This window comes from Danio rerio, chromosome 5 (genome assembly GCF_049306965.1).
Source record: "Danio rerio strain Tuebingen ecotype United States chromosome 5, GRCz12tu, whole genome shotgun sequence".
NCBI classification, from domain to species: Eukaryota; Metazoa; Chordata; class Actinopteri; order Cypriniformes; family Danionidae; genus Danio; species Danio rerio.
Window position 1 is genome coordinate 61,799,169 of NC_133180.1, and position 72,089 is coordinate 61,871,257.

The following is a 72,089-nucleotide window of genomic DNA, read 5'->3' on the forward strand; positions in this document are numbered from 1 at the left end:
TGTTATTGTGTGCACACTAAAAAATAAAATCAATTGCTGGAGTATATAATGTGTTTCTTTACAACAACAGACATCCTGGTAATTCTAAAGATGCCTCAATGAGGTTTTTTGCCCTCGAGTCTGAGTCCGAGTCATTAGATTTTGAGTGCCTGCCGATCCCGAAACCTGATCCAATACTTCTATAATACATAAAAAAGAATAAAGAAGAGTGAAGAAACAGATCCAGGATGTCCCTTATTTTTAATTTAATTCACCTTATTTTAATATTCAACAACACCAATTCTTTACTTTTGGACTTGCAACAGTGCAACAGTAAATATTAAAAAAAAAAAGTTTAATATTAAAACAAATAGCTTCTCAACTTAAAATACCTGCAAGGATAGTTTACATATCTCACAGTTTGCATTGTTGCAATGTTAACTTTATATTACCTTCAGACTGCATACATACTCGTGCTTCCTCTTCAAGCTGCTTCTGTTTTCTACTTAGCTGGCATTTAATCAATAGCATCTCTTCAACAAAGTGATGTCATGCCGCATGCATTGCTGTTATTGTGTAATGTCAAGAAAGAGGTCTAAATCCGTGCCATCGCATAACCATAGATGTGTTGAAAAATAATGAGAATATATATATATATATATATATATATATATATATATATATATATATATATATATATATATATATATATATACATATATATATATAAACATATATATTTGTGTCATGATTGGGAGGTAACGTCCGATTCCAATCGAGTCTGAAACCAATCACGTGGTCGCATCTAAAAATAACTAATTAAATCTATTTTACTTTTAAGTTCTAAAGTTAAAATTTTCATCTATTCGCCTGTTTGCTACCTCAGTGTCCAAAACATTTAAAATTCTCAAGTCAGTTCTGAACACAATCATTGCCTTTCTTCTGGTGTCCTTCTAGATGTCAGAAATGAATCTCATAAGGAATAGGCTGTACAGCTAGAGTTTTATAATCATAAACGTCAGGTGAAAGCTTAATATGACTATGTTCAATTTCACAAAGTTGTTTTTACAGCATCGATGTTGTAATGTAATTACAAAACATTCAGGTAAATAGACTTAAGCCTTCATTTAGTTGTTCAAGCATAAAACGAGTTGAAAGACTGGTGTCGTATATATGTATCGTTTATGGGCCATTCTTCAACTATAGGCACTTTTAGCCTTTTAAAGTTGAGTAAAAAACTTGTTCAAAATTAATGTAACAGCCTCATAAGTTTAAACAATTTGTCTAGTTTAAGATCTGTAAGAGGAAAAACTTAGATAAGAAAAGAAATTTTTTTTCCACCGTGAACTGAACAAATGACAATTCCACCCCATCTCAATATACAACTTTTATAAGATAATTTTTGTATCCAGTTTAACCAATTTTTCAAAAAAAAAAAATAAATAAATAAATAAATAAATAAATAAATAATATTAATTATAATATAATATAATTATACATTTGTTATTAAAATAAATTAGTTGTATGCCGAATTGCACACCTGCCACACTCTAAAATTTAATACTAATTTGGTTAAGAGTTTATTAGAAAATAAATAAACTGAATTTGTATATTACACAAAGCATGAACTTATACATTGTGCATACACTTTTAATGTATGATGAGAACTTTTAAATATTTTTAAAAATGTGTGTGGTAATGACAGTGGCGAAAATGACATTTAAACAGTTTAAGGTGAAAAATGAAAAAAGCTTCACCGATTAGTTTTGAATTGATACTAGCCTTAATACAAAACCCTCTTATTTACCTTCTTTTTGTTTGGTTTTTAAAAACATCTTTGAAGGTACAACATGTTTGGAAATGACATAGAATAAATGTATTTACTTATCAAGCAATATTTACCTTGAATTTTTTTGGTGTGTTGTTGATAACAATTTAAATTTCGTCCATCTCTAACATGTTCTCAGATGGCACAATTCATTTTCATAGAAACCACCTAAACAATCTTTCACACAAACTTTTAAAAGCGACACTACAGTGTTGTGGTGGAAATGACACTGATACTGTGCGACAGCTATTTTTGTTTAAAAAATAATATTGATAGTCTCACATTAATAACGAAAAAATATTTAAGTTATTTCACTAGTGCTTCAATAAGATACATTAATAGATACCAGATAAATCGTCTTTTAAACTGTTATTTTTATTGTTGAGGTTTAAAACTCTGGGTGTGCGACAAGGTGTAAACAGTGATTTTGACACCTAAAATGAGGTTAAATGATATGAAAAAAATATATAATAGAAAGCTAGTAAATTTTAATTGTAGGTTTTATTGTTAGTTTAACAAAGAAAGAGGAATTTGAACAATATGATAAATATTTTTGGATATATGATTAAAGGACATAAAAGTGCCCGTAGCTTTACCCATATCTAACAGGCAGTGAAGATCACTGATTTTTAAAGAAATCAGATTTTAAACATGACAATTTTGTAATGGAAAGACAGTTCACCGGAAACCTTTGGGCTGCCTGGCTGAAAATGAAAAGTCTGTGTTCATATAGCCCATCATGTTTAATTGTCTGTTACTTCATTGAAAATCACAGGATCCTTTGTGTTGTCTAATACCAAAATTAAAACTATTTTTTTTAAGGTGGCACACAACCAAATAGTGTTTAGCATACTTTTATCACTTTTCGTTTTCCCATGCGCTTTTCAAAAAGTGTTGTTTACATCACAAAAGCCTCTCAAAATATGACAAGCCTTTTGCTAACAACTGACTGGCTTTGTGTAAAGCAATGGCCCAGCTGATAACCAGTCACAACAATGTGACAGAATGGATGCCTAACCTTCGCCAACCTGGTACAAAAGACACCGCCTTTAAACAGAGCCTTTAAACAGACACATACCACTTCAATTAGCAAAAGGGTGGATAAAAGCTACTTTGCCCTTGAATAGAGTAGGAGTTGTATGTTTTTGTTTGTCCTGTCATATGATGGGATTACTCTCTCTCTCACTGAATGAAGGTAGGGATGGTCGGAGCAGGTGGAAAACAACAATAGAGCTCACCACATCTGTAGCCCTCCAGGCACGGAGACTTATCGTGCCAACAGATAATAGTGGCGGTTCACACACAAAGCGCAGCACAGACGTACGGGAAATGAGAGAAACGCCTGGAAGATAAACACAGATTCTCTCTCTTGCTTCTCTCCAGTTCACAGAGCTCCCCTTGTTCGGGACGGCGAGAGACAATGAGGCAGACAATTAGCAGAGGCCTTCGTCACTGCCAGAGCATAAAAGGACACTCCCTGCAAAAAAAGCCACTGATTAAACAGCCCTAATGCACTCTGTGTTTGGAACTGTATTTGCCTTTGAGACTGATGTGCTGTCCACAGACTGGCACACACTTGAGAGTGTCAGTGGGAGAGTCGCAGAGGTCGTTTTTGTTGGCTGCTGTGGGTGAGAGTGCTTAAATTTGTCTCCCTGCAAGGATTCATTCACAAGTGTTTGTCTGGACTTAAGAATACTTGCTTATCCTTACAAGCAGAGGCCTTCGAGTTAAAGTGATAGTTGACCCCGCAAAAAAAGAAGATCCCAATGTGATCCCATGTGTTTTTGAAGAGGCACATATTGGTGTTTTCATTAAGCATTTCTTAAGCCGTGTTCCTAAATGTCCATAAAAATAGGGGATGGAAACATATCGTTACAGGTTGGTGTTTGGTGTGTTAAAATGATTTGGTGTTATTACCTGTCTTCTATGTTCTGCACTTCTATGTGTGATTTGATTAGACGGGTATCGCAGGTCTGATTTTTCTAATCCGCACAGACAAGAAAAAATAAAGTAGTGACTGCAAGTAGTGAGGTAAAAGTGCCAATACTATACTAAAACTGTACTCAAGAGAAAGTAAAAGTACACGATTTTAAACTTACTTAGTAAATTACAATTCTTGAGAAAAACTACTTAATTACAGTTGAGTATTTGTGATTTGTTACTTTACGCCACTGAAGTTCACCCCCCCACTCCCACTATTTGTTCACCCTTAAAGCTGAAAACCTGTAACCATGTGTCCTTTGAAAATGAAATCTTGGTGTTTTATTAAGCATTTTAAGCCATATTCCAAAATGTTAACTAAATAACTTGATCGAAACATGGTTACATGATTTTCAGCTTTCAGGTTTTCACTCATGAAAATGGTTTGGTGTTATTACCTCCCAGAACTGTCCCAGCGGGCACACAATGATATAAGATGTTTTAATATTAGGTTAGATTTAGGTTGTGACATAAGGTGACCAAAATTTAATGTTCATCCAACGTCTAAGGACAACTTTATTTTGATGCCAAATTACGTCTAAATGACGTTAATATTTTGGATGATTTTAGGTTGTGTTGGAAAGTGATCAAAATCCAACGTCAGGCCAACATCTTAAATCAAATTGACGTCAAATTGACGTCAGGTATGGCAGCCAAATCCAACGTCTGATAGAAGTCATTGTGGTTTTGTCCACACAACGTCAAGCTTTAACATGTGAGAGTGTATGGGTCTTTCCCAGTACTGGCTTGCAGCTGGAGGGGCATAAGCTGTGTAAAACATAAACATATGTTGGACATAAGTTGGCGGTTCATTTCGCTGTGACGACTACTACTGATGAGTAAAGGGACTAAGCTGAAGGAAAATTAATGAATGAATGAATGAATAATATAGGGGTACGATTGGTAAATAACAGCAATGTAGAAGCACCATATACCCTTATTATAAGCCTGCGATTATCAGAAACTATAAAGTGTCCCTCAGATCTGACTGGCTGATTGAAATGTTGTTCCAGAATCAATAAAAATCTTGATACAGCAACATGTTTTACTTGGTGAAATCCGATTCTGCTTCAGATCTTAAGCCAGTAGATGTCACTATGTACTGCATTGTTCACTTTGAGATGTTAGAATTTGTTTAGTATTTATTATTTATTATTTTGTATTGACTAACACAATAGCATGAATGATCAGAAAATCACCAGATTCAAATTCTTACCGGAATATTTTAAATGTGGTAAGCAGGCCATAATCATAAAATTGATTTTATTTGAAATAACACCATTACACTCCTTAAAAATGTAATGAATAAATAAATACAACATTATACTACACTCTTAAAAGGTTCCAAAGCAAAAGAGTTTTAAAGGAATCCATTTTGACAGAATAATTTTCTTAAAAAACAAACAAAAAACAGGAGGTGTATATTGGTATTGTTCAATATGAAAAAAATATAAAGATCACATTTTTGCCATATTGTCCAGCCATCCTTTCGCTTACACAAATCACCTAGTCAACTATATTTTTACTATACAGTATAATAGGGGTAGTACATTACAAACATTTCACCCCGCGACCCCTAAAATAACAACACCAGTGACTTGTGACCTCCTCCTATGCTTGGAGGTGGTTATAAGCATACAAATATTGCACACAATGGTACACACACACCAATAGGAACTATATAAGCAAGCTTATTGACGACACAAAAAAGTGCAAGGTTATATTTTTTTATAATCATTATTCATTTGTTTAATATAATATTAATCTCACTTAATGAGAATGGTGAGCACAAAGTTTATAGCACAATACTAAAATCAGCCTCCTTGACAGTGTGAATTAAACAAAGCACTGCAAAGCGTTACACGGACCAGTTGTGGCCTTTATTTTTAATGTATGTGAGTGCCATAAAGCTGTCAAAATTTAACATTGTACCGTAAAATCAATCTGCTACAACTAATGTAATTGCTGTGATGTTAATATAGCTTAATAACCACAGGGGTTGGAATCCAAAGGCTAATGATTTTTTATTTGCATGTTTTTTTTATTAACCTTTTAAATATTGAGTATGGGTCAGTGACTGATTGTTTTATAGACGATATACCTGCAGCTTATATGAGAAGATTTAACAAAGAATTTTACTTGTGCTGGAGTCTGTGACATTTACAATAATTTAAATTGATATAGAAGCATCAAATGAAAAATAAATTCATTAAGGAAATAACAAACTGAATTAATAAGGTAAGGCTGTGTTACTTAACATTACTTGACAAATATTAATAAACAACAGCTTACTTCTTAATAAATCGAGGATGCGTATTTTTCCAAACGGAAAGGCGGAAGTTAAGCGACGTCATTGCTCCATTAACTGCTGGGATGATTGACAGACAGTGGACCAAGCAAACAAAGCTAAAATTAAGCAAAGCTAAGCAAGGAGTGGCAAAAAAGGAGAAAACGGGGGTGCAAAACTACCAAAGGTAAGAATCGTTTTTGTGACACCATTGATGTAACGTAATGTTAACTGTTTACCGCCTAGCCTAATCAAACGTTAGCATCAAACAAAGGTACGTTAACCAATTCATCCAGCTTACTAAATTTCTAAATATTTGACTTACCTCCCTTGCAGTTAAAGAGAAAAATTACTTTGTGTTGTCTTTATACCACTGTGACATCCAAATTCGCTTTTAGAAAAGATAAATAGACCCACTTACGTCAGTTCTCTGCCCCCTATTGGCCACGCAGTGCGTTTTTAGTTTCGGTTTACCTTTAGTATCAATTGGAGACTTCTCTGGAAAATTTACGACTGAAAATATTAACATTACACGTTGTGATTTAGGGCTATTACAGTATTAAGTATGTATTCAAATGTTTCACTTTCAATACTGAACTGCTTTCTGAGTTTGAAAATGATTCTTTAAGTTATTAGGAATAGGAATAAGCTATTGTTTATCAAGGATAGTATGTTTAAAACCTTTTCCCATAATGATTAAATTTATTTCCTCAATAATGAATTTACTTTTACATTGATGCTGCTATGAATATAATAATGTTAATAATGTTACAAATAATTTCATAATCTAATAATACTGAATTAAAATGCAGTCTCCATTGTGTTATTTTTGCAATTGTAAGTTTTTATTATGATTTAGTTTGACTATTAAGATTTAAAATGTGAAAAGTAATTTTGCCACTTAGAATTATGGCTTTCTATATCATTGGTAGGCATATCTCAATAACTTATAATTGTATTATTCATTCATTCTTTTATTCATTCATTTTCTTGTCAGCTTAGTCCATTTATAAATCCGGGGTTGCCACAGCAGATTAAACCGCCAACTTGTTCAGCACGATTTTACGCAGCGGATGCCCTTCCAGCCGCAACCCATCTCAGGGAAACACACTCATTCACACACACACTCATACATTACGGACAATTTAGCCTACCCAATTCACCTGTACCACATGTCTTAGACTGTGGGGGAAACCAGAGCACCCGAAGGAACCTACAACGCCACTGCGTCGCCCACTTTGTTATGATTACTTAAATAGATACAATAATTTTTTTATTATGATAACTACTTATATAAAAAATATTAGATATATAGTTTTTATTAGAATAAGAAAAATACAAATACACCCAACATCATAAGTAAATAAACAAAGCTTCATTTTGTGGAAAGCAGTTAGATTGCTTGGATTTATTTTTGCAGACTATAAAATTACTGTATTTAAAAAAAATCACTTCTTTAACATTATTCTATTATTGCATTACTTTATACACTGGAAAACAATTACAGTTCAAATTAAAAGAATAAAAATGTAATTATTAAGTGTTATTGTTTACAGTTTTTTTTTTTTTTTTTGTTGCTCTAATATTAGTCATTTTAGTGTTACGTTAAGTGAAAATTTCATATTTAATCCATAGTGTATTTGATACAGGTAGGTGTAATGTCATTGTATAATATATAGATATTATACGATATATGATACTGTACTTTTTGAGGTTTGGAACTTGGTTGTACACAGACCACTACAGAAGTTTTAGCAGGGAATATGAGTACATGTGCATGTCATGACCAGTGAGCATGACCATTTTAAATCTTTTATTTTTTTAAGCTTTAGCTGATTTTTTTTTTACAATAAAATATAATGTGTATGATATTTGTATAGTGACTCATCATGGTCAGTGTTGGCTGTAATTAACTACAGTACAAAGTAAATGGTTCCTTTAAATATATATTTTATTGTGTTTTATTTTCATTCATTTGCTTTTTAAGGCCTCAAATCAAAAAATCTACCCTGGCCTATTAATATATGTTATTGTTGAGCTTCTTTAACTTTCTTTTATTACCCTTTTGTTAGTCATGACACTTTTGAACATGTGTAAATTAGCAAAATGAAACAAAGAGAAGAGATTTCAATTTAATTTAATGTAATACAATATAAAAACACCTGTACAAAATGCACATATTTAAGTAAATAAAACAAGTTATATACTGTACATCAATTTTCTATTATCTGACTCTCAAATCACTTGAGATACAGATGAACATGTGTATCACACTGTGTTTGTCATTCATCTTCCACTTTTATGGCATTACGTAACAAAAAGATATACATTTTTTTTCCATTGTGTGGATTAGAACAAGCTTGTGTTATCTCCACAAGTACGGTGATATTTATCTTTGGTAAACACGAATGGGATTAGTGGGGATTGACTCAGGTACAGGAGGTAGTTTGGATAATCTAATGGGATAATCTGCACTGTCCGACCTGCTTCTCACAGGTGACTTTACAAGGGTCTCCAGCTTTAAACACACCCTGTCTGGCTCAATTACACAACTGCTTCGCACTGCCATCAATCTGCAAAGAAAACAATTAGGTAAGATTCGTATCTCACAGTTTTAGTTCTGAACACCTGACATAATGACACACTAATAAAGTTGTTGTTTTGGGTTTACTTTTTAAGCAATTTGGTGCCAAAGTATTTTTAATGGATCCTTGAAGTGAGTTTTGCTATTAAATTATTGTAAATATATCAGTTGTTTTGATATTTGTTTGATAAATGCAGTGATTATTTAATATATCAATGTCATATTGAGAGCAGTCTGCACATAAATAAATAAACAAAAAATCAACACTTAACGGGTTAGTAAATCCAAAACCAAACATTTGCTCACTATGGATTTACACCATGTGGTTCCAAATCTTTATAAATTTCTGTACTCAGTTGAACACTACAGGAAATATATTAAAGAATGCAGGAAAGCTGTAACCATTGACAAATACTATGAAAACACCAAACACAAATACTACAGTAGTTACTTTTACAAAAACAGACCAAATATGAAAATAAAAGCCTTTGAATATTTTTCCCGACACATTTATCTGCTAGATGATAGTCAGATAACGTCCTTCTTAATACCAACTTTGTATAAAATAATCGATAAAATGCTTATGATAAGCCATTGTTTGTTTACCTTCAAGTTCTTCTTCCTTCAGTTGCATCAAACTAGCTCCAGCACATACTGTACATCTCGATATGCGAAAGTGTTTCCATACGTTTTCATCGAAGGTGTTAACAACACTTGTCCATCCAAAGAGTTTGTAATGTAGTTAAATGTTTACAAATACAAATACAGCCGTTTAGAGCTTATTTCTGATTAAGGATGTCAGAATTTACGGGTATATTTGAATAAATGTGTGAATGGTCTTTTCCGGAAAAATTCCGTAACGTCCTCGCCTGTGTAAGCAGCACTTTTTTACGGTAAAGTCGTTCCTGAAATTTTCCAGATATTTACCAGTATCACTGTGTGAAAGGGCTAATATATAAAGGTTTCCATCTTTCTTAAGAATTTATTTTTTAACGTTCAACAGTGTAAAGAATCTTGTAAAGGTTTGGAACCACCTGAGGCTGAGTAAATGAGTAAATTTTCATTTTTGGATGAACTATCCCTTAAAAATGTTCTTTCCAAATTTATTTAAAAAAATAATATCATTTATGAATTTTACTGCTGGACTGCTCTATGATAGATATTTTATTTTGTATTATTATTATTATTATTATTATTACATAACATTACATTATTAATAAAATAATATTTGATTGTTTATATTGTATATTAAATTATATTTAATTATGTTAGAATTGTTTTTGTAACTCTCAACATACAAAATAGAAAACAATATTATAGAAAACAATATTATATATATACAGTTGAAGTCAGATTTATTTTTTTCTTCTTTTTTAAATATTTTCCAAATGATGTTTAACAGAGCAAGGACATTTTCACAGTATGTCTGATAATATTTTTTCTTCTGGAGAAAGTCTTATTTGTTTTATTTCGGCTAGAATAAAAGCAGTTTTGAGTTTTTTATGAACCATTTTAGGGACAAAATTATTAGCCCCTTTAAGCTATATTTTTTTCTCGATAATCTACAGAACAAACCACTGTTATACAATAACTTGCCTAATTACCCTAACCTGCCTAGTTAACCTAATTAACCCAGTTAAGCCTTTGAATGTCACTTTAAGCTGTATAAAAGTATCTTGAAAAATATCTAGTAAAATATTATTTACAGTCATCATGGTAAAATAAAATAAATCAATAATTAGAAATGAGTTATTAAAATTATTATGTTTAGAAATGTGTTGAAAAAATCATCTGTCGTTAAACAGAAATTGGGGAAAAAATAAACAAGCAGTCTAATAATTTAGGGGGGCTAATAATTCTGACTTCAACCGTATGTATATACTACATTCAGCTTAACTTTTCTTCATGACCCAGGAAAGCCATTATCAACCGGATAAGAAAAAATAAGCACCCTCCTCTCACTTTAATCAGTGAGATAAAACAACAAAAGCTTTAATCGCTATCAAAAGCATGTAAGAATCCCACGGGCCTAAAAAATCACTTGTTGCAAACCCAGATTGATGTTAAACTGTCTTTCTAGACAAATTAGTGTTTAACTAGGCTGTTAGCTGGCTTTTGGTGGTGGAGGATGGGAGGTGTTAGTATCCCACAACCGAACATCCATCATTCCCGACAGCACTTCAGCGTGTTTGTGCGCGTTACCTGCTTTTTTCTTTGCACACTGGCGTCGCAGAACCGAAAACAAGAGACAAGACACAAAGCAAGCAAACGCTACTATCTCAGCTTTCATCTTCAGCCACGCACATCAGCAACAATTGTCACAACACAGAGGCCCGCCGGCTTAAGTAGTTCACCTTAACACCCCTGTACATGAACACACACAGGCTCAGACACACGACTCGACGTGTTTAACTTGTGTTGAGAGAAGGACTTTAACAGGGTGAGATGTCTGAGCTGTCAGTCATTCATAGCCTGCAGAGCTCTAGAGGTTATCTGATAGTGAAAGCATAACTCGCTTCTTTTGCCATGATTTCATCTGCATTGCATAACTCTCATTCAGTCTGTTAGCAGGGTTTAGGAGGTTTTTTTAAGTGAGATTTCACTATTATAAAATACATTCTTTAAAAAGATAATTTTTAATATATAGGGCTGTTCGAATTCGGGGAAAATATCTAATTGCGATATATAATTTTTTTTTTACATTTTTAATTTTATTGACAATTTTCATTGACATTGGCGATTTCGATTTGATTTGCGATGTAATTTTGCAGTCAGGCTTTAGCTCAATAATCTGTATTGTAGCTTCTTACTGCTAAAATGGAGTGAGTGTTAGTTAAAAAAGGAGAAGAAAATGTGCTGGCAGTTTATAAGAGGGTTTGTACAGTAATAAACAACACCAACCCAGATAATATATGACTGCGATGCGATCTATTAAAAATGTTCATAGGTCACTTTTTCAAACCTTTCAATATAAAAAGCTGTTGGAAGAAAGATTAAGGTCCCGTAATGCAATTTTAAAAACATTAATAAATGGGGGGAATAACATGAATCATAAAAATAAGGAGAAGTTTACAGATTTTTTTCGATGTGGAATGATTTGTCCCATGCAGCAAAAAAACTCTTTCTCTTTAACAACTTTTAAATGCTTTTAAAGATGCATAAATCATGTTAAAACAGTTTTGTAATGCTGTGAAAGTGTAGTATATGTGTTAGGCCTGCATAATATATAATTTCAGCATCAATATCGCAACGTATGCATCTGCAATAACCATATCACAAGATAATGTTGAATCTTAATCATAGTTGACCAGGAGCTATTGAATTGTATTTACTTAGTTTTTTTTTTTTTTTTTTTTTTTTTGTTGAAGAAATTGTATAAATCTGAATTGCAATACATTTCAAAGCAAAAACAAGATCAATTCACTTACCACACTGGTAGATCATTTTACTTGTTTTACACCAGGAGATAAAAGTAGCTGACTATTTTTCTTGGTGGTGAAAATACTAGTAGCTAGGGCTGCACAATATTGGAAAAATCTAACATTGCGATATTTTTGCATTATCATGGAAGCTATTTAGGGAGGCAGAGTTTAGGAGCCATAAATAAGAAGGCTTTACCTCCTTTAGTTGACTTTGCTATTTTAGGTACTACCAAAAGCCTTGAGTTTTTGGATCTACTGTGACTAGAGCTAAACTGACAGGGCAGTCCTAACAAATAGTGATTTAATACAGTTTTTAGAACCTAATTGAAATTTTAAATCTGTTTAGGCATTATTATAAATCACTTATGGTTGTAAAAATGCTTTAAACAGCATTCCAGCTATGGTTCATGAATTCTATCAGATCCGTCTGCATTTAGACTGTCTCACTGTGTTTTGTTTCTTCACTGGATGATGAGATAAAAATAGCTGACTATTTTTCTTGGTGATAAAAAATACTAGTAGCTAGGGCTGTGCGATATTGGAAAAATCTAACATTGTGATATTTTTTGATCTGCATTATCAGGGACGCAGAGTTTAGGAGCCATAAACAAGAAGGCTTGCCCTATTTTAATAGACTCAAAAAAACCTGATATTTAAGACCTAGTATGACTAGAGCTAAACGCACAGGGCGGTCACAACAAATGCTGATTTAATACAGTTTATAGAAGTTCATTTAAATTCTAAATCTGGTTATGACATTATTTTGAAGCACTTTACAGTTTAGGCATGGTTGTGAAAAGCTGTAAACAGCTTTGTAGCTATGTTTCATAAATTGTATCAAGACCTCTGGATTTAGTTTGTCTCAATATGTTTTGTTTCTTCACTGGATGATGAAATCAGACTCATTGTGCACTGGATTATTATTATTGTAATAATAGCAAAAATAATGTTTGCAAATGAACACAGTGAAATACTTATAATCATAATAATTAACACCAGAAGATAAAAATAGCTGACTATATTGGAAAAATCTAACAATGTGTTATTTTATATATCTGCAAGTGCAATATATATCGGATATGAATACAATTTCACCAGATGACTTTATAATGTTAAATTGATTGGGGTGATTCTGCAGAGGGAGTTCAACTGCAAAAAATCTAATGAATAATGAAAAAGATACAATTTAAATAAACACTGTTTTTAGTTTTCCAAGTCTAACAGTTTTCAGGTACAGTAATTGAATAATAAAAAATTAATAATTTTAAAATCATTATATAATCAGGCATCAAAAATACATGCGAATGTTAAATTATAATACAAACTTAACATTACTGCGATGATCACATTGCGATATCTATGAGTAATACTACTAGTAGCCTAAGACTTTTGCACAATACTTTTAATATACAATTAAGTTGCATGTATTGGGTTACTCCCCGATCCTGTTCGTTAGTTTGTGTCCAGTGCTGTTGTTCGGTCCTGCAACAGAGAGCCTGCAGCAAATGCTTACTGATATATATCAGCCCCTCGCCTCTCTCTCTCTCTTGCTCTCATTCCAGCGGTATGTTTGTGACTCATGGTACATCTGGAGCCTGTATGCAGGGTCAGCAGGCCCTCTTTTATCTGTAGGGCTGATTGTGTCTTATCTTATCAAAGAGGCTAAGAGCAGGCCCTCTATCAGTCATAAATTACGGACCTGAAAGGAGAGCCGTGCATCGAGAGGAGAAATGAGCTTCAGGGGGATTTTCAACTCAAATTTTTTTCGGTTCTGTTCATATATTATACAAACATTAAAATGTCGATATCTCATCGTTTGAAAAGATGGTACAAGAAGGCAATGCAAAGAGAAATGTGGTGACCATTTAAGGCAGTAGGGTCAGTAACATACAGTTGAAATCAGAATTATTAGCCTTTTTTTTCTCTTTTTTTTTAAATGTCCTAAATGATGTTTAAGAGAGCAATGAAATTTTCACAGTATGTCTGATAATATTTTTTACTCTGGAAAAAGTCGTATTTGTTTTATTTTGACTAGAATAAAAGCAGTTTTTATTTTTTAAACACCATTTTAGGGACAAAATTTCTAGCCCCTTTAGGCATTTTTTTTCGATAGTCTACAGAACAAACCATCATTGTACAATAACTTGCTTAATTACTCTTACCTGCCTAGTTAACCTAATTAACCTAGTTAAGCCTTTAAGTGTCACTTTAAGCTGTATAAAAGTGTCTAGAAAAATATCTAGTAAAATATTATTTACTGTCATCATGGCAAAGATAAAATAATTCAGTTATTAGAAATGAGTTATTAAAATTATTATGTTTGGAAATGTGTTGAAAAAATCTTATCTCCGTTAAACTGAAATTAGGGAAAAAAATAAACAGGGGTGCTAATAATTCAGGGGGGCTAATAATTCTGACTTCAACTGTATACTGTAGTATAAATCTGTGCCAGTTTGTCCAGTTTTTATGAATCTACTTCTTGTTTTGATGCTTATATCACTTGGTTTTGACTTGAAAAATACTTGATTGTTAAGAGATGTGTGAAATCACTCTAAAGAAAATAAGTAAATAAATAATTTGTCTTCTATGCATGAATCCTGTAAATATATGAACATTTAGAATGTCAAAAAAATTCATTTAAAATTTTATTCAAAATTAAAAGGAATTTTAGGTGTAAAATCACGTTTGTAAATCTTATCTGGTGCAAACACTACAATGTAATGACTTTGATCCTTATATTTTATTTCAGGTTTTTTTAAACAACCAATGTTTTTGATAGTTTTAGTTGATGATACAATTTCTGGGGTGAACAACGACATAACTCGCAGCTGAACTATCATAGTACGATGCATTGTTTGGGAAGAGAACTATGTAGTGACAAGTGTTTCCCAAAACCCGTAGTTTCTCAGTCGCAGATCCATCGTTTGAACCACATTAGTTATAACGTAAATTGCCCATAATGATGCTCTAAACGAGATGGTGACAGCTTCTTTAGAGAAGAACCCCATATTTATTTGTGCAAATTATATTGTTTTACACGGACATGCATTTAAAAAAAATACAATTTCAGTTTTACCACCCTCTGATTGGGGTTGGTACTAAGCTGTGCAGGACACCGACCCTCCAGGACTGAGCTTGGACATGCCTGTTCTAAAAGAATAGGGCGAAGGGGGGATAACTGGGAATAGAACACTGCCAGGAAGTATGCTTCTAACTACAGCTCAAGAGGTGCAGTCGCAAGCATATAAGTTTGCGACGCAGTTTGTGAATGTTCGTTGGAACAATGGATTTGGGAAACGCCACATCAAAAAACTGTTTGTAACAACGCAACTTGGATCTTTAGTTGGCTAACCATAATTTTCCAAAACGCACCCATGGTGAGTTGATTTAATTTAATTTGTGGAAGATTATGCCACAAAATTAAAAATTGAGCTGACTATTCTGGAGCCCAGAATATTTCTTGAAAATGAAAGACCTTAAATCTACATTAAAATGTGGACAATACAATAAAGCAGTAGATGCAAGACTGTAGACATAAGTCAGTTACATAAGACTGTCCATGACAAAAAAAAGAGAAAAACTGTGCCAGTTTGTGAAGTTTTTAGGAATGTACTCCTTTTTTATTTTCATTTAACACATTTTAAAAATACATGGTTATACCTTTGTTAGGTAATGTTTAACTTGTGTGGTGCAATCACGCAATAGCAAATGTTTTCACATTTTTAATGTACTCTATTGACCTTATTCTGCGATGCGGAAGTGCGCTCCATTTTCTTATTGTTTTAAAACTTCCGAAAAAAAAAAATAGAATAATATAATAACAAAAAAAATCAGTTTGCAACATTAAGCAGTAAAAAGAGCTGTTTTTAACGTCTTAAAAAGAATGGAAGTGGATAAGACCGGAAGTCAAGCCAAAAAGATTTTAATGGCTGCACCCACAGGGTTCAACGCTAAGGATTTTTTGTACTGGTCTGATCGGGCCAGTGGTTCAGATTTTTACTTGCCCTGCCAAAATTTTTTACTGGCCTCACCAAAAAAAAAAAGGGAAGTTAATAGCGATATTTTAGCCGTATATTTTAAATAATGTGTCAGAAATAAAGTCTGTGAATCTACAATTTTAATACTTAAAAAAATTACAAGTTATGCAAACAAAAAGAGAAGTATGGAAAATGTGGAGGTATTTTATTACAGTTCAAAATTATTTAACAAAAGATGGGCTGACTTGTCAAACTGACGGTAAACTGTGCAAAACATCACTTCATTTTTTTTGTCGCGTTGTTCACTTGTAAATGTATGCTTCCAAGACATTAGAAACAGACATTTTCTTTTAGCCTTATATTTTGACGTTGCCGCCATGTTGCTGTTTCTTCTCTGTACTGGTTGTTACCAGGTTATGGAAAAAATTGCATGCTCAAAACATCAAATCAGATAAGAGGAACCGGAAAGCAATATGGTGTTTACGACATCAAAGACAAGGTAGTGTTTTAAGACTTAAAAGCACAAACTTAAAATGCACACTATTGACAAATAGTCGCAGACAAATTAAATGTTAGTGACAAGGCAGTACTGTCCCAATCGGGCCAGTAATGATCCTGTCTACTGTCCTAAGCGTCTCTCACGCTGGCCCTGGGCCACCGGGTAGTCCTTATTGTTGAGCCCTGACCCACTCATACACTGAGAATAAGGTGAATATTTCCAAATTTTCTATTGCTTAATCATTATTCAGCTTCAGGTGTTTTAATCATTTCCAAAACCACTGGCGTAGAAAATAAACACCTAAACATACAAACTGCTTTTATTTATTTTATTACTGCATTCATTTGAATAATGAGTGGCTTTCAGAAACTGAGCAAATTCAAGCATGTAACTATGATAGGTTGCCACCTGTGCAATATGTCCATTCATGTAATTTAATATTCCACAGTCATCAGTTAGTGGTATTATAACAACTAGAAGCAATTAGAAAGAACAGCAATTCAGCCACAAAGTGGTAGACCACATAAAAATCAGAGACTGGGGTCAGCTTATGCTACAAAGTCAATAGCTGCAAACCTCCAAACTTCATCTGGCCTTCAGATTAGCTTGAGAACATTGTCAAGAGAGTTTCTGGGTCTCCATGGCCAAGCAGCTGCCTCCAAGCTTTATGCCAACACTAACTGTCTAATGAGGTGGTGTAAAGCAAGTCCCCACTGGACTCTAGTAGTGGAGATGTGTTCTCTGGAGTGAGGAAGCTTCTGTCTGGCAAGCTGATGTATGTGTCTGGGTTTGGCAGTTCCCAGGAAAATGGTACTTTTCTTTACTGCATTTTGTCAAATGTAAAGTTTGGTGAAGGAGGGATTTGATGTGGGGTTGTTTTTCAGGGATGGAGATTGGTCCCTTATAGTTTAAGTGAAAAGAACGCTTAATATTTCAGCATGCCAAGACATTTAGAACAATTGCATGCTCCCAAGTTAGTTTGAACAGTTTGGGAATGACTTCCTGTTCCAAGATGACTGCACATCATGTGTCATGAAGATGTGAATTAGAGCGTTTGGTCGCAATAACTTGGCTTCCACGGAGTCCTGATCTTAACCCAATAGAACATCTTTGGGATGAAATAGAGCAGAGACTGAAAGTCGGGCACTGATGTTGCATGGGATGGCTTGGCTAGCAGTCTGCTCTAATTTATCCTAAAGATATTTTTTTGGGTTAATGTCAGGACTTTGCACAAGCCAGTCTACTAGAGGAAAAAAAATCAACAAAAAACATTATTTAATCTTGTGGAAATTCTTCTCAGATGAGTTTAATATTTTATAGGTGCAAAGAGTGGGACATTGTGTAAAACATTTTTAAAGGGGTGGTGCAAAAGCAAAGCAATGTGTCTATTTTTTCTTTTCATAACTCTCACTGATTATAATCTTTTTGATTATATACAGATACACAGCTAACATGAAAATGATTGTCATATTGCCTAGTTCCTCTGAAAGGCCCGCCCTAAATTGACTCTGATTGGTCATTTATCATAATGTGCTGTGATTCGTGGATCAGCTCCATGTCACGCCCATACAAGCACTTTTGTGCTGTGTGATCAGTCAGTCAACCCCATGTCCGCTCTTTAAAATAAAATCTGACAAGTAAAAATGGGATGCGGCTCCTTGAGAGATCGCCATTGTGTGTGTGTGTGTGTGTGTGAACTGTCTGTAGACGAGTTTTACACGAGAAGCTCATGTGCGCGGGACCAATGTTTCTTTAAAACGCTCTGAATATGAATTTGTAGCTAAATTGTTGATGTTTAGAGAGGTGAAGTAAGTTATAAAACATTGCCACTTTTTAAAGGAACTAGTTTTTCCAGAGCATTTAACATTTTCTAACTTTAGAAAATACATAGTATCCACAAGCCATTGGGATGTAGTTGCAGGCTTATTTGATTTTTCAGTGAAATAGAATATGACGCCTAGCTAATAATGAAGTACAGGCCAAAATATCAAGGTGTTTAGAATGAAAACTTGGACCAAATCTTTGGAACCTAAAAAATGGCAACATCAAAGGATGGGTCTATATTTACCTGCAACACATTAGACATAATTGTAAAATAATTAATCCAATAATTCTGTAACATATGTCACTTGTACATATGACTTAAAATACACCATGGTGCATGACATCTGTCACATCTGTCATCAATATTGGGAAAAAAATTCAGATAGCCTAATTTGTGTTCCTAAGATGCACAAAGGCTACAGAGGATTTAAACAAAATGACAGTGAGTAATTAATTACAGAATGGTCCTTATTGGGAGAACAATTTTTTTAGAGTACCAGTAAAACTTCATTATGCATCACACTGTACTATTTTTGGCTTTGATTAATCTTTGTCTTATATTGAATTCTGTTGTCTCCAGATAAGCTGGATTATTGTATTGAACTAAATAAAACCTTTTTCAAACCTTGATTTAAAGGTTCTTAAAACATTTTTCATTCCAAAAATTATATAAAAAAAATCAATTGTTAATATTGTCAACTAATTTTATCAGTCCTAATAATCAGTGAAGTTTTTTTTAAGTACAGACTTTTGTAATGCAAAAAAAAAAAAAATATTAAAAAATTAAAGCATTTAATCCTTTTAATCGTGCCTCATTATTCATTATGATACCAGGACAGTTGTATCACCCTGAAACGTGTAACAGCCCCAGTGACAGGCAAGTACTTGACCCCTTAACCATCTGAACTTAAGGTACACAGTAAATCCTGTCGCAAAATGTCCCCTGCTCTGCCTTGAGTGTGTGCACACGGTGGCTGACACGGTTGAGACAATTGTCAGATGGGAGCAGCTTGGATGGAGCTGTTAGGCCATAAGCTGTGGCTCATCCCTCAGATAAGGCCCTTCTTAAACCAGGGATGAGGCAATAAATCCCCTAGTTTGACTTCCTACAGCAGCTTTAGGTGATCACTAAGTAACTGCGGTTAGAAAAGCTGCAGGTATCTAAGAAATGCCTGGCCTGTTGAAATAGGACAGGTCACATGCTGGTAATCCTTGCCAGCAACTGGCCTTATTATTCCAATAGAAATGCTTTAGACAGCTATGCTAACTTAAAACACTATCAAAGGTAGAATATGGCTTTTCTGAAGTTTTAATTTTAATGTTTGCACAGGAGTGCATTTTGATATTTGTATTCTTCACATGAAGGATGGGCAAATCACCTTGCGTGTCATAATGTTAGGAGGGTTTTGCCATGTTAATGGAGAAGCGCTTTGAGTTATTATAATGAGCTTGACCAACCTAACAACGGCTTATCTTCAAACAAAGATGGCCTGACGAACTTCTGTGGCTTTCTTTAGACAAATAATCACCTTCTGCTTGATGCCTTATCCGTTTTGGTGTAGTCTTTCAATAATCCCTGCTTCAATCTGTCTGTATCCCCATTTGTCAAAAGAGACACGTACGGAGCAAACACATGATCTCCTGCATTACAGAGCGCTTCCTCAGAGATGAGTATCAAGTCTATTTTCTGTGGTAATCTTGTGATTACTAACCCCACTGTACTCTAACCACAATGTGCAAAATAAGAAGCAAAATAAGAAGCAAAACACATTCAGACCATCGGCAATCACATGTGAATACATTTTGGAAATTGTTATTTTAAATTGTTATTTTACACAACCTAGCAAAAGGTATCTAATTCAGTATCTGTTGTTGATTCATGTAACATTTGATTTTCAAAGCATTGTTTTACTGTATAAAGAGACATTACAGTTTGCATAAACTATTTGGTCTCACTTTATAGTAGGTGTCCTTAACTACTACTTGCATCAAAAAGTAAACACAGTGTACTTACTGTGTTCATAATGTTTGGGTGCAAGATATTGGAAAAATCTTACTTTGTGATATATTGATTTTCTACGATTTTAATATCAATAAAATTTCACCAGATACAGTTGCAATCAGATTTACTAAACCCCCTTTTATTTTTATTTGTTTTAAAATATTTCCCAAATTATGTTTAACAGTGCAAGGACATTTTCACAGTATGTCTGATAATATTTTTTTCTTCTGGAGAAAGTTTTATTTGTTTTATTTCAGCTAAAATAAAAGCAGTTTTAATTGTTTAAAAATCATGTTAAGGTCAAAATTATTAGCCCTTTTAAGGTATATATTTTTTTCGGTAGTCTACAGAACAAGCCATCGTTATACAATGACTTGACTAATTACCCTAAACTACCTAATAAACCTAGTTGAGCCTTTAAATGTCAATTTAAGCTGTATAGAAGTGTCTTCAAAATTTGTCAAATATTATTTACTGTCATCATGGCAAAGATACAATAAATCAGTTATTAGAAATGGGTTATTAAAAATATGATGTTCAGAAATGTGTTGAAAAAAATCTTCTCTGTTAAACAGAAATTGGGAAAAAAATGAAAGGGGGGGGGGGGGGTGCAAAAAATTCAGGTGGTTTAATAATTCTGATTGCAACTGTAGATTGGATAGCTTTATTGGATTGCATTTATTAGTTTCTTTAATTGATTGCATTTATGAATTGATCAGGATGGTTCTGTACTGGAGGGAAACATGTATAAGATATAATCTATACGCAGACAGATAAATACAGTAGAGCAAAGGTGCGCAAACTTTTTCTTATGAAGGGCCAAAAACCAAACTTGATTGAGGCTAGTGAGCCGAAGGTAAGCAGTTGCCATGGGAAATTTCCTAATTTATTTATTAATAATTAAAAATAACAAGAAAACATTGCTTAATATTAACTGATACAACATTTTCTTTTACATTTTATAATGAATGTATTATAGTAAAAAACAAAAGACAGTCTCATTTATAATAAAATTGAATTAAACTAGTTTTTGCCTTGATTAACTCATCGGTGTGTTCTGCATAGTCCTCTATCCGTTGAGACATTATTTACATTTTAAAAAATCAGATTCATTCAAACATTTAATTGAAACTTGTTTTTTTTTTTTTTTTTTTGTAGCTCAGCAATAAAGAAAACAAAAATAACGTCAAACTGACCCTTCACTATTCCCCACCCTACTTAGTTATTGTTGCTACGCCTGTCAAGCTTTTGTGCCTGGCACATCTTTTACAATATGCGCTGGTGTCAGACATTCCCAGGAATGTAATTACAAATTTTTGGCAAACAGGTGAGATATCCAAGAAATACAGACAAAAAAAGGACTGCAGTATGCATTACAGGAGTATATTCACAACATAATAGGCAACCGATTCGAAAATAATTCAATCAAAATTTAGGCTAGCTTACCATTCAACAGCTTAGCTTATGCACAGCAAGAGAGGTGAAATTTCACTACCCTGTTCAAACTTTTAGGATACCGGATGTCAGATTTGCACAATCCTTTGGCCTGTTTCCCTCGCTCGAAAGCTTGACTGAGCCCCGGTTTTTGAGAGTGGCTTAGTGAAGGGTCAATTAGAAATGACAATCTCATTTCATTCGCCCCAACCCTCCCCATCATTCTTACTCTCTTCTCAGATGGGACGGTGGGCCAAATCAAAGTTTACAATAGGCCAACTTTGTCCTGCGGTCCATACTTTGGGTATCTTTACAATAGAGCAAAAAAGAGAAATAAACAATGCTTTATGGTTTTAGCTATATAATTAGAATAATCAGATGTAAAAACCCTGAATAGACTACTTCATTGTTTTAATGACTCAAAATTTATCTTGATTAAAGTTACAAATGTCCTGAGCTGTGGGTCCTTATTATCTAGGATCCATTTTCTGCAATGATGTAACTATTGCCGATGTACAAATTGTGGTGCCAATGCTGAAATGGGTTAAGAAGAAAGTGGGTTACGGCGTAAAAAACTGTTAGCAGCGTAATTACAATTTAATTACAGATTTTAATTACAGAATTGAATTTGTTATGTAATTAATTTGTAGATGTAATTGCATGCAGGTATTTAATCAATCTTAAGTACAATGTAAAAAGATGTGTTTGCACAATAAGTTCATTGTAACAAATTATTTGTTTCAATGTAAGTACAGATGATATAAAGTGCGACCAAATGTTTTTCTAAATGTAACCAATTTTATGGACACACAGTAGCATTCTGTGTAAATGTGTAGTTTAGCAAACTGGGTATTTAATGGGCAGTTTTGCTTAACAGAACCTTCATTGAACATGTTAATAAGCATGTTTTCTTTGTTTAGTTTTTTTATTAGAGATGAAGAAGTTGGAAATAGCTTTGCAGCAATACATACATTGACAACAGATATCCGTCCACACAGAGAGCAACGCTTGGATAAATAGGTAAATATGTGCTGCTCTCTTTCCTCTCACCACCATTATAACACACAACAGAAATGACAGTGGGGCTAATACAGCTTTTAAGAAACATTCTTATTGAGATGATCTGGATATGTTTAAACAGACTCTCTTATTCAGGAGCACCATGTTGGAAGATGCAGTGTTGAAAAAATATGTTGATTTACCAGTTGGATAAAAAATGTTAAGTTAATAGATGTTTAATTTCAACAGTTTCTTTGCTTGAAAACATTACTACAGCACAACCAGAAAGTAGAAATCATGGCAACTATGCGAACAAGAAATATTAACTCAGGCTTTTTGGAAAAGCATTCAATTCACCTTTACTTGTATAGCGCTTTTACAATGTAGATTGTGTCAAAGCAGCTTCACATAAAAGGTCATAGTAAATTGGAACAGTGTAGTTCAGTTTTTTAGTTTTTTTTTTTTTTTTTTTAGTTTTTAAGTTCAGTTCAGTTTAGTGTGTTTTAAAAAATCACTACTGAGAGTCCAAACAATGAAGAGCAAATTCATCGATGCGTAGCTCTACCGATCCCAAACCATGCAAGCTAGAGGCGACAGCAGAGGGGGAAAAAAAACTTCACCAATTGGCAAAAGTGAAGAAAAAAACCTCGAGAGAAATCAGACTCAGTTGGGCACGACCATGTTAATTTCTCCGCTGGCGAAACGTCTTGTGCAGAGCTGCAAACTCAGTGGCCGAGGCAGGAATCTGGCCTCAGCGAAGACTTGTCTGTCCCTGGAGCATCACAGGAATCAGTCTCATTCTCTCCACTCTTGGATGACCAACACAGCAGCTGCTCAGGATACGGCCTAGTCCAGGATATGGAAACCCTGGGATCACCTCATCGCTGATCTTGGATCAAATGACTCTGCATAGTCTGAGGGCCTCTGGAAGAGTATCCCCAGGTGGAAATGGAGAATAAAGAGAATAATTAGCGTAGCTGCTGTTCATAGTGTATATAAACAAGATGCAGAAACCTGTGTAGAAACCCGCTAAGCTACCCGTTGAGTGTTTGCTTTACTAAACAGATAGGTCTTAATAGGTTTTGAATTGGGAGAGTGTGTCTGAGCCTTGGACGTTATCAGGAAGGCTATTTCAGAGTTAAGGAGCCTTAAATGAGGAGGTTCTACCTCCTTTACTCGACTTTGCTATTCTAGGTACTACCAGAAGGCCTAAGTTTTGAGATCTTAAAGAGAGACTTGGATTGTAGCGAGACAGAAGGTTGGTTAGATAAACTGGAGCTAGATTATTTAGAGCTTTATATGTAAGAAGGAATATTTTAAATTCAATATGAAACTTAACAGGCAGCCAGTGTAAGGAGGATAAAATTGGGGTGATATGATCAGATTTTCTAGACCATTTAAGAACTCTGGTAGCTGCATTTTGTACAAACTGAAGTTTGTTAATAGTGGATGCTGGGCAGCCAGCAAACAGTGCATCACAGTAGTCCAGCCTAGTAGTCATAAAAGCATGGACTAGTTTTTCTGCATCAGAGATGGATAGCATATTTCGTAATTTAGCGACATTTCTCAGATGAAAGAAGGCAGTTTTTGTGACATGGGATAAATGAATTTCAAAAGTTAGATTGCTGTCTAATGTGACACCCAAATCATTTATAGTAGAGCTAACGCTAATGGCTAGTTCAGACTGCGTGATTTTAGCCCCGATTTTGGCTCGCCGACAGGTTTTGAGAAATCGCCGACAAATGCCTGAAATCACAGGCAAATCGCACAGTATGAACGATCAAAGACGCGATCTGAGACAATCGCCGATGAGTCGCCGATGCCTGCGAGATATTTGGCATGCTAAATATCTGGAGCTGTCGGCGATGCAAATCATGCCGTGTGAATTGAGGTTTGACTAAAAATGACATCAGCGATTGCCTACAGCCAATGAGAGAGCAGCTTTCACTTGTGTGTGTGTGTGTGTGTGTGTGTGTATAGCTGCTGCAGGCCAGCGGGAGGCTGAGGGAGAAGTTAAAAGTGCTCTTTTTCGGTTTATTTGGACTCACGAAATGGAGGAAAAACTAGTGGAGGTTTGACAGGACTCAGGAGCAACCGTGTCTGTTTGACCGTTCATACAGAAAAAAATTAGTTTATTATCAACGTTGAGGAGAAATGGCTAATTTCTTTTAAACCCAGGTGAGCAAACATGTACATGTTCTACCCCATTAAAAGGCTTCTTTCTCATTATGTAGTTATGAGAACGTAGTTTGGACGAAGTTGTCGGCGATTCTTCCTATAGTAAAGTCATGCAATCTGAAAGCCCCTGTCCCCGATCCATCTTGCAGTGTAAACAAAGCAGCGACGAAACGCAAGCCCAGATAGTCATGCAGTGTGAAAACATCTGTGACACGACTACTTTGAAAAACATGCAGTCTGAACCCGGCATAACTTTCTATCCCTCTAATTGTAGATCGAGTTGTGAGATCTGCTGTGTACAGGATTTAGGCCCAATAAGTAATAATTCTGTTTTCTTTGAGTTTAAGAGAAGAAAATTGTTGGTCATCCAATCTTTAACATCTCTAATACACTCAGTTAGCTTAGACAGTTCAGACATCTCATCAGGTTTAGTTGAAATATAAAACTGTGTATCATCTGCGTAGCAGTGAAAGCTAGTCCCATGTCTTCATAAACTGGTAACGGTCAGTTAAGTATGACTTAAACCATTGTAGAGCCTGTCCCTGGACACCTGTAGACTTTAGCAAATTATGTTACTGAGACTTTAGTGTAGACCTGTAGCGATTTATAAGGATACTGTCGTCATTGGTGTCAAATGCCGAACTAAGATCGAGTAAAACTGATAGCGAGATGCACCCTTGGTCAGTAGCTAGGAGTAGATCATTGGTTATTTTCACTAATTTCACTAATGTGATGAGCTCTGAACACTTTTTCTAGTATTTTAGACATAAATGGAAGATTTGAAATAGGCCTATAGTTAGCTAAGTTGTTGGGGTCAAGTTGCGGTTTCTTAATAATTGGCCTAATAACAGCTAGCTTGTAAGAATTTGGAACATAGGCTAAAGATAAAGAAGAGTTAATAATGTTAAGAAGAGGTTCTCCTATAGCAGGTAGCAATTCTTTTAGTAATTTTGTTGGAATTGAGTCCAACATACACATAGCTGGTTTAGAGCTTTTTATAATTTTATCTATCTGTTCCTGTTCTATGATTTTGAAGCACTGTAGATTATTATGATTCAGTGAAATGTCTACTGGATCTGGAGTATAAGGCGGTGCAGAAAGTTTAGCATCTCCTATTTTCTGTCTAAAGCCTTCTATTTTATCACTGAAAAAAGTCATCACTACTAATTTGCGGCAAAACATTTTGTTCCAAAGATGACCGATTATCTGTTAATTTAGCACAAATTCCAGACAACCAGTAGCTGGTTGTTTGATTCATTCATTCATTAATTCATTCATTCATTCATTTTCTTTTCGGCTTAGTCCCTTATTAATTAGACCCCTATTAATCCGGGGTCACCACAGTGAAATGAACTGCTAACCTATCCAGCAGACATTTTATGCAGCGGATGCCCTTCCAGCTGCAACCCATCTCTGGGAAACATTCACACACACTCATTCACACTCATACACTACGGAAAATTTTGCTTATCCATTCACCTGTACCGCATGTCGTTGGACTGTGGGGGAAACCAGAGCACCCGGAGGAAACCCACGCTAACACAGAGAGAACATGCAAACTCCACACAGAAGCGCCAACTGACCTAGCCGAGGCTCGAACCAGCAACCTTCTTGCTGTGAGGCAACAGCACAACCTACTGTGCCACTGCGTCGCCCTCAATTCATAGATCATAAATAATTTGTTTACAAATCAGAAAGTTTTTATGACATCATAAGAGCATATTATAATAAGGAATTATGGAAATGTTTATCAATCAACAATCATCAATTAATTGTGTAATTACAATTGGTATATTGGTAGGGCTGTGCGATTAATTGAAAAGTACTCAAAGTCGACATACAGAACCTATGATAGATCGAAAGTTGCCAGGTCAGTTTTTTAAATTACTTTACATACCGTGTGTAAAGTCACGTGATTCCACTCTGTTAAGGCTGATTTATACGTCTGTTTTGAACACATGGATATGGTCCGGCGCAGATTTTGCATGGTCCCATACCTGCGCACCTCTCAAAAAATTTTACTACACATCGCTACACGTTTGCGCTACATTGACGATGATTGAAAGCTGCACCAGAGATGCCTTGAGACAGCATATTTTCTAATACAATCAAATTATTATTTACATTAAAATATTTGTTCACAGACGAGACAAGAAATGCACTGTTTTTTTTCACTTTTGTATGAGAAAAAAGTGACGTTTTAGGAAATGTGTTTTAATTTCAGTTGTTCAACATTTAATATCTCTCACTTGTAATAAGTGAGCATATTTACTGTAGAAAATTTATCAGTAAACTTTGAGGGCAAAAAAAATTAAACAAATAAATAAAATAATTGTTTATTAATTGTGATCGAGTTAAAATGTTCAATTAATCGAGATTTTGATTTTGGGCCAAATTGTCCAGCCCTATGTATTGCTGTATTACAATTGGTAAACACAACAAAAGCTGCTGGTGTTTACTGCCTTCTGCATTCAATTGTCTAGTAGTTGCATAGTATAGTCGTTTTTGGAGTACGAGAACATGCTTGTTAAAGTTGTTTACTGCTAACAATGTAGGTAGAGAAACATTTTCCGATGAATCTGTTGCACCAAATAATTCAACATTGAAACAAAAAAAAGGAAAAAAAGACTAACATACATCACATTTTGCTTTTTTTGTGCATAAATGTAGACAACTTTTAGTTACTTCTGTGGAATGCAAGATCAAGCCTGTCCAATTACCCAGAAGGCAATGGACTCAGAGTCCTGTTCTGTTTTCCAGCTTCACTTAGAATGTGTGCAGGGGCTCCATCTGGGTCTGTTTGCCCCCTCTGTTCTCATTATTTACCCCATCACCTCTCAAGCATTCCACTGGATCTGACAGTCCATCCCAGTGCAGGACTAACAGAGGCTCCAGCAGCCATAGAGCTAATGAGCACAGCCCTAATACAATAATTTCACACAACAATCACAGTTTAGCAGAGAATGAGATTATGTGAGATATGACCTGCCGTTTTCCTTTTTAAGAGTAAGCGCATTGGTATAGTGATTAAAGTAGTACTCCAGGTTTAACGCAGTTTGAGATATATTGATGGCATCTATTGCATAAAATGAATTCCCACAAAAAAATAATAAGATATTTTAGGCACTTCATTGAAAGTTTTAAGTAAATTTTACTAACCGGGTGTTATGCCTTAATCTAATTCTTAATTTAGAACACTGTAAGAAATGCTGTTGATGGTTCTTTCCAATCCTGCATGATTAATTATAAAAAAAGCTAGGTTGTTTAACACGTTTAAATCTTTTTAGGTTAAACTTTACCCTATTTGTTTGATTTGTTTGAGCTGCTAGCAAAATACATTAAGACTAGGCATGGGTCGGTTTAAGATACTGACAGTATCCTTGGATAAAAACATCAGTATTTCCCAGTATTGTGATAAGTGCTCTAAAATATATTCTTTTTAAATGTCTGGGTAAAAAAAAAAAAAAAAAAAAAAAATCTTTTTTCCCCTTTTGAACAATTTTTTTTAAATATTTTGAGTAGCATTTAATGTATTTTGGAGCCTTAAACAGGCTAAATAACTCAAATGAATCATTGACTTCTGCTGTCTTCATTAGTTTCAAAAACACAGATTTCTTTATAATTTAAAACGCCATCATGGACATCTTTTTAAAAAATTTTTGCTGGAGATACTGTTGTCCTAAAAACTTTTTTTTTAAATCTTACATATATCGTAGGAATAGAATAGGAAACGATGGTGGCAGTTTTAAAATCTTAACTTTTCCAAACCACGGTATACGTTGAAAATGGTTATTGTCCCATGCCCAATGAAGGCGTTATTCTTTGCTTGACATACTTAAATACTTGACGTACATAAAATAAAAACATCAGTGAATGCACATGCAACAAGTTCAGCCACAAAAATAACTCCCATGCTTTTTCAGCACTAATATTTTTGTTCCTTTATGGCCCATTTCCACTTACTGGGACAATACAGTTCAGTACAGTACAGGTCGTTACGGGTCACCTTTATCAGGCTTATGTTTCCACTGCCAAAATAATACCAATGGTGTGGTGTGTGACAGAAAGTTTCAGTATCATTCTCGCTCAAGAAAAAAGTTGTATGGGTCGTTCACATATAATACAAGAAGCACTTCTCACAAAACACATGCTTTATACACATAAATACTTGTATAAATGTTTTTTTTATAACTTTACTATGAACATAACTTGATTATAACTGCAGACCAATTACCTGCAGCCTACTGTAATGTCTGCAATTATAATAAATAAATAAATAAATGCAACATATATGAACACATACAGACCCTTACAGTCTCCGATATGTTATCAATTACAGAAAAACTACACACAGCATTCATTTAGCACTTATTTGGGTTCAAAAACAACATGCAACATATAGCCTACAGTCAGTGCAAACCTCTCATCTGTATCTTTAATCTTCACCAGCACATGTAACCTCGTTTAGAAAGTAATTCTGAGTTTAAAATAGGCCAACATGTGATGATAATAGTTAAACATGGCCGTTTGATCATGTTTTGGGTTGTCAAAACAATCATTCACTTAGTTTTTTCCGGCTTCTCCTTAGTTTTTTTTGCGCAACACTCTTGCGTTTGTCCGTTTCTAAAAGGATCGGGTGTCAGAAACACAGAAATCACGCATAAGTTATTATCAGCTCAAAGGTTTGTTATTTTTAATATAGATGTATTTGCGAGTGATCACAAGCTCTCTGGAGAAAGTGAAACTGCTCGCACTTTTTAAAACAAAAACAGTACACAGCAGATTTTGTTCTTCTTGGCTTTGTGGCTGGTTATCAAGATAACGACAAGGTTTGTTTGAGCTTAGGTCGACCATGGCTCGTTGGTATATAGTATTACGTGGTATATAGTATTACGATGTAATGTCTTGACTGTGAATTTAAAAATGGTGGTTTCTTTGTTTTCATTCTCTTGCTTGTGTATGCGTAAGTGATGTAAACCCAACTTTTTGGGTGCAAAGTGTACCCAAAAAGTGGTATGGTATGGTTCGCTTTTAGGTAACTTTTGACAGGGAAACAGCCATAAAAGCATGCCGAATCGTATTGTACCCTACTGTACCTCTCAGTGGAAACAGGCCATTAGGTTCGTACCGTTAGATTGCTACAAGCGAATGATGCACAAAAAGAAAGCCCAGCTCCTTACTCAATATTTTGTTTTAGTTGCAATTACATAAACATACTGAAATAAAAGTCTTAGTAATACTGTGAGTATTAGCCAATTTTTACAGTAAAATACATTTAGTGCTGGTGCAAAATGTTACAATCTGACTGTAATTATTCGGTTAAAAGTGTAATACTGCATTTTTTAGGTTTAAGATTTTACAAAGACAATACTGTAAATTGGATATACAGTTTTTTTTTTTTACTCAAAAACATAAGCAACTCTAAAATAATGTTTGCTTCTTGTGTACATCTTATGTCCAATCTATATTAGACAGTTTACAGATAAACCATTAATCTGTATTAATCTTTATTTTTGGTTCTTCAATGTAACCTTTTTCACTGTTGGTGAAAAAAAAAACCCTATAAAATACCTTTAAGAAGAGCTTAAAGTTCGTGCCATTTTCTCCGTATAATGAAAGTGTGTGTAAATGAAAGTCTTTATGGAGTTCAAATTACCTGAACCTCTCTCTCTCATCTCAGTATCTTGGACCATAACTCCACTCTTTCCTCGCCCTCTCCCTCTTTTGGCTCCCTTGCTCTTTAAAATGTTACTTGAACATTAGCATCACAACATTGCAATAATGGATCCACATGCAGACAGTCTCTCCTCTGTCACGCAACCAGCAGTAAGGTTCAGTGGCAGGCTATTGTGAGTCAGGTTTATTTTATATGGAACACATGTCTATTAATGACAGACACAAAGCACGCGTGGTTTGGCTGCCCACAATATTGTGGGAATGATTACAGGGGACTGGGGGAGGGTGCCTTGACATTAGCGTTGCTTTTGATCATGCTGTTCACCAAGGTGGCGCTGAGGAAACTCAGAACCGATGCTGGCAAAGGTTTAGATGCTAAAAGGTTCCCACACATGGCAAAGGGAAATGGAGGCTCTTGTGTGAAGCCTCAATACAATAATTGGAGTTGGTGGGTACCCTGGCACAAAACGAATAGTGACAGTATAATGCCAAGCAAAACAGTTGTTTTTAAGCAGCGTTCGTTACAGAAAGGATGTTAGTAGTTTTGCAGAATTCCATTCTTGCTTTTGCTAAGAGGCTAGATAACTTCAGTTCCCAACCAAGAAATTTCTTAGCTTTTTTTTACCATGTGAAATCAAAATTCATACTGTTTGTTTTGAGTGTTTAGCATGCATTGTTATTCTTTAGGCCAACAATTAATCAATGCAAGTTAATCCACTAAAAAAAAAAGAGTTTGTTTTGATAATCTTCAATCAAAGTCTAACATTTGCTCACACATTTGGATTAGTAGTCCTTCTCTATTGACGTCCGTTGGATGGCTTCAACCACACTTCTCTTACCGTTAGTTTGCTACAAGTGAATGATTCCCAAAAAGAAAGCCTAGCCCCCTACTCAATGGCTGTTTCTCAATTCAAAGAGTGCAGAGAACGAACTTGCGGTCTTGTGAAGACCACTGGAACACAGAATGCGTCCAGTGAGAAATGAGATGCTGTGTTCTTCCTGATAGTCACATGACCTTCACACATACAGTATTTAATGGACAATGATTTAAACATTTCAGCATTCATACAATGAGTTAATGTTTTTTTTTCCTTTCAATATATATATAACGTAGTCAGAATTATTAACTCCCTGAATTATTAGCGCCCCTGTTTATTTATTTTTTTCCCCAATTTCTGTTTAATGGAGGGAAGATTGTTTCAGCACATTTCTAAGCATAATAGTTTTAAAAACTTATTTTCTCTTTGTCATGATGACAGTAAATAATATTTGAATAGATATCTTTCAAGACACTTCTATACAGCTTAAAGTGATATTTAAAGGCTTAACTAGGTTAATTAGGTTAACCAGGCAGGTTAGGGTAATTAGGCAAGTTATTGTATAATTATAGCTTGTTCTGTTGATTATTGGGAAAAAATTAGCTTAAAGGGGCTAATAATTTTGTCCCAAAAATGTTTTTTTTTTTAATTAAAAACTGCTTTCTTCTAGCCGAAATAAAACAAATAAGACTTTCTCCAGAAGAAAAAATATTATCAGACATAATGTGAAATTTTCCTTGCGCTGTTAAAAATCATTTGGGAAATATTTAAAAAAGGAAAAAAATCAAAAGGGGGCTAATAATTCTGACTTAAACTGTATATATATATATATATATATATATATATATATATATATATATATATATATATATATATATATATATATATATATATATATATATATTAAAACCTTAGAAATATACTTTGCACATAATACAAATAAACAGATTGTAGTATGAATTTGTGCAAATAAACACCCCTAATCTGTTTTTTTTTGCCTCTATTTTAATGCCTCTATTAAGATTTCATGGTAATGTTTACTTTTACCATCTAATTTAGGGAAACTCCTGAGATAAATAAGCTACATCTCTGAACTTTAATAAACCTATATAAAATACTGCGCTTCCCACCTCCTTTATTCAGCCACAATGACTTCTGGGACTTTTAGAGCAAGTTCGGTGCTCAAGTCTGCATCGGTGCATCCTCCATAACAAGAACGAAATCCAGGTACTTTCACACATCCTCCAATCTTGCAGCCTTGAGTTTTGGAACTGAACTTTGGAGGTTGGTGATGACATTACACGAGAACACAAGGCAATACTCAAAAGGCAATAAACAGGCAATATTCTGTGTCATGCGCAAGTACATCAACATACTGAGATAAGTCTGAGTAACTTTTGTTTTATATGGACAATAAATGCGTTTCATTCAAAGCCACTTTTACTACTCATCAGTTATTTAATAGTGACCTGTGTTAAAAAAAATTTTTAAAGGAGTGGTCCACCACAATATCATATTTGAAACTTTAGTTGATGTGTAATGTAAAGCACTCTTTGAATCTAAGGGTGCTTTTACACCCAAGACTTTTGTTCCAGAACACACTTCGATTGGCATATGTGAATCCGGCAAACACACTTGGATCCACGCCAAAACAATCAGTCTGAGATAGTCTAAATGGGGTGGCCTCGGCTTGATTGAAATGAACTCTGGAGTGGATCGATTGTAGTGGGAAAGCAATAGCATCCGAGTCAGGCTATATCACAGTGTATTATGGATATTTAATAGGCATATATGGCTATATGAAGAGAGAATTATGAGTAGGGCGAGATGTCATACCTACCTGTAAATGTGCATTTTATTTCAAATGCGAAAGTGAAAGCATGCTAAACTTTTAACGAGAGCTGTTTATCCGTTAGAAAAAAATGACCGAACAGCAGTCTTGGTTTATCTGTTATTTGTCTCTATAATGTAAAGTCTATAATGCATAAGCCAGCTGCTATGTATGAGAAAGTCTTACCTCTGATCTATATTTAGTAACGTCTGTGTCACTGTTCAAAATGAGAGGGCAGCTTTTCGCTTTTATTGTCTAATTGCTCATCGCCTTAAATTAAAATAAGGACGCATGACAGCTGAGCAGGACTCTGCAAAATAAACCGTGAAACTCTGACCAATGTGCAGAGAGTTTACTCAAGTGACTTGTTTTAGCTCTTTTGGTCCATTTCGAAACTTTGCCATGTGAAGGCGAACCGCGCCAAGAACAAAAAGCAAGATTGTAACAATTTTAATCCCTGTTTCGGAACGAGAAAAGATCCACAGGTGTGAAAGCACCCTAGGACGCTTAAAGTTCAATGCATAGGGAGACAATGGCTTTTACAGAGTTAGCTTAGCAAAATCTACAGCGAACAAAGTTTGGGGACTACAAAAAATACATTCGAGTTAATGGTGTTATAAAGCCTTCAGATAACGCACATACACCCGCACAGCGAAGAGGTGTAGTCAGAGGCGCTGTAATGTTATAACAGAGATACTTCCTGGTGATGTGGAGCTGATCTGCGAATCACAGAACATAATGTTAGCTGACCAATCAGAGGGTGGGTCTTCAGAGGAACTAAGAAATAGGACAGTCATTTTCATGTTAGCTGAGTATATGAAAGAATAATGTGATTTTGTACAAATAAAGCATAGGTACAGGTTGCTTTGCACCCCATAAACATAACCAAGCCTTAAAAATACACTCTGGACCACCCCTTTAAGGCTAAAAGTACCTCCTTGCCCATTTTAGAAAGTCTTAAAACAAGGGGCGGTTCAGTCCTAAACATTTGTCTATAAGTATTTTCATAGCATTTTAGCAGAAAAATAACTCCTTAAACAGTGAACCATTAGAAAAAGTGAATAGGATGACTAAATAAGTAATACTAATTCACAAACTATTCTTTTTGCGGTTTTAAGCAATCTGCTTTAAGTTGGAATCTAAACATTTGAAAACTATTTTAACACACTACGTTTTTAACTAGTTTAATTTGCTTTCATTTATGTTTTTTTGGTGTTTAACATTTATTTCAAATTGTACAAACAATTATATTAGCAAAATTGCAATTTAAGCATATATATGTTTTGTAAATACACATTTATTAAGACCAAAATATTTAATAATAATTAATTTTTTCAAACATTTTTACAGAATTATTTTCCAACAAAACACATTAACTTAACTTACATTTGAAGAACATCTTTATTTAATGTCTAAAACACTATAATCAAGAAACATTATTTTTAGAATGCAATTGTTCTCTTAGCCTGGCAACATATTATCATTTTTATAACTAAATCTCCGACAGAGAATCCTTGGTTGATAAAAGCCAATCACTGTGTGCATAGTAATCATGTTGGCATCATCCATACCAACAAGGTTGACCCTGCCCTTACTCTTAGATTAAAACTTATCTATAATCCTTAATAAAAGTTTGTCTCAGCAGCTTTGTGAACAGAAAGCTCTTGGCTAAAAGCTTTTTACTGTTATTTAGGAGAACTCTTAGTGGTGAGATAAAATGTTTTGTGACTGGCCGTTGATCTTGGCGACTTCTAGAGCATTTTGTAGCAGATTTGTGATGTAATTCTCTATTTCCTTGAGCACTTTTGCATAGGATTGCTATAACATTCGAAGTAACTGTTGAAGTGTTTTGTCACAGAATGTTTTCATGTGGGGTTTTACTTTCGAGTTCTAGTACTAAATTTGCAATACTGAAGGGTCAATAACAAATAAAAATAGGGAATGGGATATAACGATTCAATACAGTGAAAAGTTGTATAAATGTAAAGTTGTGCTTTCATCGATTAGATCCTAATTTGTTTGGCATCTTAACTGGTTTTTATCATCATATTTAAAAAAAGTTTCTACTAGTTTTATCACTAGTTAACAATGTCAAAGAAATCGAGAAATCTACTAAAAACATATTTTATTTTTAACACAATCTGAGACATGTACTGAATGTATTCACCAATGCATACTACATCTCACAGCAATTCATAGATTTTTGGTTTAGTGGCTAATTCGGATAAATTTGATCTCATTGTATGATCTCATTTCTGCAGTTTACCATGGATTTGCTCATTCCCCAGTGATGATTGGAATTAGGGGTGGGGTTAATCCGCAAAGAAAATTATATTATATTGTACATGCTCTCACCATGCTTGTCATTGTAAAGCCATATATACAGTTGAAGTCAGAAGTATTAGCCGCCCTGAATTATTAACTCCTGTTTATTTTCTCAAATTTCTGTTTAACAGAGAGAAGATTTTTTCAACATATTTCTAAACATAATTGTTTTAATAACTCATTTCTAATACCTGATTTATTTTATCTTTGCCATGAGGACAGTAAATAATATTTGACTAGATATTTTTCAAGACACTTCTATACAGCTTAAAGTGACATTTAAAGGCTCAACTAGGTTAATTAGGTTAACTAGGCAGGTTAGGGTAATTAGACAAGTTATTGTATAATGATGGTTTGTTCTGTAGACAGTCGGAAAAAAAATTTTGCTTAAAGGGGCTAATAATTTTTGGGAGGGGGGTAATAATTCTGACTTCAACTAGATATTTTTGAAATGTTTAAATCTGATTAAAGAATCTGAATGAAGAACCAATCTTTTTTTCAGACTAAAAGTATTTACTTAAAACTATAACGTTTCAATGTTGCCTTTAAACAAAAATTAAGCAAATATATTTATTAAAATAATATTTTAGTCACAGAGCAACTTTTGAAATGAAAAGGTAATACATTAAAACGCATGCAAAATATTGCAAAATTACAAACTACAACATTTCAGCAAAATTGTATATGTTGTATATGATTTTTGATATTTTTTAAACTGTTGTTTCCTATTTTTTCCCTAACATTTAAATTTGGGCTACTAATTGTTGAATCATCACTGTAAGTTATTTTGTTAAATTAGTTTTAAATTTGGCTTCAGTACTGACTAAACTAATGTTTATATACAAATATGATATTGTAAAGCATCCTGTAAATATTCATTTAAATTATTCATTTAAATTAGAGATTTGTGAGTTGTGTACTGAATATACAAACAGAAGATATGAGAATAACAACTAAGAATTCTTTTCACCTAAAGATTAATAGATTTTATCAGGTTACTTCATTAGTTATGTTGTTAAATTAGTTCCAGCTTTGGTACTGATTATGTACACAAACATCTTATTGTATAGCATCCTGTAGAAAGTGTTGACTTATAAGAGAGACCTGTTAGGGGTGTGCTCATTTATGCTGAGCACTATATACTGTATGTTGGATTAAATTTAACAAAATAGCTTAAGATTATGTTAAAGTTAGCACAGCTCAATACACATGTAAGGTAATAATATTAAATAAAATTGCAATCATAAAGAAAGATCAAGAAAACCATTAAAATATTAGATTTAGTCGAACATTTAAAGTTTAGATTTTTATTTTTTGCAACTCATTAGAATTGAAAGGTACAATATTTTTATTCTAAAATATGATAGGTGACCGGACTTTAATGAATATAATTTAATTAAGATCGGAGTTACATAGAGACTGTATTCCCAAGCAAACACAATAGTTAAAGTAATGTTTAAAGTATGTTTGAAAACACAAGCAGGGCTAAAAACATTTACTAATTTTGAAGGCTAAAAACTAAAGCTACATTTTTGAATGTATGACCAAAAACTCTGGCCTTGCATGTTGATATACGGAGCTTTAAGCCATTTTTCTTAAGAGACTCAGTAGGCTAAACTGTAATTGGTTTCCAACTCAAAATGAAATCATTTGATGTTTTGGTTATCAAATATTGTTAAATTGACATCATTAGTCCCATGTGGCTTAGTCAAAAGCTGCTGGTCTAAATAAATGTGCAAACTATACTGTCAGATTTGCATACATTACAAATAAACAAAAACAAAAATGGTTAGAGGTTTCCTTGAATCTGACAGTAATCACTTCGAAAAAGCTGAACCATCTAATGCCATTGACTAATTTGTGACTGATGCATATGTATTTATTTTTACATGTAAGTATTTAAATGTAACTTTATTACACATGGAGAATCAAAAGTCATATTGTTCTCTAAATATTAACACATCTTGGTGAACAATTTGAATAAATGCACAAACAGCTGTTTAAAATCATACTAAAACAAATAAACTTTCCCAGTGATGGGTTGCGGCTTCAAGGAAAGCGTAAAACGTGCTGCATAAGTTGGCATTTCATTCACTGTGTCGACCCCAGATTAATAAAGGGACTAAGTTGAAAAGAAAATGAATGAATGAATGAATGAATGAATGAATGAATGAATGAATGAATGAATGAATGAATGAATGAAAACAAATAAACCTCCAATAAATATGTTACATTACTTACCAGCAGAGGGCGATATGATTTTAAAAACTGTGATAACCTACACTTCAATCATAAGAATAGCAGGCAGTCTATGCATTTAGTGTGGGTAATGCAAATGCATTAAGCACAGAAATTTCAAATAATCAAAAGACCCTTAAACTATACACATTACGACAGTCATACTTTTCCTTGTTTGGTTATCAGTAGCGTAATTACATAACCTGAAGCAGTGCTTGATGATCACTCGGTTGAAGGTAACAGATTTTTTTTCCCACAGAAAAATCTAACGTCGTTAAAAGTTAAAGCACAGTTTAAGGTTATCAAATGTTTCATAATTTAGACTTATGAACGAGTTTCTGTCAGTAATTTTCAGGGTGTCAGAAGCTACACGCTTACAAAATATAGCTACCAGATAGACTTACAAAACATACCATTGAGTAGTTGTTATAGTAATGAATAATAATCAAATTATAATATGCATACTGATATTTAACTTCTGTATGTGGTAAATTAACTAACAGTGTACCTAGGTTTTAAGCACAGGAATTTGCCGTGTGTAGAGCTGAGAGGGATAGACATGCACTCATTCTTCAGTTGTGTGGGACTCTTCTGAGGCGGCTATTGGAGCCAAGTGATCAGTCATTGACTAATTGTTTCAGACAAACATTTTTTTCTCCATGAGAGTACAAGGTCGAGAATTTGGCTCTGTTAATTGGACGTAACAGAATGTAACAATGGGCTCTCAATAAAACGAGTTTTGTGATTATGGTTTTAGAAAGAGAAGAAAAGAGGCGAGGGGGCTCTCTAATTACCAGCCAGGACTCTGGAGATCCCGTCAGCCATTGTGCGCGGGTGTGCAGAGGCTGTGTGGCCGGCAGGCAGGCGACAGGCGCCGGATTGTGGACAAAGGACTGTCTGCTGCTGAGGCTGTGAGGCGTCCCCGACGCAGCGATTAACCCTTCCACCAGGACGGTGACATTTTTTATCGACTCTCTGTCCTCCCCCACCCGTGGAATAATGGTACAGTAGAGATGTAACAGGTGACTAAGTTGCACAGACGACGAATACTAAACTATAGTCCTAACCCACAAACAACACCTTGTACCCTTTTGCTCCAAGTTGTAAACGAGTTCTTATGAAATCAAGGATGGAAAAGTTTTGAAAAGATTTCCAACCTCTGTCTAATTTTTACTTTACCACATAAAGCAGTATCTAATTCATGCGTTAAGAACCTTTAACGTCCATGGTTTCATTCGACAAAAGGTTCTGCAATGTGGAAGTACTTTCGGTTAATCAAAATGCTCTCCAGTCTCTTTTTTACACTTTGCAAAAAGGTTATTTGTGGAACCTATTTTTCCTTATTACTGTGAAACCCCGATTTGGATTTTAAAAGAGCGACTTTATAAACATTTGATTTTAATTTTAATTGATTTGTCTCAACTACGCTATTTTGTCAGTAAACTACATCCCTGATCAACAGATGGCGCAGCTGCATCAGATTTAGCTTCTGATAACTGCAAAACGTCGACCTATGTGTTTAGTCAGCACACACGCTGCATTTTATTTAATCAAGTGAGTAAAATGTTTGATAGGCCTATACATTTTCACAAATATTTTAGAATTCCAGTATCACGCAACAAAAAAGCATACGAGATTAATGCATCTCGTAGCGCTAAGACTGAAAAATGACGATTTAGCCTTCTGAACATAGCGGCAGTCTTATTTGCACTGCCTCGTTTTTACAGACAATATGCATCCTCAAATTCACATAAATGAACTGATACAACGAACTAAAACACTTTCGTTTTATTTAAACCGAGAGAATGCAACAAAAACGATCATTTACCCGAAAATCCAGCACCTAGATGTTTAAACATAGGTCTCATAAGACTGCACATGACCTTCTCAATGCGAGATTATAAAGAAACCTGAGTTTTCCTTGTCTATGGACCATCACTGAGTTTAAACATCTTTTGTTGAATTTAGCTATAAATGTGATAGCTCTTAATTGTCACCAGAGATTTAAATTTACAGTGGCTTTACTTTATAGCCTATCTTTCAGGATACCACAAACATAACACATTCGTTTTCCTGCTATCAAGCGCTAGATAATGTTCATATTTGTAAATGGTAAAATATATAAATGTAACAAATCAAGACCTTATAGTATTTACACACCAATGTACAGTTTAGAATAAATTAAAATTCTTCTCATTCAGTCCATTAACCTTATTTACATACGTGTTTTAGCCTACTTTTATTAGCTATTATAAATAATAAAAAAAAACAAGTCCCAGACAAGCAATTTAAACGTAGATCATTCTCAGTTGTTTTCGCATTGCTGCGTTTACGGTCCTTTTTAAAATACTCAGAAAAGTGTGGTTCTAAAAGGTTTTCAATATAGATGAATACTTAATACAAAGAGTCCAGAAGTTTTGCGCTTTATGTCACAATATGTCTTTGCCAAATCAAAGACGTTCCTTCTTTATAATTAGCAATGTAGATCCAAAAATGGTGCGTAACAAGTTCTAATCGAATTCCAGAAATGGGCCCATAGAATATGTTCCGATGTCTGAACCATATCTTCAAACGGCAAACTGTATCTTTTCACTGAATTATAGTTAGGAAGTTAGAAAGAAATCGTCGGTGGTTGTGGTATCATGGAGTCACTTTGGTGAAACACTACGAGGTGATGCGTCTCTGTGTTTCTCCAGTCCGCTGACTAATCTTTGTATATTCTGCAGTTCATTAATGGAATCCTTCCCTGACGATTTAGGAGATCCCGTATTCTGGCCGTTTCCGGTTTTATGGCTGTGGTGCTCTGACATAGGACTGCTCTCCCTGCTGCCTGATTTTGATGACTCTGATTCCGCACTCATAGTGCTTGGTATGCCGGTAGTGAGCAGACCGGAGCTCTGCGAAAAAGACATTGGGATCTGATAAGGGCTGAATCGCAACCTTGGCCGCGTGTTATTGAGAAAGGGGTTCCGACTGAGAGAGGACGCGGCGCTGCCTGCGGGGAGAGCAGAGGCCGCTGCAGCTGCAGCCGCCATGTAGGTGTATGGGTAGGGAAGCAATCCCCCGAACGTTGGCATGGAAATACCCTGAAATGAAAAAAAAATAAGATAAGTCATTATCAAACGAAATTGGATAAATGAATATTAGACAACCGCAGTCAATTCTTTGCACATTTACTGAGTAATAAAATAATGTACAATATTGTTACCAATTATAAACAAATTCAAATTCACTAAATTCAAATTCAGCTTTTAAACTTTTTTTCAGATGTAATATTGTCAGAAAACAAATAGAACAGTCTGAGGCTCAGAAATATCTATTTCTACTAAATATGCTAGAGATTAGAAAATATCTATTAAAATATTTCATTGTTATCTATAATGATATTGCATATCATAAAAATATCATACCTGAGATGCAAGCATATGTTGTGATAGGTGGAATGGGAAAGGATTGGGTGAGCTTGTACTCTGAGAGGAGAGGCTGCCATTCTCTAGTCCACTTGCTCCAGACATTGAGGCTAACAAGTGTCCCATGCCCATGGTTGAGAAAGCACTGGGAGTCATAGCAAATTGCCCGGGGTGAAATAAGAGTGATTGTCCTGAACTCAGTGGGTTAAAGAAATGTTGATTGTGTAAACCAGAGAGGGCTAGACTTTGCAAGTGACTTGCGCTGAAATGTGATGGGTTCTCTGTTTGAACCATCAGAGGAGAAAAGCCATCTTTGACTGTGCTCATGCCTACAGAGTCTGCTTCCTTTTTGGAGGAATCTTGATCTTTCACATTTCTAGCATCCAGTTTGTCCTTGTCCAAGTGTCTGATGCTAAAGGCAGAGTCATTCTCTTTCCTCGAATCTGAGTAGTCCCCTTTCTTTTCTAGGTTCAATCTGTCCTTGACTCTGTCCTCGCAACGTGGGCTGAATGGTGATTGTGGTCTCTGTTCTGGACTACTGACTCTGATCATTCCATCATCGTGCTGGTCAAGTTCATTGTCACTTTCATTGAAGTTTTTGTCTTCTGGAAAAACAAATGTTAGGCACATCAGATTTTAAAAACCAAAGGAGTTGTTCCTTTATTAAGTTACATAGTTATTTCCACTCCTTAAATAACACACCAACTTGCATCTGTTTAATTACTCCCATTGATTATACAAGGATGGATGAAATGTGCTTTCCGTGCCAATTACTTCCTTCCTCTTCCACGGCACAATGAGTGTGATTTCATGAAATGTTTGACATTTGGGTAGTCTGAAGGAAACATTTTAATGAGCTCTTAATTGCTTGAGATGAAATTCAGAAGAAAAATTAGCTGACCCAATGCATGAGACATTCTCTCCATGGCACTTTTTTGTATATCATGAACTTAAGATGTGGCTTGAAGATTAATAACTCAGTGAGTGATCCTACTCTCATAGGAATTCAATAGGTATTGTCTTTTTTAGCAAATTTTTACAAATATCAGTTTGTTTCCATATATGTATCTAGTTATATTTTGTGCATTACTTACCAATGCATTCTACTAACCAAACTTATTCCCAGCAAATTTCATATCATCATTCAGTATAAAACATAGTCATAACTTGCTTAAATTTATGTAAAGCATATGTATAAAAAAATGATCAGTTAAATAACAGGAATACAATTCATATTTTGCACCCAAACACATTGTGCTAAATAGTGCAAATAGTAAATTAAATAGTAAATTAAAAAGGGTAATGTTATATTTAGGCATGACAGTGCTAAAAAAACTAAGGCAAAGGCTAAAATATTTTATTAATAAAGATTAACTGCATTGCAAAACTTATAAAAAGAATCCACACTTCACAGTATTATAAGGTTCTTATAACATTGTTTAGCCTATAGGACAGGTATTATTAAAAGTAACAGACTGGATAAACACATGCAATTACAACAATAATTGAATGGGCTGCCAGGTTAAGTTGAAAGACTATGAAATTATGAAAGCATTTTCTATAAGTTTAGTTCGATGTCTCTTTACCTAATAATAATAATAATAATAATAATAGTAATGATAAATTAGTTTAATGTAGTTAACTTTAATTGTTAAGGTAGATAAAGTATGGTGGAAATAATGCGAGAAACCAGATACTGGAAAACACCAGGCAGACGGTTCAAGAAGACTGTAACTAAATAACAGCTGGATGTAAACAATGACTCCGTAAACATATCAATCAATTTATTCTCTTTCAGTAGCTTTGACTTAAAAGACAAGATTTAAAAATAATTTGGTTCGGGTCTTATTTAAAATAAATAAATAGAATAATAGCAGTAATTATTTTAAAATACCGAACAAAATTATTCTTCATTATAAAACTTTAATCGAACGCATGGTTGTAAATGCCAAGAAAAAAACTTCGAACGCGTTAATTGTTGGAATTAAGAAATAGCCTGAATATGATCAACATTAAAGACTAAATTACAAAAATTTCAAGTGACATTGCAAAGCATGCCTTTACCTCTAGATCTGGTAAATTTCAGTGGACTTGTTGCTGGTCCAGTCGGTGAGTGAACTGAATCTCTCCCAGTAGTTTGTTCGCAAGATGAGTCGTCCGAATCTCCTCCATCTCGATCTACTTTGCATTGATCATCATACATGCGCATTGAAGGCATGGCTAATTGTTTTCTGAAATTTAAACTGAAATCGGTTTACTGTAATAACCAAATATTTGTGTTTTGAACATATTAAATCGTTCATAACAATATTTAGCAAAATACCTTTTTTCTCTTCTTCCATTGCCAGTGTCTCTGAATCCTTTTGCAAATGGATTATTATCGATTTTCAGTTGTGTGATCTATAATAAAAAAAGTGAAATCACATTTAGGTCATTACATTTGATCATGCTTTCATTGAAATGAGATATATTAAATTAACAGAACATTTTTTTCCTGTGGCTGCAATTTGTTGTTTAAATAAGTTCAAATTAAACAAATTATCTAATTAAATAATAAATAAAAACGTGGCCTAAAGCATGTCCTGATTTTTCTACAACGGCTGGCTGAATTGTATTGTGAAAGATTGCCAATTTATAATTAGTCTAAATAATCAAAAGTAATCGTTCATTCGAATTCATTGTGTTGTTACCATCACATTTGACTTTTGTTTTTTCACATTTGATCGATATTCTCTAGCTTCTCAAGTTCCATACAGGCAAGCATTGTGTCCGTTATCAATAAATGGCCTGTATAACGTTAGTATATTATTGTTAGTTTTCTGTTGTCAATAATTTGACTACAAATAACTGAAAAACAAAAACATCATAAAAGCCAAATAAAAACACACTTTTTAAGCTACGTTTAAGTACTCCAACTTACCTTGTCATTCTGATATGCAGTGACAGCTATAAAATCGGTCTCGGGGAATACATATGTCCTGAAGGTGCTATAAGGAAGCTTCAGAATGTCGTTGGCTCTAACGATATGAAACCTGGGTTGGTATTTGTGCATTGAATTTAGAATAGTCTGAAAGAAAATAAAATAAAGTTATACGGTCAATAAGAAAATCAGCGACATCAAAACACTTAAAAAGAGACAAAACACTAAATGTCGGCGACTGCTGTGTTTTATGTATCTTTATAATGTGATCTTGGAGGTGATTGCTGAGACAGGCCTTTAGTGTATAATCTTTGTATTATTATTATTATTATTATTATTATTATTATTATTATTATTATTATTATTATTATTATTATTTTGTATTTTCGGCCCTTGTTTTAGGCTATAGCTAAAATAGATTGCATTGCAATTTAAATATTTTGTATGTTAGAATATCGTAAGTAACAAAAATTACATTTGAGACAGCTTTTCATTCATGCTTCATTTAGTCAACACTTCCTAAAACATGCTAAAAATCCAAATGCACCCCAAAATGTCCAAAGACCATAGCGTAATTTCCCAATCATCTTTGCTTCTTGATCATAGATAACCCAACTTTATTCACCGTATCCCCTTTGTTGTTCTTGCAATGAATGGAAATTACATAATAAGAAAATAGGAAGAGTTTCTAATAACACATTTAGATTTACATACAAGAAAAAAGTAACTTACAAATCCATGTTTATCCGAAATATTGTTGGTGAGCTTGAGTTTATGGAAAGCAACAGGTTTTGCCATCCACTGTTCACCAGTAGCCGGGCTATCTGGGTGAATGTACATTCGTTTGGGCATCTCCGGATCGGCCTTTCCTGCGACCATCCATCGAGAGTTGTGAAATTTGTACCGACAGTCATCCGCCGCAACAATATCCATCAAAAGTATATACTTGGCTTTTTTGTCCAGGCCGTTCACCCGCACCTTGAACGGAGGAAACATTCTCCTATGGACGAAAGAGATATGATGGTGGGTCTGGGGCCGAATTTATTTAACATTTTTAGAAGACATTAAATAAATTTCTGATTGGATATAAATGCAAATAACTAATTTAACTATACCTTTCCCGTTATAACCATAAATAAATAAATAGCCAATGTTTTGCTTGTTTGGCAAAGGGCAAAACATGGCTATTTATTGTTTATATAAACATTTACCGACTATATTTACAAAGTTAAAAGAATTTTTTACATCTTTATAATTCATGTAGACTTGTTATTTAGACATGCTTGTCGATAAAATATCGAAATAAATTTATAAATTAATAAAATGTAGCCTACCAGCTAATAGTTGTTGTTTATTTTCACTTAAACACGTTCCCATCGTTTACAGAAAGATTTTGGTTACATTGGTTCAGAAACATTAGTCTATTTATATATTAGTGTTTTTATTTAATAGCCTAATAGATCGCATATAAATTTTATTTGAATACTGTCATGAATATATGCTATGTGGAACAATTCTTAGTCTACTCTCTTAAGAGGCTTCGATGCTATGTCAGCATCCAGTACATCTGAATTTTAACCGAGCAATATTTTATAATGTAAAGTATATTTTACGATAAAATAGACCCAACTCTTCGCAGAGTAATATAATAACATCACCCTATGCAGCATTCAATAGGTTAAATAATGTAAAGACCTTACCTTCCTGATTTAGTGATGACCATTTCTGTTCCAATTTTGTGGAATTGATCCCAAAGCTCCTTAGCTTCTAATGTAACTTTAGGATCGTCCTCAACATCCTCCTCTGGCTCGAGACCCTTGAAAGAGCGCAGATGAGCCGCCTGGTGGTGATGTCCAAGCGCCGCGTGTAAACCAGCTTCAGCCGCACCGGAGAGCGCATGATCCGCCAGCGGTTTACTGAGACCCGGTGGTAAAGTGAGCGCTGGAAAGAACGAAGGTTGAGCCGCCGCAAGGAAAGCTGACATGGGAAAGTCGGCCGGCCTGTGCGCGTGAAAAGGGTGATAAGCCATAGCGTTCGCTGTGAAAACTGGATCTCTCATCGGTGCATCCAAAAAGCCAGATGAATGTATAATATTCTAAAAAAAGAATTGCGCCTGTAAAAACAACTCGTAAGTCCGACTGACTGTCGCTCTCTTGCCACTGAAAGCCAGTGTTGATTTCACAGTAGTTGAAGAGGACTGGTAGGAAATGTCACTACCATTTGAGTATGTCCAGTTGCAGCACAGTGATAATATCCTTCAAAAGAGCAATATTGACACTTCGGTTCAGATTTACAGTTTTCCTGCTGCAATAGTCTCAAGATTTAAAGCAGCCCCAAAATCAAGGATGCGTAAGTCACGAGCACTGTTGAAGAATTGGAGGTTCTTCCCTGACCACTGTGTAACTGTGTCTGTCTTACATGCCCCTTCTCACTGGATCTCCGCACTAATGAACCAGACCGTCTTGATTGCCGATTTTACGCATTCTGGACCAATTGTAGAGCTTCATAGGCGTGGTTTTGACAGCTCCAGCCAAGATCGTGGAAGGGGGGTTGACTGGAAGGTGTCGGAAGCATTTGCAGTAAGAAAACATGTCAACAGAATAAAATATTAACCAATGACAGAGTAAGGATCTGGAAACCCCACCCCCGCATAACCTAACTGAAGAACGGTCATCTGGCTGTAGGCAGCCGTGTAAGAGAGTGCTTCTCCCGGCTTGTGTTTCACCAGTATAAGAACCGTGTGCTTTCTGTAAGCTCCAATGCTAAACTTTTAGAAAATGCATTTAAAGTTGTATGTGACTAACATACAAAAAATATTTAATGTCGATTTAGTGTCGCTGTTTTAAACATTTTGGAAATATATAGCAGCAACCCACATTTCACGGATAACAAAATAATTCTAGACAACAAATGCAGTTATTTGTGTTTACGAAGACCTTAAACCGACCGAATGTAATATTTTACAGTACTATATTCGCCTATTTTTTACCCTAGCGATCTTCCGTACATTGGTTTCAGGATGTGGGATACTCGTAAAAGCAGGGCGCATTTAAAAGCGAAAATAAAGAATTTAGAGGGAATAACGAGCTGTCACATAGCCTTTTTTCCAATATACGCCTGCAACAAACTATCGATGAATCGATCCTTGATAGAGACATTGTGTATTTTATTGTAGCAAATAATTGTATATTCATCTTTTTTCATTTTACAGAGCTATTCACTGTTTGTAAAATCGGCCGACAGGGTACAGCAGAGTAACAATCTCAGCTTTAAAGCTCCACAAACAGTCGTGTACCTTTAAGAGGCTCGTCAACAGATTCTTGATTAAGTGGGACTCCGTTTGTTAAAGAGCGCTTGGCGCCAGTCTGCTGGAGTCCCACAATAAGAACCTACCCCTGTCAATTCATATTTACCCCCAAATTCTCAAACAGCGTTCACCGATCCACTCAATGTTCTCCATTGCTTAGTCTACATGTTGAAAAAAATCCAACGAAAGTTTTTTTTTCTTCTTCTGCCAATCTATTTCCGCTTTCAACAATTAATCACCCTAGTGAAAGCCAACATATGGAAGATTTGTCTGGTGTTTTGAATAGATGTCTGATCAGTTAGGCTACTTTGATAAAAAAGGACGCAAAACAGTTAGGATTGGTATTAATTCCACACGTTTTTCTCAGATTTGGAATCTTGCACAATGTCAACAGGAAATACACGTTGTTTCTTTCAGTGAACTCATTTCATTCTCTGAAATGCTTACGGTGGACTTCAGAAATGACTTACTGAAGAACCCAAAACAACAGAACTTTCCTGAGAGAGAGAGGGGGACATAGGTTGCTTCCGACTTAATGCCGTCAAATCTCAAGCCGCTCTGCGAGTTGAAGTTATAAGAGAGGATCTTGAGTTACGGGTCCAGGATTTTCATTCACGGATATGCGAAGACAACAGGAAGAGGACATCAGAATATTTTTATGGATCATCCTGTTTCGATATTTCAACTTTGGTAAGATCTATGATATAGCATATAATGTGGACAAGCTTCATATTTCCGGTATAAATGAACGCAGGTGTATTTAGAAATTTTAATGTATTTACTTTAACATAGTATGCATCTATTCAAGGCATTGTTTCTAGCCATTAATTCCACATTGCGAAATAATTTATGTACTGCTTTGTTCTGCAATATCCTTGTAGGCTAAGTTAAACATAATTCGAATTATTTAAAATATTGTTTCTTAGCTGCTGTTTTTTTTTTTTTTTTGTACAAGGATCCATTGTAACTTGTTTTAACATTAGAATTTTGAAAGTGTGTCTATTGACATTTGCACTGAATTGAAATAAACACACATGAATTAATTTCATTTTCGTCTGCCTGTTGGTATGTATGTAAAGAGTTTGAGGATAGAAACAAATAAATTACACAACAGACAAATGTGAGAAATAACATCAACTTCACATTTTTATTCTAAAATATGTAAAAAAAAAAAAGGTTGCACGGATTAACCCCACATGAAGCAAGTTAATGATTTTACCATGTATATACTCAAGTTAATTATGTAAACAAAGATCCATGTAGTAGTCCAACTGATTTATTTGTTTAAGTAAATTTATGCTGAGACCCCTTATGAACAATGTCAATGTCAATGCAGGTGTTTTTAGGGAGCGCTTTCATTTAAACACTTGCTAATAATCTTTTTATCCTGATCACAACGCATACTATTTTAGATAACCCATCGAAAAGTCTTTTGAATCACCGTTATGTTAGATAACTGAGGTCAAACAAAGTTTTCAAATAAAAATACAAACTATAATGTTATTTATTTTAATGAATTTTTCTGAATAATGGTATTGCATTTGTTGATTTATTTTTTAATGGAAGAAATTTGTTTCATATTGTTTTGCAAACCTAAGCAATCACCTCTGCACAGCATCACACTCAAAATCCTCCAGCGCTGTATTTATCCTATGGATCAAGGTCTTGGCGCCAGACCGTTTAAGACCTGTCAAAGTTCTTCATATTTCTCTGGTCCACAGCAGAACCCCTCCTTCACACCGTCTTCTCAATTGCCCTGTAGTTCGTCTGATGCATGAGCATGCATATTCTGACACTTCTCGAAATTTACAATTTTTTCATATAGGCTAAATGTTTTCAAATTTGTGTAGAGGCTGAATATATTTATATGGTGTTGTTTCATCGTGATACAGTCATCTGTAAATGAAAGCATTTAGTTTATCATTAACAAAACTGAATGACAAGATACATTTTGCGTCATTTTCACAGCTGCAACAGCTTGTTTCTCTTTAAAAAAATATTTAACTGAGCCGTCATCAGTTTTAAGCTGCAGGTTATAGGTTGGATTTTCCTTTTGTTGTTTTTTAAAACAAAATTAGGCATATATTAGTATTAGGTTTTAATTATCTATAGTGTTATTATTATTTCTATTACCATCACTACTGGTATTTATTTAATTATATTTATTTATCTATTTTTATCATTGATAATGTCATATGTTGTTCTGCAAGAAGTTTTTTTTTTATGTTTTATTTATTTATTTATTTTATTTATTTTTTTACTTTTGATGTATAATTCACGTTTGGCTTTTAAAGTTTTCAGTTTAAATGTGATTGAGCAGGTGAGCCAATACAGTAAAGCACATGGACATGTACTGTGGACAACAATCAAAAATCACATTATAGCTTAAATAATGCTGTTTTATGCTATTTCTAAGTTTGTTTGGCTCAGAGCAAAGATAACTAAAATTGTATTATTATTATCATTAAGACTGCTATCTACGGAGATAATGCAAAATAACATCAAGCCTTTTAGCTTTAACATAGCATTTTTGAATAGTCACGTGACTGGAAAATAAAATATAATAATTTGGTCTATATGATTGGTGGCACTCCTTGTCCGTTGTAAACACAACAGCTTTTATCCAGCGTCCAAAGTACACAAAAGAACAGAGAACAAGATTTAAACGTTCAGATATAAGAAAAACACAATTTCAAATCATGTTAGCAATTCTGTTTTTCAATATGTTAGAATGTTTAATAAAACTGTTTTTTATTAGTATTTCAAAAAATAGTTATTATTAATATAGTATTTTATATAGTAATTTGAAAAGTTTCTAATGAATTCGAAATTCAGTTCCCCGTAACATCATAAGGTCTGTGCTACATAGGCTAGTTCTAGATAAATAAATAACTTTTAATAAGACCATCTCTCATCCAGCAATGCACAAAATTTTATTAGCCTATCAGTCCAACAGTACAGTATATGTTTTTTTAATTTTCCAATCAGGTCGAGGATTAGGTTTACTTGCGGAATTCTAGTCAAAGTGCAAACATACAACCACGAATCATTCTTTAAGATAGAACTATTTAATCAATACGATTACATTTTGCATACGGCAAATTTCCATCAATAACATAAAAGAGATCAAATATTACACGCACACACACACACTAAGCAACACGTAGCCTGTCGTCTGCTGGCAGAGTAATGTCCAATAAACCAATATCAGTGAAAAGTACATGTTTAAGACCTTTTATAGATTTTCCATGCATCTGTTTTATAAATAGATTTGTATTTAAAATTAAAACACAACACAATAGAATAACATAACATGCTACTGATTCTTGTTTATATTCAACAAAAGAACATTATCGCGATTTTACCTGTAGAAGGTGAGGCAAATTCAGTCTACTAATAAAACATGGGTATTCATTGAAATTCTGGTAGATTAAAGCCTTTAAATATGTTTCTACTTGCACTTGATTTATAGATAAATACTGACGAAGGTTTTATTTCAGAAACTCCATCATCTCCTGTCGTATATATTTAATAAGCTATTGAGTGCGAACCGTATTTGTTATTTGTAATTTGAAGATATATGATCACAAAACTAAACTTGGAAAAGCGCGGTGAATTACATTTGATTAAATAAATCAATGTATAAAAATAAAATGAATTTGAAGATGCAAAAAAAAAAAAAAAAAAAAAAAACCGATATGACAATGCACAGCTTACGTTCCAATAAATGTGATTTGAGTATTATACAACAATCTAATGGTTGACTCATAACTGTTGCTCTGCGGATTAAGAGCTAACGTGTATTAACCAAAACTGATAAATACCCCGAATACTCTGCCGGGCACTTTCTGTTTATTCGTGGCTTAAAACGTATGTTCTCTGTTACAAATTTGCCTAGTACTGATTATTTACAATGCAAAAGAGGTCTGCTTTTAAAACCCTGTAATTGTCATGTTATGGCTTTCACAATTAGGCTACACCATGGTGCCTTCTGAATATATTTGATAACTCTATTAAAATGGGCTTATATTTTAAGATTATCATGGTATGCATTGAACAGATTTCACAAACAACAGTTTTCCTTGGGCTTTCAGTAATATCACTGAAAAAAATTAACCAATCAAAACAAACAACAATATTTGAAGGCTTTTGTTAATTTTACACTAAACAGAGCGAATTGCAATATAAATTCAGAAGGAAGCAGTTTTGTAAAGACATTCTGCTTATTCTGTTAATCCATGTATCAAGTAGCCTATTGATTTATTATTTGTGCATACAATACATGCAAGTCTGTTGTTCATAGCTTAAAATTGCCTTTGATGAAAAATATTACTAGGCATGGTAAAAAAAAAATCCTTTTCCTTTTGTTTGGTTTTCAAATGGCGAAAAATGTTTGGGATGCCTTAAAAAGGTCATTCTTTCAGCCAGCCTCTGGATGAGATTCACCAGTGATCAAAGGCTGGCAGGAGTGTGGGGGAGAGTCAGCTCTCTCCTGAGTTGGATTGTAAGGTGAATGTATTAACTTCACAGGTCATTCTCACCCTACATCAACAATACACCTCTCTGAGGAATGCTCTATAGATGTTTCTAATGGTCATTACAAATGCCTGTAACTTAGCTGCAGGAGTGTTCATTTAAGGAAATCCGTTGGAAATGTTGTCAGAATGGTTTATATTGGCAACAAAGGCTAATCTGTGGGAACTATTTTGTTAAACTTTTTTTGGTGCAGTTTCTTGAACACACGTACACGCGCTTATTTCTCTTTACTGACACTGCGGCCGTATGACAGGACACTTCTTATGTAGGAAGTGATCTCAGAGGTCCCACACAAGAGGAATGGCTCCCTGGATACTGAGGGCAATAACTTGTAATTAAAGCCATACGATGAGTTGAGACAAGAGGTGGGAGGACAGGTTATGGGACATTACTTTACTTTTCTCTTCTCTTCTCTTCTCTTCTCTTCTCTTCTCTTCTCTTCTCTTCTCTTCTCTTCTCTTCTCTTCTCCTCTCTTCTGATGGAGATTAGATTCAAATTAAATAAAAAAGTAGCATTAAGTTGACACCAGATGACAAACAATAGGAATAAATAGCCAGAAAGTAAGTGTGGAAAACAAAAATAGAAATAAATACTTTGGTTTATTGGAAAATTGTGAGATCACTCTAGTCTTTCACTTTCAAAAATTCCATATGTTAAGTACATTTAATTTCAAACACTCCACAACCATATCCTCTAGTGGCACTCCAAAAAATCCTAAAGGTATATTTATAAAACAATTGACAAACCCAACTTCTGGGTTAAATTTTAAATATGTACATAACCCATTTTTAACCCAACATTTGAATTTGTCCATATATTAGCCTAATGTAGGTTGCAATAAGATTATTTTAGAGTATTGGCATCCATCAGATGTTCACTTAAGAATCACACTGTAAATAATTTGGATACTCTTTGCATACTGTTTGTTGAATGCTCTGAATATGACGACACGAATGACAAATAATGCCTGACACTATTGATTTTTGTACATCACATGACCACATTGTTTAGTTTTAAAACAGGGGTGTCCAAACTCGCTCCTAGGAGGGCCGGTGTCCTAAAGTTTAGCTCCAACTTCAACACACCTTTCTGAAAGTTTTTAGTATACCTAGAAAGAGCTTGATTAGCTAGTTCAGACTTGTTTAATTGGGCTTGGAACTAAAATATGCTGGATGCTGGCCTTCCAACTGAGTCTGGTCACTGGTTAAAATCAGTTGCATAGATGAATTTAATTATACCTTTATGCCCTTTTTCGACCCTGAAACTGTTGACCATCATTCACTTTTAAAAATTGAACATTTTCAATGAAAGGTTCTTTAAAGAAACATTTTTTTGCATAGTGTGATGTACACTTATTAAATCTAAAGAACCTTTATTCGCACTGTAAAGAACCTTTTTTGAAACAAAAATTTTTATGTATGTTGAAGATTTTTCATTGATGCCAATAAAGAGCATATAATAGACAAAAAGTGTGGGTGCATTGTTTGAAATATATTTTTATATTTTACATGAGGTTCAAATAAAGTCAGAACTTTCCTTCAATTTTTTCCTGTGCCAAAATGAGTAAGTCTGTTTGTTTTCTTCATACAGCTCATAACTCTGCATATAACTCTGTCTCCTTCCCGAGTCCTGACTGTCCTCAATAAATTGTACACTGGCTGCTTAAACGCACACTGGGAAAAAAGAAGGAAAGGAGACAGAAAATCAGTGAAAGATGACACACACAAAGGACGGAAAAGGTGTTCTGCATTTTCTCAGTCACCATTTGGAGAGAAATAACGACCGGCAACTCTACATCCAACCATTTTCCAAGCCCTGAATGATCAGCTCCATCTCTAGTAACATCAGAGAAGAACGCAGGCAGGAAGAGGGCCATCAATCTCCCTCGCTTTCACCTCTCCGGTCACAGTCCACACCTGGGACACATTTGACATTATGTTAGGTCACCCTGGGCTCTGACGGAGTCACTGCAAGGTCGAAACTGTAAAATTGAAATCCTATTTAAAAGCTAAGACATCACTGAGATTAACTTTATTTCGCTCGTAGAGGTAGCTCGGATTGCACAAAAGGCCGTGCAGATGTGATGAGAAGTTAGCTTGTAGCGAAGCGATAGCAGGTTAGATGTTACAACAATTGAAGAGGACTCTGTGATTGCCAAGAGATGGGAGGAAGAAAGATTATATACGGTTCATGACACTGAGTATTTCTGTCAGGGGCATAACAATGTTTCGGCAAAATAACACAGCCAGGACGGAACCGCAATTTAGCTGTTTATTTATGTTTAAAGGGATCATCATTTACTCATGTGGTTTTAAACCTGTGAGATTGACTTCCTTTTCCTTAAAAAATAAGTTATTTAGAAGAACTTTTCAACTGTTTTTTTTTTTTTTTTTTTTGCCAAATAAGTAGTCACTGTGATCCAGTGTTGTATTGGACCCTATAGACTTTCAGTGTATGGAGAAAAAACTAAAAACTTCAATCCCACTTTATATAATTAAGTGGAATAACTGCTAGACACTTGCATCAAAAGATAGGTGATAATGTACTTATTGCGTTCATACTGTGTTGCACAACACCTGTAGTGCTATTGAGGCGGGAAGGTTTGGTTTAGTTTTTGTGGTATGGGTATAGGTTTAAGGTTGGGTTATGTTGTAAGAGATAGTCAACAGCCTACTTTGAAATTTAATTACATTTGTAGTTGCAATCAGATATATATTTTAAATATAAGTACAATTTAAAAACCTGTATGTACATAACAAGTACATTGTACCAAATTAGTAGGCCTAGTTTAAAAGTAGGCTACACAGTAATTAAGGCCATTTAATATAAAGTAAGAACAAAGCTTCAAATAATTTTCCTGTAATAAATCCATGTTGCTCAAAAGCAAAATGCTTAAAACAAGAAAAACAAACAATGAGGTATGACGTTTTAGGCTAATTAATTAAATAGTTATCAAGAGACAAGATTTCATATCTTCAAGTGATTTAATTTAATGTCATCTTGATTTCACAAGAATAAAATGAAATAAAACATTCCCTGCAGGCACAGGAAGTAAACATGACGTCATATTGATGATGTACCCCAACATACTCCAACATCGTGGGGACGTTGGATTTTGTTTGAAAAACTAAATCAGGTTGACGTCAGTGTCTGATGTCCAACCTAAAATTCTAAAATCAACCAAATATCAATGTCTAATCATGTTACACATTGACATTGTGTGGACGTTAACACTCTGACATCTATTAGATGTAAAATTTTGGTCACTTTTCAACACAACTTAAAATCAACCATATACAAATGTAATTCGACATTGTTATTGGACGTCCAAAAAAACGTTGTCCTTAGACTCTGGCTAGACATTAAATTTTGGTCCACTGACGTCATGACCTAAATCTAACCAAATATTAACATCTTATGATGTTGTGTGCCTGCTGGGTTAAAACTGAATTTTAATTATAAAGTCAGAATTGCTTTTATTCTGCTTTTATTCTAGTTGAAATCAAACAAGAGACTTTCTCCAGAATAAAAAATATTATAGGAAATACTGTGCAAAATTCCTTAGACTGTTAAACATGGAAAATATTTGATAAAGAAAAGATTATTCACATGAAGGCAAACAATTTTCACTTCAATTGTATGTGCATGTATTTTTTTCTTCATTAACACTTAACAAACATGCTGAATGACCACACTCGCTTCCACAAATTTGAGTTGTGTATGGTTTTATCGGTTGTAATCTGCAATGATATCATTTTCTCGGCCAAAGATCAGGCCCAGTCCCACTCTGAGCTCTAGGAATGTGAGTGTGGCTCATTACTCTAAAGGACTTAATCTGGTGAACAACACTAAAGACCTAAAAGCCTTTCTTGTGTGGCCTAATGCACCCACATTGTGAGACTTTTCAGACACTGGACTGCAGCTATTTGACTTTTTCTTCCCCCAAATTCGGTCTGCTGCTTTAGAGCTTAAAAAGTGAATGTGACTTTTTAATTTCAAACAATTCACAGTTTGATCATTTGTTCATCTATGCCTAAAAAAAGCAATTGTTCAGAATCTAAACAATATCAGCAGATCAATGTTCTTTGACTAATGTCTTCGTGCTGTCGATTGATTAAACATACGGGGGTAAAAAATACAGAAGGAAATTCAGCTTCACTAAAAAAAAAAAATCAAACATGATTCCTTGGATTTACACATTTTTACTTTAAAGTTAAATGTTTCTAAACAATTTATTTGGACTGAATCTAACCAAACAAATTAAGTTTAACATACTAAATCTAATTTGTTTGTTTTAATTCAACACATATAAGTTATTTGCAACAGTATTGCAGACATCATTATTTTCAGTGTTTTTACAAAATCAATAATAATGTGTTCTATTAACAGAATTGAGAACAATAGGGTTAGTTTACCAAAAACTGAAAATTCTGTCGTCATTTACTCACTTTTCACTTGTTAAAGTCTATTTGAGATTCTTTCTTCTGTTGAATACAAAAAGATATTTAGAAAAAAGTGAGGAAACCTGTAACAATTCCTTTTCATTTTATTACTTTTCGTACAATAAATAAAAGGTGATGTTTACAGGTTTTCAACTTTCTTCAAAATATCTTTTGTGTTTAACTGAATGAGGAAATTAAAAGTTTGAAACCACTTAAAAGTCAGTAAATAGTGTGTGAATTGAAATTTTTATGTAAACAAACCTTTTAATGCGAATGGTTTGTTGGAAAACGATTACAACCATGTTGTGTGGCATTTTAGTTAGTTTGTTTTAGTGGCTCAAAAATGCAAACTTTGGAAAAAAAGATCTCAATTTGTATTCTTTTATTAGGTTTTTTATTATATTGGAATTGTTCCGTTTCTTCTTCTTCTTCTGTAGAATGAACCGCATTTGTGAAGGTGTAAACATGCTAGAAAACTCACAAAACATTGCGCATGTGCCTGAAGTGGTGAAAATATACATTTGTTATGGGTTTCGGAAATGAGTGTGGCAAAATGGCTGGACAGCGCCACCTATGCAGTTTTGACAGAGTGGGCCCCCGTGTTTCATGGACATGTACGAAAATTGGCTCACAGGTCAAACATGCCAATACCTACAAAAAAATCATGGAGTAAAATCTTAAACCCAACAGGAAGTTGGATATTTTTCATCGTTTTTTCATTTTCGATGAAGAGTGTGTCCATGGCGGCCTTTGATGTTTTACCACGAAACAGAAAGTTGTTATTAACTCAGGCATGCATTGTCTGATCTGCCTCAAAATCCACCCGTTTGAAAACAGTCCTGACCTGAACACGTTTACATGCCAATTTCCCATTACAGTAATAGCACCACCTGCTGGCAACAGGAAATGTCATGTTTTACCCTGTAACAAACTCTTACAAATTTTATTAGATTGAATCCAAGTTATTTCAATATAATCCAAAGGCATTTGTGATGTTAGATTGTGAAGATCTAGAGTTTTTGTCGAAGAGTGTGTAGCACCCTATAGCACCACCTGCTGACAGAAGGAAGTTTGACATAATATGATTAATTAAAAAAATTAAATGGGGGTGAATAATTCAGGGGGGCTAATAATTCTGACTTCAATTGTTCAGTTTTTATGGTAACACATACACTTCAGAAGACAAAATCTCCTTACATTTTCTGTTCTCACTTTTAGCCCCATACAGGCAGACATAAACCCGTCTGCTTTCACATGACATCAAAATGGCTTTGTTGTTCGTAAAACTGAGACATATACATATCATTCGGGTGTCTGATCAAGGGAAGACGTCCTCCTCCTTGACTCTTAAGCTAATCGCTTTAAGACACCCGAGCAAATCTGGTCTCAGATCAGATCCCCAGCATCCACAAGGGTTTCTCTCTCTCCCTCCCTCTGATTCAGAACACATTGCCCCAAATGAAAGCGCCGCTGTGACAGAGATACATGGAGGGCGGTATTAGGCTCAAAAACTGAGCCTGAGATCAAAGGGAAACACACAAGGTTCTTAATCAGTGAGTTGTGCCAGTGTCAAACCTGAGCGAGAGGGACTCGGGGCCAACTCGTGACTTACCCCAGCCTGTCTTGGCCATCCTCAGTGGCAATCAGTGTTGGGTGTAATTAGTTACAATGTAACTAGATACTGTAATGAACTATTTTTTTTCCCCTGAAAGAGTAAAGTAAGGGATAACTTTTTATGTTTAGCTAATTTCAGTTACTTAGAATATACTTGCTTTAAATGCCGTACATAAATTCAACAGCTCAGTATAAATTTAGCAGCAGCATATGCTTAAGAAAAAATTGAATTGAGAAATTAGTTCATGGCAATACATATATTTTAAGAGAACCACAGAAATTAAAAATAATTTGATTTTTCAACTGAAGAAGTGAAGCTTTATCTGACAATTACTCATGCTTAAGTATTAATAAAATGTTTTAGAAAATTAATGTCAATATATGAATATAAACACAACGTCATTTCTTTTAAACATTTTGATACATATGGTGTTTCAAGAGTTCATTTTTAGGGCTCGTACACACTAGAACACTTTTCGCTTGCGTTTACTGTCAACGTTTTTCAAGATGTTTTTCCGGATTCAAACCCAAGTGTCGTCATCGTCAAGCAGAGGAGTATGCAAAATCACTCCCTGACATTAGATAGTGCCACATAACTTTAAGCTTCTGACACCTGCTTGTAACAGAGAAGAAGACAAAGTTGACACACTTGTTGTTATGGATGGTTCAAGTTGCAGCTCCAGCTCTAGCAATGAAAAAATGATTATTGTTCACCAGAGCAATAAGCAGCACCATGTTCATATCCTCTCTGGGCATCTGCTTTATGTGCGCTCGCATTGACAGTTTTGCACTTGAGCGCCTGCAACTCTGTGCACATGAACAAAAGTGCCAATCTGATTGGTGGAGAAGGTTTTGACCCCATCAAAATAAAAAATAAATAAATAAAGAGCATGAGGCATTTCTTTAAAAATGTCGCTTTTATCCCTGCCGTTTTGCTCTTTGGTGTGCATGATGACATAGACGTCCTTATTTAGTCATAAGATGTTATACGTCGAAGAAAAAAGCGACCAAAAACGTCTCAATGTGCATGGGGCATTAGATATCACATGGTCAATATCTTATAAGGGGGTTTGAGATCAGGTAGTTCTCAAGAGCTCCCCCTGGTAAAGGAAGGAAAAGGAGGAGATGGGGTGAAAGGGGGGATTCTTCCCAAACTGAAGATAGAGTAGTAGAGCGAAATCAGCCTATTTATTATAAACTTGAATCAATCTGATTGGATTATTGCTGATTACTGATAAGAGACTAACCGCGACCAATTATATCACATGCTCCTCTCGAAATTAGTTTTAACTTCAATTATAAAAAAACGTAAAAGATCCTGTTTGAGTCAGATTTAAAGAATTAAGAGTTTCGTTTCTATTGTCTACGCGTTGGGATTCTTGCAGGTTTTTAGTATTAAGTCAAGTAATTTTAAATTTATTAAGCAACTACTTTATTTGTTCAAAGTTATTACAAAAATAATTTAAACACAATTTTAACAATATAATTCGTAATGGTTACACTTTATTTTAAGTCACATTAACTACTACTTTCATCCAAAAATAAGTGCAATGAACTTATTTTGTTCATATTATATTGCAGAAGACCTGTAGGGCAGTTAAGCTGAGATACAGCTTACATTTTAAGAAATGCTGGGCTCTTTAAACCCAAATTGGGTAAATTAAACACTGGGTTAAATTTGGTCTGATAAATTTAATTTAAAAAAATAACCAAACAATTGGTTTAGTCTGTATTACACCCAGATATGGGTTGACGTAACCCATAATGTATGGGTATTGACCTTCTTCAATGAGTTTTTTTTTTTTTTCTCAATTTTATTTAATATTTTACAACTTCCGATTTAGTTTTGCCTATTGGAGAAATGACCAATAATAATAAACGTCAGAAAACGGTCAAACTACTTGCTCTACAAAAGTGTGTTTATGACTATACTTAAAAGAAGAGTAATATAATATAGGACACATCTGTTTGCAACATCAATCAGCGAGCTGTTTTTAACATCTAGAAATCAATAGAAGTGAATGAGACTATCAGTGTAGAGCCAAAGAAATTACAGTGGCAGCACCTGCTCATACGTGAAGAATATAGGCAAAAAAGGTTAGAGACAGGCTTGGAGATTTGGTTAAATCAGGGGTTAAACTGTAAGGGATGCTTCTTTTATTTAATTGACAATTTACACTATTAACAAACAATTAATAAAGACTTTTAGCTCAATAAACTACAAATTGTATGCTTATTGATAGCAATAAAGTTGTATTTGGGTTTATGTATTGGGATGTAAATTAAGATTATACAATAAAAGTGCTAATAAACAGTAAATATCTCAATAATAAGTGGGAAATAAGCTTGTTGTAAATGATGTGAATTGTTACTTAAACTAAAGTGCTACAGATGGGTGAATAGGGTGTATGCACAAAGGACTTTTTCAGTAACTTGGGTCAAACGCTTTAGGTGAACTGTATGCCGTTACAAAATTGGTGCGTTTAAGCTATAGTTGCTATATAATTCATATCTCCACTGCCTGATTGATATACAATATAAAGTGGGTCTCAGAATGAGCAAAAGGCACTGCATTAAATTACAGATTTCAATTTTCATGTCTTTTCAAATATGAACATGTATTTTACCCTATAGTATTTTCAATGGAGTTTCTGTGCTTGCCTGCTGATTCTGACGGCGCTAGCAGTTACAGTCTTTCACCTCTTTTTACACTTGAACAACTAAATGAATGCTTAAGACTATTTAATTAAATGTATTTTAATTACATTACAAAATTGATGTTGTAAAAGGAACTGTATAAAATGTTAAAAAGTCACATTAACAGTTCACCGGAAATTTAGCCGTATGGCAAGAAATACTAGCTGTATTGCAAATTAATAAAAAAATAATCCTAATGTATGTACATTATAATTGCATTTTACCAAATGACTTGTTTAAATTATACATAGTCGTTATGTGACTTAAAATAAAATGTAACCTTACTAATTAGTGATGAATTGCTTTTTTTTAAAGTAACTTACCCATCATTGGGAGCAACCCACATCCACAAGGTCCTGTGCTTCCTCTCCTCCCCCTGCTTTCTCTGATTTGTCATTTTGTTTAAAGTATAATCCCACCATGGTGCCCCAGCTGTCTCTGGTTAGCGCTTGCACGTCAAAATGCCCCTCCGTGGATCAGGCCACAGGAAGATGAATCGTGCTCGAGCGCTCCATCTCCATATTTTCCAATCAAGCTCCATTAGACAGGGACAAGCTATAGGAGACATCTTCACCTTCAGTGCCCTGCGACCAGATCACTGACATTCAGGATGGACTTGTGTTACATGCTCATTATATACAGTGTAAAATTTCCCATCTGTCACATCGGGATTTGCCCATGTGGCCAGCACAATAAAGCTGGTTCATTCTCCTCATCTTCATATTATAAATGTATTTTTGTCCCATATCATCAACTGAAGTTAATAAAGCTTAAAAAGTAAATGCAATGTTATAAAATCAGCACTCAAGTATTGAATATGTGGATTTTTAACAAAGAATGTCTCACAGATAAATTGTAATTGTTGAATTTTGTTTTATATTTTTTTTCATTTTAATCTAGCAATTTTAGTTTATATGAATATATAAATAAAATGAATTCTAATGGAAATACACTGTAAAACCCGATAAGTTTAGTTGCAGCAAACCATTTAAGTTTTGAAACAAAATGGTTTAAGTACTGTAAACTTTTATATTGTCACATACACGTACATCCTTTGTGTTGATATCATCAAACTTTTAGATTATGAGTAACTTGAACAGTTTAAGTTCATTATCAAATCCCTGTTAGTTCAATTAACTTGAGTCAATTAACTTAAACTAAGTCCAACTATATAGCTACTCAAATGGTATATTCATTCTAGCATTATAGTTATTTTAACTTATTCTTAACCTATAGTTATTTTAAAATTAATAATTAATTCCTAACTCATTTAATTAGAGTTCTAATTAATACACTGTAAAACATAGCAGTCAAAATCACTAAATGAAATACGTTGGTTTCGCTTATAATTTTTTAAAAGGTTATTTTAACTCAGTGAAAACGAGATATGTAACTCATGAACGGATTATATTAAGCAGAAATCAAAATAAATGAGTTATGAATGAATAAATAATTTTTTTTGTGTTAACACTAAAACTAGAAGCAATACCAAATCACTTAAGTAGCTATAGTTATTAGGACTTAATTTCTTGAATATACATACAGTAAACCCCCACAGTCAACTTTATCAAATGAAATGAGTGTAGTTAACTCCAAATTTTCTGACAGTTAATTCTACTCATTTGAAAAAAGTTTTGAACTTAGTGTTGAAGGTAATGAGTTAGTTAAATACCTCATTACTTCAACTTAAATGGAGTAAGTTCACAGTACTCTTATAGATTTTTTTTTAACTCAATTGGTATGTAGCAATCGGTTTCCTCAAATGGTTTGAGTTGCTTTAACTTATTGTGTTTACAGTACTCAGTTGGTTTGAGTTCTCTTCATTTATTGGGCTTTACTGTGCTCAAATTGCTCCATTTGGTCAAATGAATTAAGTTCAAAGTACTCATTAGGATTAGTTTTTGAACTTAAATGGTTGGTTGCAATCAGTTTCCTTAAACGGTTTGAGTTCCCTTAACATTTTGGGTTTTACAGTGTAGCGATTTGATAACTGAACCTAAAATGGTTAAATTACTAATACTCTAAAAGTTTGACAACACAAATTATCAACACAAATAATATGTGTATGACTATATATAGTCACATTAAAATAGCTCAAAGTACAAGTTAAATGGTTTGCAGCAATTGGTTTCCTTAAACAGTTTAAATTAACTTTACGTATCTGGTTTTACAGTGTACAATAAATTTATGAGTTACCATAACGCTTTTTCTTTGAATCAAAGTAACTTTTAAAAAAAATTATTATTTAAACTAACTCATTTCATTTAATGATTTTCACTGTTAGGTTTTGCAGTGTGTCATAACTGATAATACTACCTGACAAAGTCTTGTGATTGATCCCAGTTGTAAGAGAAACAAATAATAACTTGACTTCTAGTTGATCACTTGGAAAAGTGGCAGAAGGTAGATTTCTGACGAATCGTCTGTTAAACTGCTCCACAATCCTCACAAATACTGCAGAAGACCTATTGGAACAAGCAATTCTCACAAACAAACCCAAAATTCTCACAGAAATCAGTCAAACTTTGTGAAATCATGGTTTGGGGTTACATTCAGGATGGAGGCATGATTGGCCGGCCCAGTCACCAGACATGAAGGTTATTGAGCATGTCTGGGGTAAGATGGAGGAGGCATTGAAGATGAATCCAAAGAATCTTGAAGAACTCTGGGAGTCCTGCAAAAACGCTTTCTTTGCCATTCTAGATGACTTTATTAATAAGTTATTTGAGTCATTGCAGAGATGTATGGATGCAGTTGTCCAAGCTCATGAAAGTCATGCTCAATATTAATTATTTTTCCACTGAAGCATGACTTTATATTCTATTCTGCACATTATTTCTGTTAAGTGACTAAGCAAAGTCAGACCTTACTGTCCTAATAAAATAATTAAAAATCAAGACATGATCATATTTTATTTTGGTAAAATATGTGTAATCTAGGGGCCTTTGCCTTTTATACAAGCCAGTTCTTATACCAAATGATCAACTACAAGTTAAGTTATTATTTGTTGTTCATTGAACTTGGATAGGCGACATTCAGGTAGTGTGTATATTTCAATTAAAGAAACTTACAGAATATTGTATTATATTATATTATATTATATTATATTATATTATATTATATTATATTATATTATATTATATTATATTATATTATATTACATTAGGGCATATACAATCGTAGTGATTGACAAGAGCCAAACAGAATCCATTAGTTGTACCAATAGAGGGTGACTTGCTGCTGAACTGTTCTGAATAATGTTTGACAATTATATACATCGAACCCTCCCTGTCTCCAATGACTGGCCACATTTGAGAACCATTTCCTTGATCATGTGGGTACGTCTTTCCCATCAGGCACCAATCACAAACTGAAAACAGATACACCCTCATCATACATGTTGGGAAGAGGGGAATCATTAATGAGTCTATAGTAGCATGGAGCATTGTTATCATTAAATACACTTCCAGACATCGCAGGTGGAAGTGGAGGAAGTCTAGAGAGCAGGAATAGAGCCGCTTTCAATTACGCTTTAATGAAAACCCTGCTCCGGCACTGCTCAAGCCTGGGGCAGGAAAAAAAAAAACTGGACTGCTGAGCCGTGAGTTAAGCCAGAGACCCTGGCTAAATATCTTGTTTCCAAATCAGCCCATGAGCTCAGTACCACCGAATTGAGATCAGAACAGATACGTTACATATCTGGCTGTCAAAGTTCACATGCTTGGAATGTAATGATATTCGGCTGAGGGAAAGAGGAATCAAGAACTGTTCAATTTTGTATGATTTGTTGAAGTTCTGGTGCTGTGATGGTCTCTCAACCATCCTAAGATGGACCGCAGTGTGGTTAAAATGTACACAGTACAACGTACTTTGTTCACTTTAATCTAAACAAGTAAATAAACAAACAATCATATGTATTTCTCTATAAATTGCACAAATAATGCAAAAACAGACAAAAAAAATTAAATAGAAAACAAACTTATTTTACTCGAAAAATCAAAGATTATACAAAACTCGAAAAATCAAAGATTATACAAATAATTATACAAATTATAATTATACAAATTACAAATTATACAAATAAAATAAGTTTGTATATTTTACATTTTAAAATGTAAAATATAATTAAGTTAAAAAGCTTCTAATTTAAACCATTTAAGTTCAAAATGAATCCCAGTAGCCGCATTTCCACTATCGGGCCAGGGCTTTAATCGGGCCGGGCCGGGCCAATAGCCCGGGAAGATGAGAAATGAGGCCGAAATCATGTTGCGTTTCCACTGTCGGGCTAGTAGCTCACAGCGCGTCACACAAACACCGCCCCCAGAACGTCCCCAAATCAAACGTCACACAACCCGCCCACTTCAGCGGGAATGAGGACAGGCAGATAAAGCACACCATAGAATCATCCCGAAATGAAACCATTAAAATGAAGACAACCGAAACAAACAAAGGACATGTTACTGTACAGCAGTACATGAAATGTCTATACGCACAGACCTGTGTATTTCCATTCATTACATTTATTGTTTACTCGTCGACCGACTGTTGGCATTGTGCATCGAGTGCTCTCGCCATTAACGCAGGGACCCAACAAAGAGAGCGCACACATCCATAATATAAAGCCACAGAAATTCTCCTTTATAACTCGATATGGCATGTATATTATAACATCCTTGTTTTGATAGAAGTCGTGTTAAGTTTTCAGCACAAGAGCGAGTAGCCTAATAAAATATAGCCATATTTGTTGCGCTTGGCAGCTATTCACTAAAGCTCTTCATTTAAAGTTTCATTTATAAATTTAACCACGTCATATAAAAACATAAACAGTTGTTTGAGGATATAGAACACATTTTGTGTTTGGACTTTCCCCCGATGCGTTTAAAGCAGCGAGCGCTGCGCATAGGACTGACAGAAAAAAAGGTATAGGCTAGATTCTGCTTTCACTCACCGGAATAATGCTCAGTTTGCGCGATTTGATTAATATCATCCTATCCAAATACTTTATAAATATTTACTTACATAATTATTTACTTTATATAAATATTTCAAACCTTCTCCGGTGTTTAGTTTTTAGAAAATATCGAAAATCTTTTTTTTTTTCAGACAGGTCTTTGTAAAATGAAAGTTAGGATATATGTGGCTTTAAAACGGTTTGATTTATGTATTGTATATAGGCTACCTACATTGTTATAGCTAGCTTTTGTTTATTTTATATTGGTTAATTTTTTTATGTGATTTTATATATATTCGATATTTGTAATTCTTTAAATTATATTTCAATATAGCATAGACTATTTTATCAAGATATGACACTATATTGTTTAAAGTCTACAAAAGTGGGCACGTAATTTGTTAAGTTTTATGTCTTTCTGTTGTATTTATATTGTGTATTATCTCCAAAATAAATAAAGAAAAAAGCCACTCGCGGCATAACAGAGCTGTGAAGGAGCGCTTTTGCCCGGTCTCACACACACATAAAGGCATCTAAACGCGCACAAACAAACATTTTAAACTTGACAAAAACTCTCGAAAACCTTTACTGTCTGCTGTGTCTTTAATATGGTGTAAAGATTATTATGCGTTATTGAAACAAAGGAGGATGCAGCAAAAAACGTCACTATAAATTAAAACTACTTTATTATTTTATGCAGCAGCCTTATATTTAAAAGGGAAACATAAGGGTGATCATACGCAAAAAGACCCCAGACTATAAGGCTAGATGTTTTCTTTCCCTTATTTATTTATTTGCTTGGCGCATGTACTTATGTGCGATCAGAAAACTGCCCTCCTCTCCTTTCACTCCGCTGAAGCCCCAGCTGGCCCTCCTTGGCCCAAGGTATTCGGCGGGCCGAAAAAGGCCGGTGGCTGGCCCCAAGAAAGCACTGCTTTGGCCCGATTAGGCCCCGGAAGTGACAGTGGAAACCCCACTGGCCTTGGCTCGCCCTGGCTTGCTCGCTTTAGGCGCGATAGTGGAAACGCGGCTAGTGAGTACTGTGAACTTAATCCATTTAAGTAAATGAAGCATTTTGACCACAGTAAAACCCAATAAATGAAGAGAACTCAAACTGAGTACTGTAAAACTCAGCTAAAAAACAGCTAAACAGCTAAAAAATTAACTAATCTATATGAGTACTGTGAACTTGCCCCATTTAAGTTGAAGTATTGAAGTATTTATTTAACTCATAACCTTCAACACTGAGTTCAAAACCTTTTTCAAATGGGTAAAATTAACTTTCAGTAAATTTTGAGTTAGCTACACTCATTTGTTGACTGTTGGGGGTTACAGTGTATTATTTTTTGTTGTTATATTCTATTCTATTATTGCCTTTGATTTAACAACGTAACATTTAGTTTAATTAAACTCAAGATTTTTATTTTACAATAATACATTTTAGGAATGAATAGCTGTACAAGTCAATATTAGTTAAAAGAATAGCGTATAACTCTTTAAACCAGGGGTTCCCAAACTTTTCAGCTCCCAAAATTACAATGCCAGTTACTCACAACCTCCAATATCATCTGAGGAGGTTATATATAAAGCTTACACACCTCTGCAAAAATAGGCCCAAGTCTATTCATCATTAGATTTTAAAGAACGCCCCTTGGCATGTGTTTAATATATCATAATCAATCACCCAAGGCTCACAAAAAATCGAAAGGCTGATGGCTTTTAAGGTGCATGTTGTTTGTTTGTTGGTGCATGAGTCTAATAGTTTAATAAAAGGAATTTGATTCCAGTCACCAGACATGAACATTATTGAGCATGTCTGGGGTAGGATTAAGGAGAAGGCATTGAAGATGAATCCAAAGAATCTTGGAAGAACTCTGGGAGTCCTGCAAAAACGCTTTCTTTGCCATTCTAGATGACTTTATTAATAAGTTTATTGAGTCATTGCAGAGATGTATGGATGCAGTTGTCCAAGCTCACGGGAGTCTTGCACAATATGAATTATTTTTCCACTGCAGCATGACTTTATATTCTATTCTGCACATTATTTCTGTTTAGTGACAAGACTTTTGTCTAAGCAAAGTCAGACCTTACTGTCCTAATTAAATAATTAAAAATCAAGGCATGATCATATTTTATTTTGGTAAAATATGTGTAATCTAAGGGCCTTTGCCTTTTATACATGCCACTTCTTATACCAAATGATCAACTACAAGTCAAGTTATTATTGTTCATTGAACTTGGATAGGTGACAATCAGGTAGTGTGTATGTATATTTCAATTAAAGAAACTTACAGACTATTATTTAATATTATATTATATTATATTATATTATATTATATTATATTATATTATATTATATTATATTATATTAGTGCATTTCTAATATATATACAATCGTAGTGATTGACAAGAGCCAAACAGAATTCAGTAGTTGTACCAATAGAGGGTGACTTGCTGCTGAGCTGTTCTGAATAATGTTTGACATTTATATACATCGAAAAGAAAAAAAAAAAAAAATCGAAAGGCTGATGACTTTCAAGGTGCATGTTGTTTTTTTAAATGTAACTATTAATTACCTTTTTTTCTTCTGTGGGTTATGGAAAAAATAAGTGATTCTAATAGTTTAATAAAAAGGAATTTGATTTTTGGAAATCACCAAACAACCCCCTACATTGTCTCAAGGGCCACCCACCCCAGACGTCTAAGAATAAAGCAAAACTAGACTAGTCGTGAAATATAAAAATTAAACAGACTTTGTATGTGTAGTCATTCATTTCTGTTTATTTGATGACTAGTCTAGTTTTGGCCTATTCTTAGACGTCTATTAGATCTTCACTGACAGCCCATATTTAGCCTTGTTTTAGCCAAGACGATTATGCTTAGATGTCTATTAGACATCTTTTAAAAATAAAAAATGCTTTCTGTGATATTTCCCAGGAGATAAATTAAGTACATTTTACCTCGCTCGTTAAAAACAAACAGAAATTCATAATGTTTTTGATTACCTGGATGATCTATGACGGTTTTCATTTAGTATTTTGTGTCCACTCTTGTTTGTTCTGAACAGTTAAACTGATACTCTTCTTCAGAAAAATCCTCCATGTCCTGCAGATTCTTATGTTTATCCAGCATATTTTGTAGATTTGAACACTCTCAGTGACTGAATGATTTTGAGATCTATCTTTTCACACTGACCACAACTCAGGAACCTAAAAACAACTATAAAAAAATTTCAAATGCCCACTGATGCTCCAGAAGGAAACACAATACCTTAAAAGCCAGGGGTTGGAAACCAATGGTTGCCTATACTTCACAGTGGATTATATATAAACATCTTTTATGTAAAATATTTTACTCAGGACAGTAGGGCTGCAGCATAATTTCAGCATCGATATTGCAATGTGATCATTCGCAATAGTCCCATTACAGGATAAGCAACGTTGACTCTGGATAATAACTTATCATTTACATAGGTGTTTGAGGCCTGTGACTGTAGTAGGATTTTAAAAGTATTCAGGTATTATAATTCTTTCTATTTGTAAATTTTCATTCTTTAATTTTCCTTTGGCTCAGTCCCCTATTTATCAGGGGTCTCCGCCGCAGAATGTGCTGCCAACTATTCTAGTAAAGGATTCCTTTCCAGCCACAACCCAGTATTAGTAAAACACCCATGCACTGTCACATTCACAGTATAGCCTATACTGCACATCTTTTGACTGTGAGGGAAACACTTGGAGGAAACCCACTCTAACACAGGGAGAACATGCAAACTCTACACAGAAATGCCAACTGGCCCCAGTCGGGACTCGAACCAGTGACCTCAATGCTGGTCAGCCACCGTGCTGCCTGTTTGTAAATTTTATTGCAATTAATTTCATTGAATTTATTACACAAGGAAGACTATCCAGTATTATTTCACATTGGATTGTTCAATCACTTTATATCCAGCCTGATCTCACCAGAAAAAATAACTATTTTACGTAATGTCAGTTTAGTGGCTAATTCATCCATATTTGTATAAATTCATACAAATCTGAGTTAAGTTAAATGAAAATGTACGATTTTTAAAAGAAGGCGTGGACGACTCAACCAAACCAGCCCACCAAAAAACCCAACCTTCATTGGGGAGAAGCAAATCATATTAAACTGTACGAATGAGATCATTTGATTTCCTACAAATAAGCCACTAAATCAAAGATTTACAAATTGCAGTGCGATATTGTTGGTATATCCTAATACACTTAAGACTCAGAATTAAATAAAACACTATTTTTATATGTATCCTTTAAGCATATTTTATTGTATTTATTTATGTGTCACGGATACCGGTGAACTAGCCTGTGCAGATTGCTGAAGAACTACAAATCTGCCACTTTAATGAACTACAAATGCCATTATGCACTTCACTCACACACCTGGTCCAGATCCCCCTTGATTGCAAACACACAGCTGAAGTTGTTCAGGACTAATTGCACAGACTATTCATACATATCTCAAACACATACAAACGTTGCTGAGTCTTGTTTGGTTATCACCCTGTAACATTTTGTAGCATTCTATTGTCTTGCCTTGCCCTGTTTTCTGACCTTTTGCCTTGTTAATTGTTTCATGTTGTTTGCTGCCTAAACTGATATTTTTTGCCTGTGACTCTGACTACTCTTTTGGATAACCTGCATGCACCTGCTTTGCTCCTGTGTTGACCATTGCCTGCCTGACCAAAGTGTGTAACGTGTGCAACATGGATCCTTAACTTTGTTGTCAGCATCTCCTTACAGTTACAGAAGACTCAGCCGCGTGTGTGTTTTTGAGAGTTGTATAAATAGTCTGTGTAATTAGTCCTGAACAGCTTCAGCTGTGTTTGTTTACAATCATGGGGGATCTGGACCAGGTGTGTGAGTGAAGTGCATGATGGCATTTGTAGTTCATTAAAGTATCAGATTTGTATTTTTCTGCACAGGCTGGATCTCTGGTAACTGTGACTGATCAACATAAGATAAACAAACAAACAAAGCAAAGATCGAGGCAAGGCAAGGCATGTTGTATTGTTCACTTGACAGGTAACAAGACTCGTGCTGTACCAAGACTCAACGGTATATATATATATATATATATATATATATATATATATATATATATATATATATATATATATATATATATATATATATATATATAGTTGTAGTCAGAATTATTAGCCCCCCTGAATTATCAGACCGCTTGTTTAATTTTTCCCCAATTTCTGTTTAAAGGAGAGATAATTTTTTCGATTTTTTATTTTTATTACAACTCTAAAAAACTCTTTTCTAATAAATGATTTATTTTATCTTTGCCATGAGGACAGTAAATAATATTTGACCAGATATTTTTCAAGACACTTCTATACAGCTTAAAGTGACAGTTAAAGGCTTAACTAGGTTGATTAGGTTAACTAGGCAGGTTAGGGTAATTAGGCAAGTTATTGTATGATGATGGATTGTTCTGTAAATTATTGAGAAAAAATATAGCTTAAAGGTGCTACTAATTTTCTCTCTAATATGGTGTTTACAAATTTTAAAACTGCTTTTATTCTAGCCGAAATAAAACAAATAAGACTTTCACCAGAAGGAAAAATACCAGACACACTGTGAATATTTCCTTACTTATAATATATATCATATAAATATCTTTTAATTTCCAAGTTTAGATTTAAGATGGTGCAGCACCCAATCACGTGTAAAAGCTATACAGTAGCCTAAAGCGGTCAATCTGGACCCAGAAAATAGAGGCTCCTTGAATGTGACTGTAAAAACTTCAAGCCCACCACACCCGTTCCAGATGGGTTGGAAATGGCAGTCAGCAAAAGGGCCAAGTCCAGATAACATTATGTTAGTGTGACATGGCGCTCAAGCGCAGAGGCGAACCGAATCAGGATTTGATTAAGCGAGCGAGCGAGCGCAGAAAGCCCAGAGCACAGGGCCAGGCACTCAGCCATGGCATGGCCACAGCAAAGATGCATATCTGTGTCAGGACACGCCAATGCAGCGCCGCATTGGTTGCTATAATCAAGCCGTCCCTGCGCCGGGGCAATGTGAACAGATACATTTCCAATGCAAACAGCCTTGTGCTGCAAAAAGCTTACTTCATCGTTATTAAACGTTGCACAAAACAAAGAAGGGTTTCATTGCATGCTCTGCCAACCTCATCTTGCATTTTGCAAGGCCCAATTATGCTTCAAAACCAATTCATAATTGCGCTCTGACCTTGTGCTTCACCAAATAAAACATCTGAATTGGTGCATTCAACAGAAATAAAAGGCTGTTTTTATCCTTGATGGTTGCTAGGGTAAATCCT

The 72,089-nt window shown here is 34.5% G+C and overlaps 1 protein-coding gene and 1 long non-coding RNA gene across 8 annotated transcripts; one reads left to right on the forward strand and one right to left on the reverse strand.

Annotated features, from left to right (window-relative positions):
• The first annotated feature begins 6,114 nt into the window (after positions 1-6,114).
• LOC141385627 (uncharacterized) lies at positions 6,115-48,565 on the forward strand. Of its 6 annotated transcripts, XR_012406390.1 has the most exons (5): positions 6,115-6,261; positions 8,571-8,666; positions 22,737-22,836; positions 38,639-38,903; positions 47,936-48,565. It is a non-coding gene; the product is annotated as an uncharacterized lncRNA (long non-coding RNA). The 6 variants fall into 6 exon arrangements; XR_012406391.1 differs by lacking the exon at positions 38,639-38,903; XR_012406392.1 differs by lacking the exon at positions 22,737-22,836.
• Positions 39,475-46,670, reverse strand: tbx2a (T-box transcription factor 2a). 2 transcript variants are annotated; one of them, NM_001102384.1, is given in 7 exon segments: positions 39,475-40,967; positions 41,292-41,896; positions 43,356-43,522; positions 43,615-43,691; positions 44,212-44,358; positions 44,944-45,211; positions 45,912-46,670. In NM_001102384.1, coding segments are annotated over 7 exon segments (2,061 nt in total). In that variant the 5' UTR covers positions 46,271-46,670; the 3' UTR covers positions 39,475-40,529.
• Positions 48,566-72,089: the final 23,524 nt, after the last annotated feature.

Coding starts and splice junctions, on each gene's coding strand:
- tbx2a (XM_005165556.6), bottom strand. CDS start 46,270: ATGAGAGATCCAGTTTTCACAGCGAACGCTATGGCTTATCACCCTTTT. Junction 43,535..43,614: donor AATGGAAGAAGAGAAAAAAG/GTATTTTGCTAA, acceptor AACCGATTTCAG/TTTAAATTTCAGAAAACAAT. Junction 40,968..41,291: donor AACATATGCTTGCATCTCAG/GTATGATATTTT, acceptor TTTTCATTTCAG/GGTATTTCCATGCCAACGTT.